Genomic DNA, 64,328 nt, shown 5'->3' with positions numbered 1-64,328 from the left:
AGGAGAATTTCATCTCTTTAATCGTATTTCTGTAACTTTCCTTTAAATCTTATACTCTTAATTCTAAATCCAGTGGAAAAACTGTAGAAGAATAGTCTTTATAACACTATCTGGACTGTTTGGAAGTTTTTGAGGTGTTTTGCAAGGTAAACCGTAAAATATCTTTCTCATATAATCCAGGCAATATGTCCAGATCCATGCACCTGAGTTTTTTTCAGTTTGTGATAATGCATTCATTTACAGACATGCATTAGATAGTGAAATTAAGCTTGTGTGTGTCCTTGTGTATCAGCAATAAGCACTGATCAAACGAAGGGTGTGAGCTAGTTTAAATGTGAATACTAAAGACAAGCAGATTGTGTTCATTTTCAGGCTTTTATTCTTTTATGTAATGTATTTGAATCTTTGATGCAACTAAGAAGTATTGCTTCAAAGTTGTTGTTTTTTTGTTACTCTAAGTAAGCTAAAATGACTTGAATCAAGAAGTGAAGAGTGATTATTTCAGGGAAGATTTAAAGAGAAGTTTGCAAGAGTGCTCCACAAAACCAAAAGAAAATCATGAAAATCTTTTTGCTTTTTCTAAACTATACTCATATTATTTAGTATCTTTTCATTTTGAGTAGAAATAACATGACATGACACAGCTGCTGGTGTCATCTGAGGCTAAAGCAATGTTACCTGCTACATTCTGTGATAGCATGTGGACAGATCTAACCACCAGATTCGTGCGCCGTCATGTTCGTGAGCAAGCCGTAACACACCTCGGCAGCTCCAGGGCAGCACATAGTGACGCGGTAAAATCAGGGCTTAACGGCAACACAGGGTTTCTTTGACTGACAAGTTGGCATGTCGGTGAGCTGCAAACGCCTCAGAACAATGCAACTTTATCCTCAGAGGTGATATTTTAAGCTGCAGCTTCTCCTAACACCTAAGTCTAATTTACTCATCAAGAGCTAATTCCTTCAAAAACATTCACAAAGGTGGAAATCATGCTTTCATTCCGCAATTATTTGGAACAGTCAAGTTTTAGTTTCAGTTTTTTGTTGAATAATTTGTTGAGTCCCAGTGAGCAGTGGTACTTTTTTCCTTCAGACAAAATTATTTAAATTTTAATGTCCAGTTTTTAATGTTTTGGAAGACAAACATCAAAAATAAACCGTTGCTAATGTTTGCAGATTCAGTTGCAGGTCAGAGAAATGAAATGGTTGAATTTAGGGAAAATGTTTGCAAAAGAATTTACTAAAACCATGACATATGCACCATCAAAACACCGTGAAAACTTAAAATTAAAATGTTGATCCCAAATGTTAATACTGCACAATAACTTTTTTTGACATTAGTGAGTTTGATCTGCTCATTTTTTTTAAATAAAAAAAATCAGCTGTTTAGAAGTGTTATAAGACTTAAATTATTTTAAGGCTTGACGCATTTTTTTTTTTTTTTTTAGAAATTAAGGTATGGTTTTATGAGTATTTGGCACAAAAACCAAAACTGTATTTTTCTTTAGGTAAAGTCCTCTCAAGGCTTGTTTTTCAATTTACCAAAATCAGATATTGCTCTGAAAATAAAAAGCTCCACACTCAAAATGTTGAAAAAATAAAACCTGCTATTTTTGCTATGTAATAGGTTTACACATGCAGTCAGTAGTTGGACACAAACTTCAAAATAAAAGCATCAAAGTATTTTATGCAGTGCATTTATGTCCCATAAGTAATGTAGCTGCAAGGAGGTGAAGAAGCGTGTACAGGCAGGCTGGAACGGCTGGAGAAAAGTGTCAGGTGTGATGTGTGATAGAAGAGTTTCAGCTAAAATGAAAGGAAAGGTTTACAAAACTGTGGTGAGACCAGCCATGTTGTTTGGTCTGGAGACAGTGTCCCTGAGGAAAAGACAGGAGGCAGAGCTGGAGGTAGCAGAACTGAAGATGCTGATGTTCTCTTTGGGAGTGACCAGGATGGATAGGATCAGGAATGAGGACATCAGAGGGACAGCACATGTTAGAGGCTTTGGAGATAAAGTCAGAGAGGCCAGACTGAGATGGTTCGGACATGTCCAGAGGAGAGAGAGTGAATATATTGGTAGAAGGATGCTGAGTTTCCCACTGCCAGGCAGGAGGCCTAGAGGAAAACCAAATAAGAGGTTTATGGATGTGGTTAAAGAGGACATGAAGGTAGTTGGTGTGAGAGAAGAGGATGCAGAAGACAGGGTTAGATGGAGGCAATTGATTCGCTGTGGCGACCCCTGAAGGGAAAAGCTGAAAGGAAAAGAAGAAGATTTATGGCCCATAAGTCAGGTTACCAACATTAATCCACATCGTATTGGGAAATCCTCCAAAATCAGTTTAAAATAGATTGGGACAAATGCAGCTGAATCCTCCATCTGAGTACGGACACTACCAACATCAAGTTGCTATTGAGCTCTGCAGCCAGACCTTCTGGACTGAAACGATGCTCATTATGTCTTCTTTTAATTGGATTCAAAATCCCTCTTTTCCTTCTAAAAAACTCATCATTGCTCTTTTCTGAATTGTGAATGAGGCTCACACTTCTTAACAAAGTCTAACAACAGCTGTCCCTGCACAGATTTTCCTGCCTCACTTTCAGCCACCCCTTTGTCACTTTGCCTTTTCTTATTTTATGTTTCTTTTCTTACTGTGTTTGGACATTTTATTGGATAGCAGCAGTACAGATAAACAATAAACATGTTGGAAAGGGAGCAGGGGAATGACATGCAAGCAGCTGGCATTCTAGGAGTTGAACTGTGGTAGACGTCGTAAGAAGTCTGACGCCCAGAGCTGCATTTTCCACATTTATTAGCAGTTATTTATTTCAGCAATTATACTGATTCTCTTCTATTGGCCTCAAACTCGTATAAAAGTTGAGGAGACACCAAGTTTCTGTCAAAGTGTATATGTAGTTCTCTACTTTGAACGCTAGAGTGCACTGCCACCTCATAAAAGTCAATTATTTGCATTACCTTTAACCCACAGACAAAACAGATTGGAGTAGAAAATGCACTGATGCTTCCATATGTAGTAAACCCACATCCAGACAAGATCATTCTTGACTTGTTTGTGTCCTTTGTACTTATTTAGCAATATTTCTGTTAATATCCTATAGGGCATTTGTTTTTTCTATTTTTTTGTAGCATGTCAATACAGTGCAGAAATTTAAAAATAAAATCAATTATCTCAGCACATTTGAAGTGTTTGGACAATGATGGAGACTGTACATGGAGCCATGCTGATGTTTGTCACTAATAGAGACAGAAGAGTGGAAATCTGCATTTTCATTTTAAAACTGTTCATTCAAACAAACAAAGAAAGTATATAAAATTTAACTAAGCAGTTATAAAGTTATAAAATACAGTGAATATATGGGAATTTTTGTGCTTCATACTGCAGCAACACACTTTGTGAAAACACCAGAAATGTCTCTGCCTGTACTAAATGTTTATAGTACACCTGTTTAAGTACTTATTTTTAAAAAACTACTAAAAATCCAACAGCACAAAATAAAATATTCTGTGGAACTGAGAAGGTAGAGAATGGACTGAAGCTGTGTAATCAAGCTGCCCATTTTTCAAAATTCACTTCATACGTGTAGAATCCTAAGCGTGTGCACGTTATTGCATGTGGAAGGGTGTGTGTGTGTGTGTGTGTGTGTGTGTGTGTGTGTGTGTGTGTGTGTGTGTGTGTGTGTGTGTGTGTGTGTGTGTGTGTGTGTGTGTGTGTGTGTGTGTGTGTGTGTGTGTGTGTGTGTGTGTGTGTGTGTGTGTGTGTGTGTGTGTGTGTGTGTGTGTGTGTGTGAGAAGAGCAGGAATCTGTTCTCGACAGGCTGATGCATAAATCAAAGCAGCCACTCTTTTTGCAGTTGTGTAAGTGTGCGTAAAAACAAGAACAACCTACCAGATCTGTGTAAATGTTTCTGTGATTCCTATCGATCCTGTTTTATTTGTGCAAAGCCATTTATTTGACACGTTTCTTTAATGTTAATTCAAATTACTGTGTGTTTACGTTTTCCCTTTGGGGCGATCAATAAAAATACATCTTCTCTTATCTGCTGCAGTATCATAAATTCACCTTTCCTGGGGCTCTTTAAAGATGACTGACACCACCACAGAATTTTTTTTAGCCATGAAATGAAAACCATAATGCTGTAATTGCCCCACAACAATGGGAACAATAGACAGTAGTCTCAGCCGTCAGCTACACTGCAATGTGCCTTGGTTGTATCAATTTATAAAAGGGTTTCTCCCTGTTCCATGACTATTAGTGGGTTTAAGTTGAGGCATTCAGTTTACAACCTACTTATGTGTGCATCAGTGCTTTATATAGCTGTAAAACTTTACGACACAATTTTCTAAAACTGATCACGTCAATCATTTATGGTGAGGGACTATTATTAGACCTGAGAGATTTGTCTCGTTTCAAATGCAATCAGACTTTTGTTTCACGGTGGTTTTTAATAGAAACTTTCTAACGAAGGACAGATTGATGGGAAAGGATTAATCTTTAAAAGCTCAGGACCTGGAATGTTGACCACAAACTAATCAGAGGCTGCAAACTGTCCATGATCATATAAAGGAAATCTTGCATCCTATTTGTTCATGATAAATGTGTTATTGTCTACAACGCTTTAAAAAGGGTTTAATGTTTTATGAGAAACAAAGGGTTAAATGTCCCTTTTGCCCCATGCATGTACACAAACCCACCTATTTCCATGAATGCGTTTTGTGATTTACCGTGCAACGTTTAAAATCACAGATCATGTTGAAACACATTCCTGGAATGCTGCTTGATGCGGGAAGCATCTCAGACATTAACATCCGATGTGCATTTTACCAATCAGCATTCAGCTCACATCAGCTTAAACATTTGGCGTTTGTAAGTGAGATCCAGCTGCTTTCACTGCTGATGGACTCTTCTGGATCTGCAGCATTGCCATGCAGTACAGATGATAGATAGTAACTTAATGTGTCTTTCAGCTGAACGATTTTGGAAAATTGTATAATTTTAGCAAAGTTTAAAATAGTTATTTTTAATTTAAATTGTGTTTGAGTTAAAATCTTTTCCAGGCTACTTTTAAATCTTACGCTTTTCTGCATAATCATATTTTACAATTTTCATGATATTTGCTTATTTATTGCCTTTTCTAAATTTGATTTGGGGTATGCATTTATCAGTTGACATTCAGATCCAAGGTCAGTGTTTTTGGGTCATCAGTGACACTGGAGAAAAAGGACTGAAGTGGTTAAAAACTTAAATTGTGTGCATAAATTGTGTGCTACAGGCTCTCTCTCCCCCCCCCCCCCCCTTTTTTTTGATTAAATGTAAAAATCTGATAACCCATGCAATGCCAATAAATGATTACTGTAAGACTAACTAAAACGAGAGTAGGAGAGATTTTTTTTAGTTATGAAGGAAATTATTGCCGCTAGGTGGCGCAACTGGCCCATGACATACAATGAAGTTAAAGCAACCTGTTCCAAAGGCCGGTGATCCCAGCATTAAACAGAGGGCCCCTTGAGGAAAGACCAGTGAAGGAAACACAGTCTGCCACCAGAGAACTTATTAGAAGCTGAGTGTAAAAGTGTAATATATATATTAATTTAGTTTGACTTACTGATGAAGAATGAGTTCAGTGATCATTCAAACCCTTAAGGTTTACTTTAATGCACTTTAATGTAATACAATGCAGTTTTTAGTTTATCTATGCATTGAATAAATTTTGGCAATAATCAGAAATTTTGTTCTGGATAACTAAATTGTGCCTTTAAGTTTCTTCTATTATTTTCTTTCACTTACAAACTCCTCCCATTAACATGTGTGCGCCTTCAACTGGGATCAGGCTTTAAAAGGCACAGAGATGGTAACCAGCCACATTGACTTTTATTTAAGCATATTTGTGTCCTGTTTTGCTTGTATGGAACACATCCATTGTTCTTTAACAGCCATCAGGTGCTCGCGATGTAGAATTCACAGTAGCTGTGTGAGCGAATCCAACGCTGCTTATCACTTTATCACTGGCCCCTCAGTCAGCTCTCACCCAGAGTTTTTTTTTTTTTTTTTTGTCCTTTGCTCTGTTATGCTTTGCGGGTCATAAACCGGGCCCATATAGCCGCTTGGGGGCGTCGTATCTCGGTACGATTACAGACGCATTGTCGCCTTCCGTGCAATAAAATGGAAGATATGCCCATCGAAGGCGCCAGGTGAGCAATAAGACGGAGCAATTGAGACAGTTTGGATCGTGTTTGCACCTATGCACCAGCGCCAGGCTCTCGCTACACATTAACCAGACGATATACAAATGAAGATATGACATTGATAAACTCGAGACTGGAGGAGCAATAGACAGAGTAATCGGCAGGATGTCACAGCCTGTTTACTGTGGCCGAAAGTAACACTTGATCAGAGCGTGATGCTGCTTTGGGAGCAGGGAGGTGTCACTTCTCAGCATTTCAGGTGGAAATTACTTTTCCGTGATCTCCAATGAAATATTGGCCAGGTAGTGTCCTGTGTTGAATTACTTTTTTGACATAACTTGTGCTGGATTTATCACCTTCAGCACAGTCTCTATAAAATCTGCCACTTTTTACGCACGACATATGCTAAATTTACTATTTCGCAATTGGAGTTAATGGGGAAAAATCCGCCTCATTGCAGCGTGCGGCCTCTTGTCCAGGTAGAAATCTCAGGTATGATGTTTGGAATTGGGTTTTGGGGACTTTTAACTTCTCCCTGAGTTATCTAAATTGGACTCTTTGAACACAGCCTGCACTGTTATCTCCATATGAAGTGCGCAAAGAGACTCCCATCACACACCCCCTCCTCTCCAAAAAGTGCCAGCAACTTTTCCAGCATCTCCAAAACCTGTAATCCAATCCAATCTGTGCGTAAAAGGCACCGTTTCCCATCTCCGCTGGCGCAAAAGCGACGCACACACTAAGGACAAATGGCATTTCAATATTTTTATTGAAACTTTCAAGAACACGAATGTCGATGTTGTAAACTAGACAGAACTCCAATACAACATAACCCCACTGACAACTTAAGAAACACAAAAAAAGAAACTATTATGCGGCACTTTTGCGATCAGGTTCGCAAAGTATTTTTTTTAATAACAGGAAAAAAAATTATAGTCCACTTTTTTCTGTCACACTTCAACGACACTTCTTTTGCTCTTCAAAACAAAAAACAAAAAAACAAAGGATTCTTTTTTCAAGCCATTGGTGCAGTGCGTCGTCGCTTTTTCATTCGTTTTTGAACAGTAGCACTTCACACACGGGGACAACAAGTGAAAATACAATGGCACATGAGTGTGAATAACTAGTTCGGTGGATATTTTAGGGGACGGGATTAAAGTCCATATTTTTAAAAAGGGGGGTATAAATGCAGATGGCAACAACAAAAAAGAGGATAATAGTCCACAAACTATCTTTACACAGGTATATCGACAATAAATTAAGGACAGATCCCTAGAAACAAACTACTCCGTTGTATTTACACGCAATAACAATATGAAATAATTACATAAATATTTTATATATCCCTATTTACACCGATGATCAATGCTACCTTTCATTTTTTTTGTTAATATTTACTTTAAATTTCTGCTTCCCTTTGCCTGTTTGGGGCTAAATTACGCATGCTTGGGCCGCAGTTAAGTCCCGGAGCACCAGTCATTTCAGTGGGCCTTTTCTGTTTTTTTTTTTTTTTTAATTTTTGAAATTTGCTCTTTCAAAATTGACAAACCAATCAAAAAGAAAATTACGAGTGTGTTGAATATATTTAAAACATAATATTTGCTATACTTTAAAAACAAAATGGACATTCGGTTGGGTTCTTTTGGAGAGCATGCAACGTTTGTTCAATCGATCAATTAATAGTGTACAACAAAATACAGCAGTCTTTTTTTAAAAAGGTAGGTCAAACGGTCGTGAATTCAAATAAGTCAAATCAGTTCAGAGTGCATATTAAAACACATCTCTCCTCGTGTACAATAAAGTTAGGAGACGGGACACAGCAGCAACTTCTCCTACAAATCTGTAAGTCACACCCCATGCCAACGTTTAAGCTTCAATACTTGTACGGTATTCAAATGACAGGATAAAGTGTTGTTTAATTTAAGGAGAAAAATAAGAAACAAATGAAAGAAATATACATATTAGATGTATTAAACAAAGTGCATTTCAGAAACTAAAAAGTCCAACAGTTCACGTTTTTAGCTGTTATTTTTTTTCCTTTTAAAACCTGCATGATTCTACCAGGGTGTCTGTCCTCCTATTGTTAAATGTCTTCATTAGCGTCAACACTTTTCATGATACCAACGAAACGAGAAGCAGGTGGTGAGTTTTTTTATGCTGTTTTTTTTTTTTCAAAAATAAAGAAAATCCTAAGGGGATCCGCTCCGTGGCCTGTCCTGATTCGTGTCCAGTCCGCTGACCAGCCGCTGGATGCTCTGGAGCTCGTTGGCGGCGTCCTTCTCCGTGCAAGTTTTTGGGGACATGGAGACCGATCCGGAGGATATCGTGGACAAGTGGCTCGTCACCTCCGATGTGGAATCCAGGGTGACAGCGGACACCGGGCTGGCCGGGACGATGCCGTCTCCTTTCAGCTCCGTCCCGCCGCTGGCCATGGAGGGCATGGCGGTGGTGAGCAGGGTGCTGTCCGGTACCGTCATGGGGAGGGAGTAAGGGCTGTACCTGAGTCTGGGGCGCACTGCGTTCAGGAAGGGGTGCCGGTGCACCGAGGATGAGGCGGCCGACGAGGCTGCCGCGGCTGCGGCCATGTAAGTGTACGGATAAGGGAACAAACTGCCAAACGGAGACATGGCAAGGCCCTGTGGATAAATGGAGAAACTGAGCGTCAACCAAAAAGCTGGCATCAGACAGAACACTACCACGTCGTTCAAACACGTCTGCGCAGTATAATAACACAACGTGTGCCAAAAACAGGAAAAATCCAGGGTAGGCGCATGACAGTAAAGTGTCTAGCAAACAAATCTGTGCGTTAAAGTGGTGGATCAAATGCGTAAAAATGATTGTACGTGCCTGGTTTTAGGCTGCTGCTTTCACTGGCCCAAAATACATATCTGGCTTTAAGGTAATGGCAAATTATTCTGTCGTGCCATATGCTTCCTTTCAGTTTTTCCCTCCACAAATCTAGTCCAAACAAAATATTCTGAAGCAAAGCTCTACCACCTACCAAGTAAACATCTTTGTTTCTTGTGCAAGAATTTGTACAACAGAAAATTCCTGATGTTTGATGCTGCCATTAAATAAGACACGTTGCAGATATACCACTTGTTTTGACAGTAAATGGGGAAAAAAGACGTATTTATTGACTATTAAAACATAATGTTGTTTGCCTCTCTGTGCCAATGAGGCATTTTAATGCTCTCCGCGTCGGCTCTAAAACACGGACTTAATGAGCTCATATCAAAAGATTGCCTAACACCTCTAGGTGTTGCAAGGCGTTCTCTTTCTTTCAAAGTCAGTTTTTCTTTAGGAGTGATAGTTATGCCTCACAGTATTCACGACAACAATTCCAAAAGAAGGCTAATAAAATGCTGACTAATAGTCAAAAGCAGTTCAAACACAGTTACCTGACTTTACTCTGAATAATGGCCTATTTGGTAATTAAACAAAATAAACAAAAATGCGCAAAACAACTCTCTCTCTCTCTCTCTCTCTCTCTCTCTCTCTCTCTCTCTCTCTCTCTCTCTCTCTCTCTCTCTCTCTCTCTCTCTCTCTCTCTCTCTCTCTCTCACACACACACACACACTTTCTCATAGTTGTGTTTAAAACACACAAACATGAACTTATGCACATTAAAGATATCCATGTAAAATATTAAATCTGGCACATGGGTCTCCAAAGCCTAATCTGCTCTACTCTACAGTTCAACATGTGCTTTAGCAAAGCTGCGTGGAGACCGAGGCCAAAGAAAACAGGTTTTACCTGTGATGCCAAGACATGTTGCTGCAGATGAAAGGGAAGGCCTGGCGCCCCCGTCAAGCTCTGCGGAGGGGATGCCATGCTAGTTGTGTCCATGGTGCTCACCCCTCCCGTGGACACGGCTGCCAGTAGCGGTCCCATGCCCGCGGCCATGTTTGAAAAAGCACCTCCCATGTTGAACTGACTGGGGTGCAAGAGAAACGGATGTGCACTCCCGAGGTGATTGAAAAACTGTTGTCCTGTTAGGCCTGTTGGAAATCCAAAATTATGCAGGTGGCTGTGGCCTATGTGTGCGCTGTCAGTCTGAACAGTCAAAGGCATGAAGCTGTCCTTGCTTATTGACCTACATTCGTCCGTTTTGGGCTGGTCCAGATTCGGGCTCTTGAGGTCTTCTCCAGAGCGTGTGGTGCTGGAGATGACAGTGATGGGACTCTGCCGTGAGTCTGCCTGGCTTTTCTCAGTCCTGGGGCCGCTTTCGCGGTTCCTGCTGGTAGAGTCACTGTTACTGAAGGGATGCCCCTTAGCTGGGCTCGCCTCATGATCCTTCCCGTCCTCTGTCGTGGTGGAAATCTTGCTGGAGTCCGGACCATCTTTGTTGTGTCCATCTTTGCTCTCATCGTCGCTGTCCTCATCGCTGTCGCAGAAATCTGTACATGTAGGAGGAGGAGGATATCAGTTGCCTTTCTGCACAAGGGTGAATCATGAAAATAACTCCTATTATCTGCCACATTGCTGTTGGCCCTCAGAGGAGATTTATTGCACAGCGTGGTAAATCCTACACATGAATGCAATATGACTCACTAAGTCAGCTCAGCAATTAAAACATTAATAAAGTTAATTTCCCATTGTTTTCAATAATAATTGGATCATACACATTGGCACATGCTGCTAGTTTTTGTGTATTATTGAGCAGATTACTGGAAAACCATTTGTAGCAGACTGATATTTTGTCTGAACGGATTACTGTGTCAACAGTTCATAAGGATATTCACTTTTTGTGATGTTTATTGTTAATCTCAATTAGACAGTCAGCGCAGAAGACTGTTCTGTCAGTTTTCCTCGTGGGAATGAGCTGGATGTAAATGATCACTCACTGACTGGCTGACACTGAGGACGTTTATTCTTATTCTACACATTAACACAAACTTTTTAAACATTTTGCCCACGACTTGACACGCGACTTGTGACCGGAGCAGTGACTGATGGTGGGGTCTGTCATCCTACCTTTCAGGTGTGGGGGGCCCACTGTGGACACGGCGGGGGACGAGGCCTGGCCGAAGCACTTAAAGGAAGCCTGCTCTCCAGAGGAGTCGTCTGAGGCCCCGTTTTCCTTTTTCTGCTGCTCCTCGTATGAACGCATGGATTGCAGAGCCAGCTGTTTCCTGTGCACAAGTACCCGGGTTATAATAGCTGGTAATCACAGTTCTCAGGTCAGAAACGATATCAGCAGCACAGTGAATGATGCGGGAGCTTATTTGGACATTATTATTTTTTTCTGTTCCAAGCTTTAGGACTTGTCTCCTCTTGTCTCTCAGTGTATTGGATTAGAAAGTGTGACGAGACAGACTCTCTGCGGGTTATTGTGGAAGCTTAGAAGCTTTAATCCAAAAATATCAGAGTTTCTTAATGCAGATCTCAAGACATCTGTCTTACCTCTTTTCCCGCCTCCCATTGCCAGTGTCACGGAATCCTTTGGCAAATGGGTTATGGTCTATTTTCAGTTGGGTTATCTAAAAAAAAAAGAAACCGTGCGTAAAAATGAGAAAGAAATGCGACTTCCCCAAAATATTGTCATGCAGTGTGAATTAAACGCGACAGCCAGTGCATATTTTTGTAAGCTCATGATACATGGAGATGATTGTCCCACGGGCCAAAGCTGCATAGTGAATTATTTTTTGGTTGCACACATAAAACACACATTTAGCGAGAGCACACAATCGCACGCAAAGAACCACACGAGTTCTCCTGTATTGGCACGTTTTTTCCATAAGAGTAAAATATGCTGCTTTGTTTGTAACTCTTGCAAAACTTTACTCCCTCACCACTTCCTCTCCATCCCCGGTGGGGTTACTACTGCACATGTGAGGAGAGATGTGGTGCCATCGTTTTCCAACTATTTCAAAGAGCTGCTGAGATGATTTTCATTAGTTTTGATTCACAGAGAATGAAATGCTACCATGCAGCACGGTCTGACAAAATGCCCCTCCTTTTTCTCTCGTTTTTCTCCGTTTACCCTCACACTGTTGCCCCTCTTCTTCTTTGTTTCGTCTCTCAACCTCCAACCCCTTTAGCTCCACACACACTCACAGCCTACAAGCAGACGCACACACATGCAGAGAGGGAGAAACAGAGTCTGGGTCTGTGCCAAATCCTTTCCACGTGATTAAATAAAAGGAAGATAACCTGTATAACATTCCTCAGAATTATTACTTTCTTATAGGCTGGTGAATGTGGCACTTACTCGCAACATCATCTCCCCCATTATGATACTCCACTCTCACAGCCTCAAACAAATAGCCTGTGACGTCTTCCATATTTTATGACAACAAAATGGTGCAGAGCATGAAAGACGGAGAGGAAAGCGCGTGTGACAGGGCGCAGGGACACACCAGCTCCATTTTCGAAAAAATATTCAGGGTATAACTGGAGCCCTCTGAGCAATAATTGTCCTTACCTTGTCATTCTGATAAGCAGTCACGGCAATGAAATCCGTTTCAGGAAAAACGTAAGTCCTGAAGGTACTGTACGGCAGTTTGAGAATATCGTTGGCCCTCACAATGTGAAATCGAGGCTGATATTTGTGCATCGAGTTAAGAATAGTCTGCAACACATAGTCACAAAAGAGGCAAAAATTACAAGATATATCAAAATACAGCTAAAGATTTACGCACAATTTATGTCACACTGACATTTGTGATCGTTGGTGCTTTTACGCACGCTGTTAAAAATGTTAACTTTGATTTGAAATGCGAAGTGACTACAGAAAATTGCCAAATTCGACGATATCTGCAGTTTGATAATTATAATAATTTCCAAATTGGGTTATAAACAATATTCTCTCAACATGATTGCATTTGTATTCCCCTCCCCAAACATCAACGACAAAATAAATTGTGCGTAAATAAAATAAAGCACCACCAAAAGCATCAAATATAAATTATTAAGACATGTCTACTCAAGCAGTAAGTTGATAAATAGGAAAATTGACATACATTAGTTGAACTTACAAATCCATGCTTGTCGGAGATGTTGTTTGTCAGCTTGAGTTTGTGAAAATTGACGACTTTTGACATCCACTGCTCGCCAGTAGCCGGACTGTCCGGGTGAATGTACATCCTCTTTGGCATTTCGGGGTCGGCCTTTCCTGCCACCATCCAGCGGGAGTTATGAAATTTGTACCTGCAGTCGTCAGCTGCAACTATATCCATCAACAGTATGTATTTGGCCTTCTTGTCCAGACCGGTGCACCTCACTTTGAACGGGGGAAACATTCGCCTGTGACACAAGAAAACAAACCGTGAGCACGAGTGTGGTGGGGAACACAACTTTTGATTAAAAAAAATTCAACAATATAAAAAAAGCTGCAATTGTTTTAGCCACACATGAATTATATATGCTTTTTATTGTAAGAAATGTGCTGTATGGCTTTGACAAGTAGCCAACAGGCTGCTTTTAATTTATCTGCTGGACATAAGTCAGCCGAAAAAGTGTGTAACTGTCACATGTGCAACTCTAAACAAATGTGTTCTCTCTCCAACAGAATATAGCCCCGATTCACGTATGAGACAACGTGTAAACACTAAATGAATCTGGAGTTTGAACGCCCTGAAAGGCCTACACACAGACACAGCAGCCATCTTTGCGTACTGTCACTGTGGTGATGACGAAAATAATTTTGTCAGAGCTTTACGCACTCCAAGATGACATATTTAATAGAGTAATCCGTCAACTAAACTTGGGACAAAAGGAGCACGGAAATAAGAAGAGGGATTATAAGCAAGCCACATTTTTATATGAAAACGTGTGCGAGGGTTAACATAAATGAAACAGCAGCCACATGCGTAATCCTTTTTTTAAATTTTCTATTTGCCATCATCATTGCAGACGTGTTGGCAAAGTGTTTACCGCAGACCTCTGCAGGCTGCATGGACACACAACTCTCACTTTGTCTGCAGGTCGTGTTTCACTTAAATATTCTGTGGAGTTCAAAATATCTGCAGAAAGTTTTGGGTGGCGTTTTTATTTTGTAGGGAAAACTGAAACGTGCAAGAAAGGTCATATTTGCATGACGTGTGAGGCGATTATGCACTAATGCAAGTTTAATTAATACAAATTAGACTATAGCAGAAAGGCTGCGTAAAGTAACAGTAGATATAATATAAATCAAAGCAGCTTATCTGTGTAGCTATAATAACGAATCCCCTACCGTCATGGGTTCTCGATATGCACAACAAATAGGCTCGTACGTTATTTTCTTAGTGAAGAACACACAAAAAATATGTTTCACCTTCCAGATTTTGTGATCACCATCTCAGTGCCTCTCTTGTGGAAGAGTTCCCAAAGCTCCTTGGCTTCCAGGTGAACTTTTGGGTCGTCCTCCACCTCCTCCTCAGGCTCCAGAGTCTTCAGAGGCCTGAGGTGGGCGGCCGCAGCCTGGTGCCCCAGAGAGGAGAAGTGCAAGCCGGTCTCCGCGGCTCCCATCAGCTGGTCCATGATCGGCTTCCCGAGGGCGCCCGGCAGCGAGAGGGAGCCGCTGGGAGGGAGAGCCAGGGCCGGGAAGAAAGGAGGCTGGTGACCCAGCATTGCACTCATGGCAAATTCCGGACCCCGGTGAGGTATAAACGGATGATATGCCATACTTGATCCCTGTATGACTGGATCTCTCATCAGGAAGTTCATCCAAGTGCAGGCAACAAATGTAGACGACTGGTTGGATGGAGAACAATATTTCTTACAAGAGTGGAGCCTGCGTACAAGGAGCAGTAAGTGAGGACAAAATAAAAAAGAGAAAAAAATAAATCTGAAGCTGGAAAGCTTAGGAAAATCCTCTTTCAACCTCGGCAGGAACAAGCATCCACTATTTCTTTGACAAGTTGCTGGCAACTCTACAGTTCTTCGCTGAATTCTGATCAAAAGTCTGCAAAGTGAAATGCAAAAATGCTCTCCATTAATCTTCAAGAGTGTGGCGGGAGCGATTTTCTTCGGAGCTTGACGCGCATCGGACACCTTCTGTGTCTCGCTGGCTTTCGGACATTAAGTCGAATTAAACCAACTGGGGTGAGTCACTTAATTGACCGCGGCGCATTCTTTCTCTTCTGCTGCTGTTTACAATATCGGCATTCCTGTTAAAAAGGGTTCCTTCTTATTGGCTTCAGTCCTGCAGCGAGGGCGACGTGTTGAAATATTTCGATAGCGCCGAATAATCCCCCTGCCTTTACTTGCTCCGGACATGCACCCTCACACGCACACACACACTTTATTCCTCCTCTCTCTTTCGCGCACACACACATTTCAGAGAAAGACGTGTTCAGAGAAAGGAGTCCGCTGACGGCCAGAGAGGAGAGAGAGAGAGAGAGAAAGAGAGAGAGGTGGTAAGGTCCCAGCTCCGTGATTTTCCTAGCGCCTCTGTGGCCCATAGGGCTTCATACTGTATGGATGTGTTGCATGTTACGAGTAGCAGCGCTCCGTTTGATTGGCTCTTTGACGCTTTCGGACCAATTGTGTGGCTGCGTAGGCGTGGTTGGGTGGAGGGGACAGACTTCAGACTTATAAAAAGGTGTTTGGAAACTCAAAAGGGCTTTGCCGTGAAACACCACCCTGCTCAAGTCAGTGTTGTGTGAATATGTCAACATCGTTATAGAAGTTACGCTATCGGTCGGTGTGTGAGACCCAGCGAGAGGGGAGAGAGAGCAGACGAGCCAAGCCGGGAATCCGGCCCGCTCTGCCGGCGCGGGCTTGTGATCCGCTGCGCTGCTGACTTCCCCCTCTCTGCCCCAGCCGCGTTCGTGCGCTTTCAACACAATTTGATCCACTCGTAATTGTAATTATTTTATGATATAACAGCGTTCACTTCGCGCTCTGTAAAATCTGCACACATTTAACTGCGCCGAGGAACAGCAGAGTCGCCAACATTTCGTCCTCATGTGAAATGAAAGCGCAGGAAAATATGACAGACGAAGCCTCTGTGATAAGTTCATGTGCTGTTATTAAGAATGCTATGGCGCCCCTGAACCGTCCATTGAATGTCATTTTACTAATTTATTATTTTGACGCAGATAATTCTTATTGGTGTCAGTTGCATTTCGTGTTTTTCTTGGAAATCAGCAATTACGCAATTAATATCCACTTTTCTTCTGCTGCCTGAATTTGGATTTGATTCAGTTTGTTGTGATTGTTGTATGCAAATGAATTTGTTGTGGCCCAAGGAGGAAACGTGCAGTTGTGATCTTGGATATTTTTCATTTTGACCTGAAATTTCTATTAGCTGACCTGAGTTGCAGACTGACCTTATATTACACGTTTGTGCGCAAACATCCAGAGGAGCAGAGTTCAGTGAGGATGCGTTCACTGACGCTTCTTCTTCGCCCAAAACCTCTGTGTTTTGAATCATACCAATCAATGGCGCTGTTAAATATAGCACGCGTTCCCGGCACAACTGTCTCTGGGAAACAACTCCGTTACTGTCCCCCTCTGCAAAGTGACAGTTGCACAGCTTGCACTAACTAGGTGTTATTGACAGTACGAAGGCGATTTTTCATGCAATCTGCAAATGTTTTTCTGCCTTACTGTATGAAGCAGACTGTGCTGTCATAGTCTATTTTTCTATCCACTGTAAAACCGAAGCTAAGGAAGATCTGGGCTGCAGTGCGTCGCATGCGTTTGCTCCAATGATATGAATAAATGTGATATATTCTGCTAAAACGCCAATTAGAAGTACGTGGCTCATTATTGGCTGCAGTAACAATGCTTCTCTGCAAAGCGTCTAGATGTGCATCAGACAATGCCACGCTAGTTCTCCCTAAAATGCAATTTAACCACAAGTTCGCAAGTAAACTAGAGAGCTGTGGCCAGTCAGTCAACTTGGATAAACATTGACCATCAATTCTCAGTCAGTTGTCTGTCTCCCATGACCCAAGAATGGATCTGAAAGTCTTGGATGAAAGGGGGCAAATTCTTCCAAAAGCAGCATTTCTACATTGCTCCGTTCAATATTTTTTGCATCACTCATGCAGTATTAATGCATCTGCAGCCTGGCCAAAGTCTCTGGAAGTGTATAATGTAAAAAGGTGCGATGTACTTGTTGCACACCAGCAGTTAGAAATTTATGGAAACCTATATTGTCCTGAAGTTTAAGGTTTGAACAAGTCAGTTGGAGCCTGAGGCCACATAGGAGTCTATGGAAACATTAACTTCGACTGAATATCCAGTCAGTGCTGCTCAGGCTTGCAAGTATTAGTGAGACCACTGGGGTCCTGTTATGCAGGTTTTGTTCGTACTGTATTGTCTATTAAAACCAAATGCCCAATGCTCTTTATCATTGGTGTTGTCTCAGAGAAACACTCCTCTTGTTTGTGTGTGTGCACTCTGCCTGTGTGTGCATGTGTGTGAAGTGGAGTGGTCTGCATGCATATACAGTTTATTCCCTGGGGGAGATGCACAAGAATATCTGGCTTATGTGCTGTGTGCTATTGATTTGCTATAGAAAACAAATGCAACACTGTTGATAAGCTACAGTAACCTTCAACTGAATGAAAATCTCTCATGGCTCTTGCAGCTAAAGCCAGGAGCTAAACCTTTTCCATGGTATCAGCCCCAAACACTGAGGTGCTAGCGTGGGACCTTTGCAGTCTTCTCGGTGTGCGACAGAGGTCAGGTCTGTGTCAATCACTGGGGCTTATTCTTCTTTAAACACTCACCCCCATTAGCAGCACATTTCAATTTAGTGGAAGGTGTCATCAAATAGGAAGCAGTGTTGACACTGTGGCAGCCTTTCAGGCTCTGTGGCCAAGCTGGCTTCATTAGCTAAGCAAGTAGAGAATGGTCAATACACTATATAAACTTTTACAGGGTTAGGGCTCTCAGGGACTTGGAGAGGCTATAAAAAAGGTCTGAGCTGACACTACTGATTGATGAAGCCAACTTTGTCAGCGCTTCCCTTTTATACATCTGCAGAGATCATGCATATCAAAATCAAACCGGGTAGTATATTTGACTGGACAGCCTCTAAAATTTCTCACTCCATGTGGGTGGGGATTTTTTATTATTATTTTTTTTTGCAGTACACGCAGGGGCAGCTTGTGTTTTAAACCTGCTTGATATGTAAAAGCATCAGACAGCACTGTCCTCACAGTCTACAACAATTATCCTTTAAGAATATGCTGTAAGATGTGAGAATTTAAGTGGAAAAGCAGCTTCTCTCACATGCTTCTGCGCTGACCTTAATTCCAGCTGCAGTCATAATGTGCTGTTATTGAATATTCCTATTACTATTTAATCCCTTTGCTACCCTCACAATACTACCGATGAAGGAGGGGAAAAAAACTGTGTTAAGGTCATGGGTTATAAAGCTTCCATGTCCTGACTGCACACAACCGCTACACTGTGTGGGTTCATTAAGCAAAGCTTCAAAGACATTCCTGGAATTGATCATGGAGCTGCAAGTGATGTAATGTATGCTGTCCTGTTTATTTGCAGATTGTTAATGATAAGCAAGGACAGACTTGGTGGCACCGCTCCTGAATGGAGGAGATTGTCTGGTGAGAGTCATCAGCCCTAACACGACATGATAGGGAAAGGAAACATCACAAGATTAGTAAATTCAACGACTATAATGACTCCAAACTTTATTATGTGCATCCTGACACAAAGTGGAGGGGGAGATCTTCAATTGACAGCGTAATGACTTTCTAAATGCAGGCCATTTACCTCAAAGATTTAGGTGGGGCTAAAATTGATCCGTTGAGGCTCTATTGCCCCAAAAGAGTGCGGACTGTAAAATGCACTTTCCAGAATCACACACACATGTTTTAGTCAATTGCCTGGAAGAATGATAAACTCCTTACCTGTCGATGAAATGTCTCTGTCAGGCATTTTTAGTCAAGTCAACCCTTGCTCTCATCAATTCCCGCACTGGCAAGTTATGGGTATTGATGAAATACTATTTTTGTTAATTAGGGGATGTGCTTATTGATGGTGGTGCATTGACTACAGATTGACAAGGAAAATGGTAGTGTGCTGGGCGGACATCTGCTCTGCTGGTTGAGGCTGTTCATCAACGGCGAGGCAGGCTCATAACTTTAAACTTATTACCACATAGTTAAGGAGGAGGCAATTGAAAGATGAAAATGGCATGTCTGGCTTATGATGCATTATGTGACTATGACAGTATTGACGATAAAAAAAAAAAAGTGCCACAAAGATGCAAAAAAAATACCAGAAAAACTGATTCAGGGAAATCAGATATCATATATCATGAAACTATACATTATCATAGCCACATTTTCACACCTGCACATTATAAATCTGAAATGTATTCACATTGGAGAGTTTAACAGACTCATATTTCAGTCAGAAATCAACAGTTGATATTGTGTTTTATAAAATCAAACTGTTTGCATTGTCTGACTAGGCGCCCACTAAAAGCTTGCTTAATGGTTCCTATTCATGTGAAACAAGCTCATGCTCATTATTGCCGGTTGCTGTAGAATAGACTAAGGAGTGACAGCTGCGTTTTGAAAGTACATTATACACGGCACTATTAGAACAAACCAGTCCAGTGGCATGCATCACCTGTAGAGCATAATGCAGGGGATTTGTCTGCTCAACCCCATAAACAGCCGTCAGGCTTTCTCTGTCGCGACAAGCTGTGTGATCAAGATACTCATGGCGAATGCCTCAGATGTGGACCATGTGTCAAAAGTCTTTAGTTTGCCTTACGTGCCACCACTCGCCAACATGGGAGATAAGCATCTTTCCCCCCCCTTGTATTCTGTGCACCGAGAATCGCACTGGAACTAGTTTTGCATGCTAAAAAGCAAACAATGGCAAATGGGAAACAGAAAAATCCCCAGGTTATTTGTCATCAAGTTAGCACAGTATAAATAAGTTCCTGCTATGTTCATGAGAGGCACCAGTTAGGGACTATTTTGGGCTGGAATCAAAAAATATTTGGGTTTGCAGAGTGCAAGGCGGGGAGGTGCCCTAATGTGGGTATCTGCTGTCCATTTAGCTTCCTCGCCACTGGCACTGACTTTGCTTTGACGTTAAGAGTCTCGCTAAGTTTTAGGGTTTCTGCCACTGAGAGCAACCTCAAGACTCCGAGCTTTTAAGAGGAGAGCGGTATAAAGCAGTGCATTCCTCCTCCAAGAGAATCTTGGACTATGGGGTTAGGGTGGCTTCTCTCTAGAGGTTAAGTGGGATAAGTGTGTGGCTCATGTCAACCCCGCTACCCCCCAATAGTTTCTGGAAAATTTGCAATGGGGTCAGATTGGATTACTGTGTTTTGGTATTTACATGGAGACACAGGGCTTTGAAATGGAAAACCATAGGCGGAAAGGCAAGTGCCATGCAGTCTGGAAGGCTTGGTAAAAGAAACCAGCACTGATTTCCACTGACGGGATGGTTGAATACATGTCTTTTATGTCTCTCTGTCCCGCAATCAGACGTTTTGTGACCGAGAGTGGTGGTTGAGGTAAATGGATCAGGAGCAATACCAATCTTTAAAGTAAATCCAGTGGTAAGTACCGTGATAGACATTCAGTAGGAAATAAGGCAGTTTCGGGCATTGTGCGTGTTGCTCTCAGACAGACCACATCATGGCTGTGAGTGTGGCTTCAAGGGAAATGTATTTAAGGAATTTTGCAGCACAGTCCTGCTAAATAAACAGCTGTGCGCCCCATCCCTAAATGACCTTGTAAAAACTAACTGAGGTGTCATTTCCCCCTCGAGGTAAGCCGGGTCTTCTGAGATTTGTGCCTCAGGTGGTCTGTCATTTTTCCTGTTAAACCTCATTGCAAACCTGCTGGGATAAGTTTTCTGGGTTATTTTGGGAAGGATTCTCCAGCCACTCCCTACAGGTGCTGTGTGCAGGCCTGAGCCTATAATCCACCCTTTTCAGTGCTGCACCTCATCCCACATTGTTTTACTCTGCTGAGGAGGTGAAGCAGGAGTTAAAGAAGCGTTTGGAAGCATTTGGTTTAACATATTTTCTCACATTATGCATTCTCACTGTGGTAAAATGTTCAGGTGTTGAGGTGTAAAAAATAGTTACAATTAGAAAATGTTACAAATTATATTCAAACAATGAATTTCTACTTTTCTTTAAAATATTGGAAACCTAGTGTTTAATTTTGCCGTTTTAATTATTTATGACAAAAACTCCTACAAAATAAAACTGCAATGGTCAGATGTGTTGTCAGATTGTGTGTTGTTTACTGCTGTTTTGTGGCAGAAAATGTGTGTTTTGGGAACATTTGTGAGAAAATTCATGATCTTTTTTTGTCTCGTTTGGCTCAGCTGCTGTTAACTCAAACTTGATTCCATTCTTTGTTTTTGTTTTTTTTTGACAAGCATACAGATAAATTAAAGCAACAGGTGTAAAATGGTTCTAAGATTAGGAAGAGATTTTAAAACTCCGAATACATGCAGCTCTTTTTTGTGTTTGCGATCTGACACAAATGTTCCTGTAAGTTCTCGGCCATTCTTCTGTTTTTTTCTCTGCTCTTGCTGAAACTTGACCTCTCGTTTCTGGGTGAATTAACGGTTTTGTCAGTAGCGAGAACAACAATTTGAAGTGTATGCGGCAAGCGGCAAAGTTGAGTGCGGTCAATTGAATCTCCCACATGCTCCTCTGCGCGATGGATGGATCTGTGTGTAACTGCTGCAGCTATAATGCCTTGTAAATGTTTGCGGAAAGCTCCTCTGGCTATGGCGCCTTGCATTACGCTGCTTGGAATTGATGTTTTCTTTTATTGGAATTCAGCAACATAAGAAAACATTAAAATCAATTTCATGTTATGGATGCATATAAATATTTAGAAATATTTTTTAAGAGTAGAAAACCACTTATATCCTAAAGCAAATGCAAAGTTATATATGTATTTTTATTTTCTGCAACTCTGGAATCAAATTTACGCACAATCCTTACAGTCCTTCTTACATTTCTCTCTTGGATTACATTCCCAAATCGAGCAGAGCCACTTAAATATGTTTAAATTTACTATGTGCTTTCACTGAAACCTCACTAAGTTGTGTTTTTGCTTTAATGTAGCCACTGGCGTTGCGCATCAACAGGTTTGTCTGGCTCAGTGCGCACTGATATCTGCGCGCAACGCTGCTTTGTTTGGAAATTTAAAAAGCCCACTGTGCTTGATATACCAGTTAGCCCAATTATCTGTTACATTTAACATAAAACTACCAGTTTACAATCTTATAGTCTGCACTGAGCTATATCCACCAACGTGGAATATAAAAAAAATACTTTCCTCCTTCAGATCTATTACAAGTTAAATGTGACTTAAGTTAAACAGTTTCAAAGCCACCTTTTTTTTCCTTTTTCCTCTTCTTCTTCTTCTTTTTTTTTTTTACTAGCTGTTTGCCTTTGCTGCTTTTTCATGTTCAAATTGCAAGTCGTCAGAGACTTGTGACATTTGAAATATGAGCCTGGCCTATTTACTAAGTTAGACAATACACGAAAACCACATGAAAATCAAAAAAGTAGGATGCGGTTAGGAGCTGTGCTTTCATTTATTGAAGTCCCTACACATGTTTTGCATAAAGACATTTTTGGGGTAATGAGGAGGGGTATTTGAACGTAAGCTGAACCTGGTTGGCTTAACTTATAGGACTCTGCAGTACCCTCGAATACGCACGGAATAGGCTGGATTCGTGCAACTGTAGTGGAGAAAAAACAGCCTATATTTGCCAGAGAGTGAAATGTGCCTGTGCCCCTTCACTGGGGCTAAGCGTTAGATTGATGGTCATTTGCGGTTGTGTCGGCCTTCATAACTATATTTTAGGGTGTTGTGTTTTACAGTGCTAAAGCAGACCGAGGGAGTGTTTCAATAAAAGGGTTGCAGCTGTGTGACTTTACACTTAAAAGCGTGTCAGAATTGTAATTTTGGAAATGGATTCTGCTCACACCTGTTGATTTTACTCCTCTACATGAACCCTGTGTTTATTTATAAAATACCACACTTTATAGATAACTTTAGATTTCATTATTCTGTGCAGCAGTCGGTGTCTGTGCTGTCTCTTTCTGGGGATCCGCGCTGAAATACAAACATCAGATTCATCCCACTGCGCACAACGAAAGGACACAAGCCAACCACCCAACCAACCAATTAAAATCCGATTAGGAAACATCTTAGTTTTCCAGCCGAAGGCAGTGAAAAAGCCTGTAACCTTTCCTGCTGAGGTCATTCACCTAATAAGATCCATTGCCTATAGTGAAGTCGCAGACCTTCACAAATGTTTCTGGCGACCAAGTGTGGCCCCAGAGACCTTTGGCATACATGGCAATTTAATTGGTCACTGTATTTAAGAATAAGGTGGTATTCCAGTTAATTAGTGGAGAAGTGAATACGATTGAACATTATATGATTTGCTCCCGGTCCCTGGTTTGTTAGTGCGGATTTGGGGTGGATCAGCTTTTGTGCTCGACAAATGAGAAGTGAGTAGCGTGGTGCCGATGCACAGTGTCGTTTTGTGGACTGGCGACAGTCTCGATTCATGGGAAAACTTAAAGGAGGCCCGCGTTATCACAGGACCTCATTATCTCATGTCTGCAACCATCTTTTGGGAACAATCCCTAATCAAGAATGGCACAGACCTACTTTGCAGAACTTTGGTATAATAGCCCCCCTTCTCCCTTTGCTCTCTCACTGCAAACACACATGCACACACACACACACACCGCTGCACACTCTTTGCGTGACGTAGGGTGTTAAGACAATGTGTCGATGTGATCCTGAGATCACCTTTGGGTATCAATCCATTTAGAGTAATTACGCGCGAGTGTTACCAAGCATAACCGCGAGAAAATAGCCAATAGATAGTCAACATTAACTCCAAATGTTGCAGTTTAAAAAAAAAATATTGTAGCTTAAAAGCCTTTATCACCACCTCTCAGCTTTACATTCTTTTGTGTGCGTAAAAGTTTATATCGACGCGTTTGCGCACTCAAATCTATTTTTTAATTTGATTTAAAGCCTGTAATATATTAAAGGTGTATTTTTGACAATTATTACAGATTAATTCATTCTAAAACAAGCTGAGTAATACGTTTCCTGCATTATTTTAAATAGCTTTTTATTGCGTAAACTTTACATGGCCGCACAATGGCTGTTTTTTCCCCTCTGTACACCTCAGCGCATGACAATGACATCCAACCCGCGGGGGCTGTTCTTTCTCTGCGCACGAGCCCACAAAACGAGAGAGGTGGTTCATTTACTTGGCCATAAACCATTTATTTACCTTCAGGTGAGTGTCGCGCAGAGTAAAGATCGCAGGAGAGATTTACACCTGTCTTCCTGTTCAAATAGAGAAGCCCATAGCCTACAGAGATGGCCACTGGAGCCAGCTTGTCTGGGGCTCTGCTGCAAAAAGCCCACCTCCCCCCCTCCTCTTTCCTCCAATGTGGATTAAACAACATCATAAAAAATGACCATCAACGCACACACTGTAAACAGATTTTTCTCCTCGGCGCCTGGCGCACATACCCCACGTTGAAGGCAGGATGCGTCCAGCAGCCCTGTGTGGCGGCGGCAGCAGCAGGGGCTGGTCATCATTTTTCAGTCATTTCCACACTTCCCTGGACACTTCCCGGTCATGTAGATGCTGTTTGATGTCAGTGCTGCGGGTTTGAGGGACTCCTGGGAGACAGCTGATGGACATTTGTAACAAGATAACGAGTCACAGTTACTTTCAACCACAAACAGATATTGAATGTATTCTTTAAGTGGAAGATTTAAAGCTGCACCTTAAGCTGTGGTAATTTTAAAGCTCAATTATAGAACAACACCTCACAGCCAACATGTATTTGAAGGAAAAAACAAAACGATAAAATTAACTGCAGACTCTCCACATGGCCCTCATAATAAATAGGCTGCTAACATGGACCGTACCAAGTTCTTTTGACCTCTGTTTTACCTGTTGCTGCGTTCCTCTTCATAACAGATGAGGGTTGTCATTCTCCTCTGACACTCCGCTACACTGGCTGTGTATGGCTGTTACAGCATGTTCAAATATCCTTAAAATACTCGTTTCTCTCTTTTTTTTCTCAGAGTAATGTGCGTGCAAAGCTCTGCCTCCAAACCTTTGAACTTGGTGAGGTCCATTCATCACCTTACAGCAGAATCAGTGTCATCGTTGGTTCTTTATAGTCAGCCCCGAGCATTTGATTTTCGAAAAAAAAAAATCTGTATATATTTTTTAGCCCTGTCCTTCCAGCACTTTTCAACACCTTACAGGGTTGACAGTTTGTCTGTATTTTCTCCTTCATATCATCACTCCTATCAAGTCGCCTCATGACTGCATGCATGCAGGCAGCCACAGAGTGATGAGGATACATTTGAAAATGCAGTGTGTGATGGCAGATTTTGAGCTCCGATTCAAGTGAGAAAATGAGCAAAATGTGGAATAATATTCAGCTGCACACAGCTTAAAATTCTATTCAGTTTGAAGCCATTTTAAACAGAATTAAAACTCCCAAAAAGCCCGTCTTGCAAAGGAAAAACCACACACACATGAAAATAAACACAAATATCTGTCTCTATTTTACTATCCTTTGCACACACACACACACACACACACACACACACACACACACACACACACACACACACACACACACACACACACACACACACACACACACACACACACACACACGACCGTCTTCTTTTCCTCTCCTCTCTCACTGATACACAACTTTGGATCCTGGCACATAACTTCACTGGTCACTTTGTTGCCCTTGGAACAGGCAGAGTGTCCTGTGATCATGCCAGTGAATTTCATGCCCTATTGGTGGGAATAATCTCCCTCGGTGTAAGACTGTCAGTGTGGAGGTTCTGCCTGATTTTTTGCAAATTAAAGGCTTCACATTTAGGTTGCTCTTTAACAGATCTTCAAGGCACCAGACTGTCAGCCTCCACGTGTTCAGCTCCTCCATAAATATCTTAGATGTTCCGCAGATTTTTCTAGTTCATTTGGTTGTTTTATGTTGATAATCTGTTTAAATTCTATAGGCTGGACTTTTTCTCTTTGGTCTGTGGTGTCTCTTTTTTGCCCTTTTACAGTGAGGATGCTGACTCACTGATAGCAATGTTTGTATTACAGTTTATTCTTGAAATATGGGTCACGGGCCCCCCTTTTAGCGGCTCTTTGTGTGACAATGTGGGACTGTTTAGACGAGCATGGGTCACAGGGCCAGGGTGATTTTATTCAAATTAGATCTGAAGCTTACAAAGCCCCCACATGCCATATTAACTCGATTTATATATCCTACAAAATAGTTTATTTCAGATAATGTTACCTGAGCATCACATAAATCAGGATTAAAAGGTGCCCCTCCACATATAAGATGGTGGTTTGCCTTGATTTTTCATTTAATCCTCAGCAAAAATCCCTCTTTAAAGACATTAAATAACCATGATTGATTATTTGCTGAGTGATTGTAAGCATAGGTCACTCTATAGTTAGATTTTTAGTCCCTTCTGGTAATGGAGCTTTTAGCTTAAACACCAAAATGTAGCTGTAAAATATTCTGAGAGATCCCAACATGTATTTTGTTTTGAGATTACAAATAAGTACTTTTATAAATATGCATTCTGTAAGTTGATGTATAATTTCAAGCAGTTTTGCCTTCATTTTTTACATCCATCACTGACTCATTCAGTCATTTCACATGTGCCTGTTCTTCTGACAAGGAGGGGGACTGGCTGTGTATGTGCAACTTGGAAATTATAAAAGGAAGCCTTCCATCTAGTGCAGCCATAAGGGAATACGGAGAGGGAGGCAGCAGGAGCAAATAGAGAGCGGTGATTTCCAAAATGGCTCGGCCATTGAATGACAATAGCCAGGCCCCTCCGCCTGTCTCTTTTTCTTTCACTACGGCAGACTACAAAAACTAACATAATAAAGAAGGCAGAGAAAATGACCAAATGTGATTTATTCTGATCTGAACAAATCATTTGTGATTTAAATTTGGCAAGGAGAGATATCAAGGGTAACTGAATTTTTTTTGCTGTCCAGTTCTATGAGACTTATGTCCTTTTTGTGTTTACATTTAACGTGGATAAAAATAGGTGTTGGGGGATTTCCACTGAGTGCATATTTTGCACAACTGATTCTCCTCCGTGGAATCCCTGATGGTCTCGTCTGTGGGAATACACGGTATTTACTAGTGTTTAGCATGTTTATTCTGGAAAGTAGTATGAAAACACACATCAGTCAAACCTATTAATAAGGCACTGACAAGCTGACACAGCTTTGGGAGGGTTTGAGATGAAAAGTTGTATGAAAAGCACAGGACACAGCATATGTTGGTTTGATAACTTTTGAATATTTAAATAGCCAAACATAAAATTACTCAGTCTTTTTAATAAAACATACGTGCTAAATCTGTCTATTTTTATTTGATTTAAATGTGTTATGGCACAGATACTGTCTCCACATCATGTCATTGTATTTTTATAACACCACCTTTCACTATCAATATTTGGGTTGCTATTGTCCAAAAAAAAAGATTTTTGCCCTTTTTTCCCCCTTCTAAATTCCGCACCAACGTGCAGTGCTTAACAATGTTTTCATCGTCCTTTTAATATATGGCAGAGTCAGTGAGCAGTCCTACATATTCTCTCATCCGTCAAGGAAAGGAAGATTTTTTTCAATAAATAATTCACCACTGATAGCCAGCCCTAATGCCTACATGAACAAATCTCTCAGTTACAGCCATCTTGGGAGTAAGCCAGTCCAAGAGCATACTTAATAAACAAATACAGAGCCTGACAAGCTCTGGTTTCACTGATGTCTTTCCGAGAGGAAAGTATTTGAAGACAGTCGGTGAAACAACATCCTTTCTGTGGGTGAAGGTTTAGGGGTCAGGTGTGGGTTATTGCTGCGAGAGCGTGTCGTCCTGTTGCATTGTTACTGCTGATACTCTGGATAGATTTACTGTCTGTTTTACACACAGTGTAATTTAAGTTTTGCTTTAGACATTTCTGACATTTATGTTCCCAAAATCTTTATGTGGTGGGAATTAAATGACAAAGGACATATCAACTGAATACTCAAAATATACAAAAGAACAAATGAGCATGTTGTCCTTTGTGTCCACTTTTAGGACCAGGGCTGAGTCAGTATCACAGCTTCACATCGACCACATGTTCGCTGGGACTAGAAACATAATCCAGACATGATTCCCTTTAACCTGGCCCTTTGGATGAAGTGGTGATGTGTGTTGGAGTGTCTGTGCAACGTCTTGTCAGGGAGATTTTTTTTGGAGCATTGCTATAAATTTGCCTTTCATATGAATAAGAAGATTATGAGGGTAGTTTGTCATTTTTGCTGCAAGGTAAAATTTGAGGGCTTTTCAGGTGATATTCTGTCTTTTTTTTTCTTTGTACGTTTAAATCAAAGGGAAAGCATGACTTTAATTTTCAGATTTTTTTCCACGCACACAATCAGGTGTGTGTGCATCTGTGACTGGATGAGGTTGTTGTTGTTATGTAGCCCATCTGTGTGCCTGTCTGCAAGACTCCCTACATGAAATATTCAAAGTCCAGTGAAAATTGATCTGCTGATCTGAAGTCTGTTTCCCTCTCTCTCTCCTCTCTCAGACCAGATCCCTGTGGAGCTGCCTCGAAGAAGGATCCTAATATCACGTATCAGTTAGATGACCAAGTTAGGGCCTACATGACCGCTGCAGCTCAGTGCCGGAGCTCAGATCAATGGAATACTGTGGGGGATATAACGGACCACACCCACATACTGATTAGACCCTCTGATTGGATATCACGTGGATGACTTGACCACTACCATGGCTTTCATGCAAATTGATCAAGGTAATTTTAGCCCCTTAAGTGAAATTTGATTTGTGTTAAGAGTTCTTAGTCCTTTATCCTAATGTAAAATATGTTCAGTTGGAAATATTGTGACGTGATACAGTGTAATATACTATACATCTTCCACTAAAGTAGTGGTACTGCTGTTTGTCATCTGGGTTTATTGCTGGTCCTGTAGTGAATACAATAGACATCTTACAATAATCTATTATTATACTACTTATCAGCATCTTATGAATCAAAGGTCTGTAGGTCATTTAATCTGTGTTTTGGAACACAAAATACTGTGATGCCACACAACCCCAGACATAAAGCAATACATACACACACACACGTACACAAACTAAAATGTTATCAGCAAACCTGAATCCTGCTATACCATTGTATCCACCTACCCAGACTGAAGCCGTTACGTGCTCCCCTAAATGTCTGCGACACTCCGCCTCACCTCCTCAGAGCAGCCCAGCGCTGCACCCTGACTAAATGAAAAACAATTTGAGGAAACAGGGAACAATCCTAGGCAGGCTCCAGCGGGCTGCCATAAAAAGAGGGGCTGCCTCTCCAGCCTTTCCCTCATGCCTTCAGCTTTAACTCTATGGGCTGATGAAAGATCAATGGGCCGACTGGGCAGCCGCTGCTGTGCCTGCTGTCTGCCACTGCACCAGGAAGCGAGCCAATTACAAAACACCAGGAGAAAAAAAAGGAGAAATGACAAAACCCTCAATCTTTGTGAATGCAAACTGAGTGATTAGTGAAATAGTTCTGTGTGTGTGTGTGTGGTGTGTGTGTGTGTGTGTGTGTGTGTGTGTGTGTGTGTGTGTGTGTGTGTGTGTGTGTGTGTGTGTGTGTGTGTGTGTGTGTGTGTGTGTGTGTGTGTGTGTGTGTGTGTGTGTGTGTGTGTGTGTGTGTGTGTGTGTGTGTGTGTGTGTGTGTGTGTGTGTGTGTGTGTGTGTGTGTGTCAGTGTGTGTCAGTGTGCGCGCATGTTTTCTTGTTATCCAGCCCGTTCCAGCTTGACTTACTTTGAAATGTTGAATGTTTCCATCATGTGGATTGTATTCCAAACTTATTTTAACCCCTATGCATCCCCCACCATCCTTACCTCACCCTCTTTAACACCCCTTTAACCCTGCACCCCAGCCTCAAGCAACCCCGCTTCAGATCCGTACCAGCTAACCAGCCTTCTGGATCTCCGGCAGGAGTAATGGGGGTTGGTGCTGGGGTTTGGTGCAAATACACAGCAGCAGACAAACAATCATGTTAAGTCTCTGCTGCCATGGCTGGCAGCACACTCAAAGGGGAGTCGGTGCCCTGCCAGGGAGGAGGGTGCACCCATTTTCCCAGGGAGGGGGTGAGGGCGAACACGAGGGAGGGTAGCGTGGAGGGGAGGTCTGGTCCTTATCGAGCCCGGATCACAGACACCTCCGCCCCTCCTGGCAGGAATGCATACAGCCCCTGTGGGAGGAGAGAGGCAGAAGAAAGGAAGAGGAGGAGGAAACAAGCAGACATAAAGAGGGGAAGTAAAAAGGGAAAGAAAAGAGAGAGTGAGGAAAAGTGAGTGCCTGAATGAAGAAGGGAGACAGACAGAGAGAGAGAGAAAAAGGCCTGCCCAGCTTAGGGGAAGGAGTGTCTCTGAACACACACACACGCACAAAAACACACCAATCACGACACTCTTGCCGGGCTGAGAGCACCTCTGAGAGAGCACATAGGAAAACAAACAGAGCATTAGGCTTCTTAAATACCATTCTAAGCATGCAACTGTGGTTATCATTACCTCAGTTCAGTTGCAGCCTAATGTGGTGTGTCACTGATGACAGCTGATGAGAGATCAGCAAGCCAACAATGTGGTCACACACCACAGAGGTGTTGAAGATGTTTGATGTTCAAATGTTTCAGCAGTGTGAATTTTCTTGTTTTGGACCGTTCACGCTGCAAATTAATAATTATTATGCGTTTGTTTTTCCGTGACATTTTTGTCATCTTTTCCAACATAAGCACTCCTAATCTCAAACTGTCAGCACTTCCTTCGTGAGACTTTACTGTATGTCAAACAAATCTAAAAATCAGATTGGTAAATATTCACTAAACATCCTCAGTCTTCGGTTAGTGGATCGTGTCTTTCTGCAGCTTTACCTGGGAAAGAAATGCTTACGTTTTAAAGCCTATAAAGAACCTAACATGGCATTCCTGCATGCTGGCTGCAAGTGCTTTGTGGTTGTATGTCAGGACAAAGAACAGATTTTGTCAGGTGGGGATTGGGGTTTAGGGGTTCATTTACAGTTCACGCAAGAGCATTCCATGCAGTCTTTACATTTCCATTCACCCTCGCTCTCTCCTCTGTTCCTCTCTTCTCCAACTTCACTTATCGTACAGTTCTTTTCGCTCTCTTTTTGAAATGCTAATATGCACGCACGGCTGTTCCTTCACTGCTAACATAGTTGGCCTCTCAGTCAAAAATGCGGAGCACTTCGAGAACTTCGACACTGTATATTCTGCATGCTCGGCTGAATGCCTACGAGTGATACTGCTGTGACAGGGACGTGACTCACACGACAATATACGTATTGTAACTTCTTCTGCTGTTCCCTAATTAGCCCAGAGTGCCTCTGAAATGCACTACTATCTGCTGTGATGTAATCAAATCATACAGCAAAACAAACAAACTCTTAGAGACAAAGCAATACCAGTGCCGCTCAGTAATCCCCTCCTTAAAATGAGAGCTGAACCTTCCAGAAAATCCCGCCGATATTTCATGAACAGGTCGAGCAACCAAGACAAGACTCACCTAGACAGGCAAGTGCTTTATTTATCCCAGCCAGACAACCATATGCGATAACACCCAGTAGTGTTTTGGTTGCAAATAATGCTAACAATAATAATAATAGTAAATATTCTATATTCTGTAGCTAAATATTAACTGACTACTTCTTTTGTATAACGCTGTAACCATGACGTGATAATACAGAGAGATGACACTGGAGTGACAAGGAATAAAAGTCTTTCTTTTGGCTGAAATGGAACACTTCTTTTGCCGAGATGGCACATTTTTTGGTCAAGTAGCATAATGAATTTTAAATTAGCATAATTAATGTCCATGAAAATAGCATTATGATTTAATGGGCAGCCTGAGTATGTTAAATATTAACCTTGAATCTTCTATCCATTATTGTGTTATTCCGCCATGCAAAAATTAAAGTGGATTTTCAGCAGTGAGGACTGCATAAATGGTACTTAAAGGCACACAGTACACATTAAATGTATATATGACTCATGGTATGATAAATTGTATGTGTACCCTTATATTCCTCCATTGTAGTAGGAGGTTTTCTTGCCAAAAGAGGCTTTATTTCTTTATTCATGTTGGTATATTCTCATTTTGCCTCTGGAATGAGAAAATACATGAATAATTTTAAACCTGACTAATTTAGACAAGTTGAAGTGCAACATTTTAAACTGAGAGTAAAATAAGCATCATTATTGAACATTGCTGTTTTATTTTTTAAAAGATAGGAACAGCATTTATTTGAAAAGCTGAGTCACATCACAGCTGTTGACTTCATATTTTATACGCTTGTTTTTATTTAAAAGAAGTTAAAATCATCTCTTTTGCTGATACACAGCCATTCAAGTAGTTTCCTTTCTCAGGCCTTTCTTGCTATTGTCATCTAGTAAAAGATCCTCAGCACAGCTCCATCTGTTTTTCTGACCAGAGTGGCAGCGAGGCTAACTTATTGCTAGCACATGTGACCGGGTGAGTGTGTGTATGCGCCACGGCCTATCACACAGCATCCCGAAGCCGATCAGCACCCCCAGATGGATCTCTACCTTCATTAATGCAGGCCCACGGCAAGCGCATGTCTCCACATGTTAGCAGGGGGACGTGAACATCTGGCTTGTTTTGAATCTTGTGGGTCCCCCTTTCTCCCTTAAACCATCTCCTGCTCTTTTTTGGGGGGATGTATCCCAAAAAGCAGCAGCTCACATTTTGTCCTAGTAGAGGAAAGGAAGTGGAGCTGGTGTTGTTGTGGCGAGAGACATCAAAGAGGTTGGGACGTCAGTCATGAGCAAGCAGAGGGCAGAACCTGGTCAATAGCAAGGATTTGTCATCTAATAGCCCCTCTGGGGGGACTTTAGGTCTAATTTCAGAGGTGCTGAAAGTAGGATTTTATGGAGTATGCCATGTCCAAAGGTCCTTTTGTTTCACATGTTCTTTTCATTACACACAGGCTAATTGCATTGATAATGGGGGAAGTAAATATGTGTTTTTTCCAATTTAGATTTTTCAATAGATTTAAGGAGATAAGTGCTTGTTGAATCAAGCAATTCAATCTCCTAGAGCATTAGTGGATTCTGATATAATTAGACTTGCTAAGATTGCTAAATGACAGAAATATTGTTAAATCACAGACTTAAATTCATAATTTAAACTTAACACATTGGGAAAAAAAACAAGTACAGCAAAAGTTAGGAGTCATCAATTCAGAAATAATGTAAATTTCTATTTTACATTAATCATTCTTGACTTGTATTTTCTGTAGTCTTTTTTTGTCTGTTATGCACCACAGCTCCAAGACCAATTCTGTGCAACCTTCTTGGCGATTAACCTGTTTCTGCTTCTGATTTACAAGTAAATTCATGACATTTTCTTTATCAAACCTGGCGCTGATGTCACCCGGGGATAGCCTGTCACGTAACACAGACGGCAGTAACTCCAGTTCACTTTAATATTGATGTTTCCCTCCCCTTGTCTCCCCATCAGCAATATATTTAATGGTCACATTCTGTGCTTATTCAGCACAAGAAAAACGAGAGCAAGGTAAACATGCCAACTTGAGAGCAGAAGGCATTAGTCTTGCAGCTTGAAATAACTGGATTTCATTTAATGAGACGTACGTAAGTTGAGAGGGCAGACATTTGTTTTATTCCGGACTACATGTGCTGAATTAACTGACAAACGGTGAACTTCTCAGAGTTTGGAGTGCACAGTGTTCCATCAGCCATCAATACGAGCTCATGATCTGCAGTCGTTGTCAGTCAGGAGGTCGTTTGGATAAAAATGCACATTTAATGTCTTGATCCATTGTGATTGGAGTGGTTAACTGATGATCTGGTTGTAAATTTCTGTCTCATGGCTGTCACTGTCCCTCCTCCCCCTTCTTTCATCGTTCCCTCTGTTTATCCTTCTTTGTCTCCTCACTTCGCTCAGCCCCTCGTTTCTGTGACTCAGATCCATGTCTCCCTCGCTCCCTTAGTCTGTTCCCTTTCTTATTGATTGGACAGTGAAATGCGTGGCATGCTTGAAATATTCACAGTTGAAATTCTTCTAATTGCCCAGTTGAAATCCATCTCAGAAAATTATTCACAGTTATGTTGTGGGAAATGTTTGTCTTGGCTGCTAACCAATACCAAGCTCAAAGAATGCCAGATTGGGATGGTTGGGGGGGGGGACTGCTTGGGTGCTGCTGCTGGTGCAGATGTTGCTGCCTAATTGCAGATTCCACCATGCGGAAACTATTCTTCTCAACCATTTCAAAGCATCTGCAATAGGTGTCACTGCAAGGTTAAACCAACTTCAAGATGCAAGTCCTGTTTCCATTCTTCAGCGTTTAATTGATTGTGCAGTGCTGTGTGCCCTCTGAAAAGAGCAGAAAAGTTTTGAAAGGAGGAGATCTGCAGTCACGATCATGGCTTACATTAGTTTGCAAGTGTCTGCTGGCTGTGCACTGTGTACTTTTGACATGATAGGCATTTTAATCGTGTATCTCAAGTATATAAAAAAGTGATTTGTTGCTTTAAATTTTAAAATGGAAGTAAATGTTTAAATTATATTATTGTCAATTACCTTGAAAATGTTCCTTCGTGTGTATTTTCAACTGGTCACAGTAGAGAACTGTTAAAAAAAAAAGAATATATTACTGTTTCTTGGATGCTTTCTGGGAAGGTATTGATTTAGTAAATTGCAGAAGTTAACGGTGCCTGTAGATGTTAATTGAAACCTGGAAAACAAAGTATAAGGTTTCATATTCCCGGAGCAAATACGATGTAAACCAAACAGGAAGAAGTTCTACACATATTAATCACTCAAGGTAGTCCTTAACATAAATATTTGATGTAAAAATTGCTGTGAGAGAACCAGTCAATTAATTTTAATTGAAGCAAAGAGGGCTTTGTCAACACAACGAGGATGTATCTTTTATGCTTTGATAACACATCAGCATTAGTTTTCTGTTGAAATCCAGACACGATGACCTCGCAGAGACACGGTGATCGTCAGTGAACTTGTTTGTCATAAATGTGTGTCTATCCTCTCACATGTAAACTTTTGCCGTGAATAATTCTGAAGGTGATGAAACAGTCGATGTTTAATGAATCAAATCAGATTTTTTTCAGAATTTTGCGTGCTCATTTTTAGCCGAATGGAAAAGAGACGGCGGGTGAAAAACAGTAGTATGTGTGTTTGTGCTGATGTGTTTGTGTATGTGAGTGTGTAGCCTTATGTCTGGCCAGCCATGGCCACATCTGTTTGTCATGTTAGCACTTAAGCGCCTGCAGGAGCCACGATACTAAGTGGAGACAGAGTCCTCTCTCCCACTCTCTCCATCCACCCTTTCTCCTAATTACATTTGTTCATTAATCCATTTTCTGCCCACTTCTCTTTCTTGTTTATGTTCTTGCTCCAGTGGGCTTTTGCCTCCTCTGACCAGCAGACAGTGACCTTTAAAGGAGATGCCAGAAGACTCTGTAAGACAATGTTACCCCTTCACCCTTTCACCAAATGTACGTACACACACACACACACACACACACACACACACACACACACACACGCACCACAGACATATATGTACATGCACACACATACCACAGACACACACACGCACATACACGGTCACACACACACCCCTACCCGGTCCCATCTTGGCCCCTCAGTATCCCCTCAGGCCATCTCCTTCAGAGAGGCTAATGGAGTTAGCCTAATGTCTGCACAGCGCCAGTCATAAAACTGATTTGAGGCTAAAGGCTTGGTGCCGAGACCACCACTCTGCCTACAAAAAAGAGATGTGAGTGAGATGTTAAAAGAGAGCGAGTGTATCTTTAGAGTGAAAGAGGTTATGGTGGCGGCAGTGGTGTGTGGGGCAGGCTGGCGTAACTACGGCAACTGCAGACAATCTAATTGGTATTGACATCCTTGTCTCGGAGGAAATTTGACATCTAAGGGCAAATCATTCTATTTAGTCGCCTGAATAGTCTCCAAGGCGGGGCCTGAGGAGCACAATCGCGCTGTAGCGTTGTTCTGGTCCTCATGTCTGGGCCAGCTCTGCCACGCAGCAATCGATCCTAATCTGATCGTGGGAGGAGAGGAGGATAAGCGGCATAGGGAGAAAAAAATGAAAATAAAATCAAAAGCTCTGTTGGGGTAATATTTAACAAGAGGGAGTACAATTGGGCCCTGCTGGGGCGGCAGTCTGTAATGCACTTGTGCTGCTGTAGCATGGTTAATGTATAGAATAGCCCGGGAGTAATGGCTCTTCAGCCAAGGTGGCCAGGCTTCAAAGAAATCTGCTTGCTTTAGCTAAAAGACTGCCAGGCTGGGCCGCCAAAGACCTTCATTCTGTTAGAGCATCAAATATTGCCCCCTCTCAGGACACACAGACACCCTGATTTTATTATCCTCACTCCCCTGAGAAACTCATCTCATCCCTCTTTTTGTTTGTGTGACTGACCATCAATGTGAAAGAGGGAAGCGGTGCTGTCCATCAAGAGGCACATGCTGCCTTTTCTTGGGTCAGAGAAGAGTAAAGGCTATCAGTGGTGTCTCTGCACTGACAGAAGTGACAGTGGTGGTTTAGGCAGTTTTTAATAAGTGGATGCAGCAGTTTTACATGAAAGGTTGTGTGTAGCTTCAGGAGTGCTTAGTTTGTCAGAGAACTTTCTTTAATGAGTTGTCATGTCCCTCTTTTACAGTGGCTCTGCACCAAACCACCCTCAGATTTAATGCAAAGTGTCATACAAGTGCAAATAAATACAGCTCAGTTACCAAAACCCCTTTGATTAATTATTTTATCACAAGAACTAAAAGTTAAGGCATTTCTAGGCCGACACAATGAACACTGTAGTGGTATCACGTGAACAAGTATTGACCCTAAGATGTTTAAAATGAACCTGTTTGTAACAACGTTGTCCTTTTCAAAAAAAAAAAGAAGTGATTTTTGGAAATGACAAGCTTCTTTAAACATTATATAATTTAACAATATTGAATAGTAAGGTCATAAATTGTGAAAAGGATATTAAGTTGCTGAACTCTGATGTTTCTGTGGCAGAATAACATGTACTAGAAAGTTTTTCTAAGTGTTTCATATCCCTGTCCATATTGTCTGTGTCTCACTGTTTGAGAAAGTAAACATGGAAAGCTCAAATATGGAGTTTTTATGATGCATCCAACAATCCTTTCTGCTGTACCAATTAGAAGCCCTGTGTGTGGGCTTTAGTTTTTTACATGAACTTACTTTTTGAGTAGAATATCTGGCTGATCTTGGGCGAGCTCTTTTATTTGTACTTTATTACATAGCCTCAAATGGATTCTGCAGAAGAGATTTTATTGAATTTAGAGGAGCCTGAAGTTCTGAGTCTTTGAACCCCACACTTGTCATTGTCAGTATCGGTCTCAGTGGGTAGACTTGAATATGAACTAAAATATGGAACAAAAGACAATCTAACCCTGATTATACAATGTTTGAAAACACAAATCTTCACGATTGTAATAATGTTTCCCATTTCAAGATACAAATACCACAGCAACAATAGCAGAAGCAGCAATGTTTTTTTTTATATTTTCTAGTAAAAGTTTCATCAATAAAACAAAAGTTTATTTCCATTTGTGTTTTGTCATTTAAAAAAGGGTGAACATTAATAGGTTGCAAAAGGTTTATTAATAAAACAAAAACTTTAAATGAGGGTGGTGCCCCTGTCAGCCAGTCGCCCCTGCTCTTTTATTTCTCTGTATCCCTAAAAGCCCAGCCTTTCCAAGAATCACATTCATGCAATAAACTTGTCACAATTGTGTACAAGATGAAAGTATTCAAACCCCAGAGATATCTTTGTGGACATTTTTATGGCAGCTGTTGTATGAAGTCCATTTTCCCCAAAATACATTCATCACATAATCTCAACATTCTGACTTTAATCTTTGCTGGTTTTGGATGCTGCAGATTAAAGTGCATGGTTGCCAACATACTGTGCATCTGGATGTCCCATTACCACTCGAACTTCAACAGAATCACCTGTAACCTGGCTAACATATGCCATACATATATGCACTATTGTCACTGGATAAGGCAGTGATTTCAGGAAAATTTGTACAGTTTTCCAACAAATCGCCCAGTCTAGTCTGTGTTTAATGTTACTGAGTTATGCTTGGTCATTATAGTTAGATTAAGGCTAGTGATTCAGTTAAAGTTACTAGGTTAGGGATAAGTGGCTAGGATTAGAGATAATTTTACAGTTTGGTGTTAATGCAATGCATGTTGACTTAAGATTGAATTTGTCTACAGGATATCGAAGCACAGATATACTGTATGTGTGTGTCTGCACCAAAATGATGAACGTTAAATAGAGTGAGGCTGTGCACATGTGTGTGCTGATATGCATTCTTGGGAGAGAGATAGTGTGCGCATCTGTAAGATGGAGAGAGTGTTTGAGTATCTGTATAAGTATGTGATGAGGGTGTATTGGGCTGATGGCTGCAGATATCAGTCTCAGATACTTAAGTCATAAAAGTGTGTCTCGGAGCCTGTGGCTGTGCAGGCCCAGGTGCCTGATGTTATCACAGTTAAACAGTGGCCACTCTATCAGGACAGAGAAGAGTACAGAGACATTCCTGTATTACTAGCTGGTGTCAGGCTTATAGCTGTGACTGGGGGCTGGGATGGAGGTTTACAGTGCATTGCAGGAGTGCAGTTAGACAGTTAGGGAGTGGTGTGGGTGGCTGCAGCATTACAGGACGGGCTCCTTGATTATTTACAGCAGGGTGTTGTTAGGGCACCGCCGTGTCTCCTTGTCAGTCGCTTGACTGGACTAACAGGACAACAAAAGGTAACTGAGATGTCCAAATGAAGTGTTATATTTCCATATAATCTTATTATAATCACGCCTTACCTACTGTAACTTTTGTTAAACACTGTTATCTGGTGGACACTTTTCCCCCTTTGCCTGTGTTTTGTTTAAATATTGAACAGTGAATTCCAGCATCCCACAAACAACAGTGTTTCCCAAATTTTAACAGGACAAAGAGTACACATATTTTCAGTGAGTTTGACTTGTGATGTCAGGAAGGGATTAATGTCTGTTTCCCTTTTGCAAGACGTGAATTATGTGTGTGCGATGGAGGAAGACTTATTCTCAGTCAGTGAAAGTATGATTACTACACTGTAGAAATACTGTGTAATTACTGGATTCCAAGCTTTACTCGTGTATCAACCATACTCAGAATGCAGAGTAGCTCCTTTCAGTGTCATTAGATACAAGTAGATTGGGATTATTAATGTGGATGCACAAAATGTTAATGTTGCAGCTGGTTTATGTGGAGCTAATTTTCACAGCTTTGTAAACTGTTTACTAACTAACAAGTCTTATTTTACAAAGTGATCACAGTCTTCAAATACAAAAAACAGTAGTAAAAGTAGCATTAAGTGAAAAATCTGCCTCTGAAATGTACTACAGAGGTATAAATTTGTATGAAATAAAAATAAAATGCGGGCCTTTTATTTTTATTTTTTGGTTTTGGGACGTCTCCATTATACCTGACAGATTACAGGCAGGGGGAGAAGGAATATTTAGGGAAGCAGATGGTCACTCCAAGTATGCGAGGAGAACTTGACAGGTTACATCTTCATCATCCTCTTTCCTCTTGCCCTCTCTCATTCTCTGTGTCTCTGACCAGTAGCACCAAACAGACCACAGGGCAGAAGTCAGGGGTCTCATGACAGAGACAGCATATCGTCAGAGGTGGGTATCAGCACCTCTCGGGCCTCTGTGTGCCAGCAATTGTCTCTGGCCTGGATTAGTTTTTGTATCTAGTTACAGACTTTTATTCCCGTGGAGTCAAGTTCAGCATGGCACTGAGGGCCAGCAGTGCTGCTGAGAGCCCTGTGATTTATGTGTTGCTGAGTGAGAGCAGCAGGTTCAAGTCAGAGGTCTCTGGGCAGGGTAGCGTGCCATATATGTTTGTGTGTGTGTTCAGATGTGTGTCTAAGGAAGTCTGTACGAGTCACTGCTTCTCTCTATAAACATAAATGTGTCTATGTTGGTGAAGCTGTATGAGGGCCAACCCAAAGCTCTCGGCAGGGTGCCTTGGTCTATTTGGCTTGGAGAGGCTCCATTCGTTTGACTGTGAGCATGCCTAGAAGGGTTTTAGTGTAGTAAAAATAATGACTCGCTCGGAGAGGTGGGGTCATCTGTTTATGAGCTGTGCTGATTGGCTGAAGAGGGACACTGAATGATGAGTTTCAATGATGGAAGAACTTGGAGGAATCTGGAGAAAAATTATCACATATGCGTACATTTGTTCTGGCACTTTTAGAAGCAACCAACTGGATAACTTCTCCACAGCATTAATCATGTGGGTTTGGCTATCATGTGACATATTCATACAAAAGTGGAAGGAATGCTTTGTATGCACTCCAAGAGGCTGTGATTTAATTACTTAGGCACACAAGTGAGGTCACCACCTCCTGGTAAGCGTAAGGTCCAAGCCCGTTTTCTTGTCTTTTTTTGAGCATGGATCATAGTCTGCTGCCCGTCGTAACAACTTGGTCTAATTAGTCTGTTGATTTCAACAATGAGTGAAACAAAAACATTTGCTTACTATGGGATGACCTTGGAAAACTCAAAACTGTTTACAAAAAGATTCATATTCTGTATGTTTGTTTTGCCATATCCTTGGAAAAAAAAATCTCATTTTTCTGAAATTGCTTCATCAAACATATGAAATTTAGCATGTCTGACATGCATTCTACTCAAGTATATTCTATGATTTTTTACTTTTGACATGCACTCTAATTTTCTAAACAAACACTTTACTGTACCGTGTATTCCCAATTCTTTGAATGAGTAAAGTTTAATGATTTAAACACAAACCGAAGAGAGCAAACTGTTGCAACTGTACTTAGAATCAATTGGTTAACACAGCCTGGGTGTATGCACCCTACATCCACCCGTATCCATATCCATATTCCTTTGAAATATGATGTCCTAAAAATGGAGCCATATTTATTCTCGATGGTCCGTTTTGGATCTCTGAGATATTTTAAAATGGGGCATCTGTCCTGTGGCCTGGTCAGCCATCTGGATAAGACAGGACAGGGAGAAGATGTTAATGCACTTCATGATGAGAAAGGAGGATGACACCTTTGACCTTCGCTAGCCTTTGACCTCTGCAGCCAATATGGAGCCACTGATGCTATGGGTTTCCTATATCTAGCATATGCTTGCCAAGCCGATTCCCTAACAGAAATTCTCCATTTGCCACACACTGTTTATATAGCCGCTCCCCCCTGTTGTAAACAGGCAGGCTGTAAGAAAATAGATATTTACTTCACAGGCTTTCTATTTGATTAGAGAGAGAAAAATTGACATGCATATCTGATACGTTGCTGGTCTTATTGGCACAAATGCTAATGGAGAGCAGCATGTAGATACCCAGACAATGGATATAACACGGAGTTACAGTTAGGATGTGTCGTTGTACCCTGTAGTAGCTTCTGTAACCGTTCCCTTACATGTGTATGGGTGCACCCAGCAGAGATTGGGTGTGCACATTTTGCCAACCCAACAGAGTTTCGATTTCATATCACAGAAGCTCAAGTCCACTGCTATGTAAGAGGATCTGTCCCTAAATCATAGCTGCATTTCCAGGAACCACCACTAGAGTGACAGAAAGAAAATCTCCTGTACTCCACATGCTTCCCCCTGCATGGCTGTGGCTGTTTCAGTAGCCAGTGCATTGACATTTATATAGCGTTTCCCTTGGGGTGCAGCCCAGGAGCTCAAGGTGGCTGGATTCCAGGGGTGGTGGCTGGGAGAGGCATGAAGGTGGAGGGTTGATCCCTTTACGTGTGAAGCCTAGCTGAGCCCTTGTCAATAGTTGGCTATGGGCAATGACGGATCACTTTTCCACACTGTGATTTAATTAGAAATTAGAGTGCACATCACCTCTGACCTCTAATTCTGCAGCGCTGTTGTCATGGGAAGGAATTCTAAGCATATTTATTTGTGAACTGGGACCACCAGTGCCATATAATGCAAAATAATAATGCTGCAATGAAGCCATCAGAGTGGAAGTTGTGATGAGAAAATCAATGTGTAGATGGTCGGAAAGGAACAGATCCCTGTGCACCTTTTTTATGCAATATATCATTAAAAAGTTGAAGTCATAAAAGAGCTATACAAGTCACATGACCTTCATGAGTAGGACGAAGAAAAGGTCTCAGAAAAAAGAACAACAGCTGCTATTTTAAATATCTCAGATTATCAGCTTCCAACTGAAACTTTGTACACCGGTTACTACATGTAAAAAGTATAATTACAAAACACTGGAGGTTTTATTTATTTATGTATTTACTTCAATTTTGGGCACAAAACATCTGATTTTGTCTGATGAAACAGGTACCTGTCAGTCATGGAGCTGATAGCTGGCTGTCCAGGATGCATTTCCACTCATCTGGGCAGTCCTAGGTGCTAAACATTGACCTTGTGACCTCTGCTCATGACCCCTGACCTGTGATGTTGACCCTTTGTACAGGGGGATGGTTCTCTTATATATCTCGGCTGGCCGTCTCCATTGACTACCTGCCAGGCACCTGCTCTGAGAAATGAAGCCAAGGCGAATGCCTCTCTTGGGAGCCTTTTGGGCTCAGCAGACAACAAGGCCTGGCCTCAGCCCTGCATTTGAATAGGCTTTGAGTGGCCCTGGTAAACCAATCTCCCTAATTATCTATTGAAAGAACATTCTTTTTCCTTGCCCAGTCATTACCTTGATTTCAATTGCTGAAAAGTAACATGGAGGAGCTAAAAGAAAGGAGGGGAAGGAGAGGATGTGGAAAAACATACATGCATGCATGCATGCGTGTGCACGCACACGCACAATTATGATACATAAAGAAACACAAAAAGAGAGTGTGTCTTCCTGATTTCATTAAGGTTAATTGTGGGTCAAAGGGAGCAGATTTTGGGTATAAATCCTGTATATGGGTGCAGGTCAAGGCAATGAAGACAAATTAAACATGAATATATGGCCTTTTTGGGGCTATTATGGCAGGTTGTAAGAGCAGGGGATTGCTTTGCCCCCACATCATTTCTCCTGTCATATTAGAATAGTCTTGGTTTCGACTCAGTTTTGAATATTTGGGGTTATTTTCTCTTGTTTATAATTGATTGCATGTAGAGACATCTAGCTCACCATTAGGAAGGAAAAAAGGCTCATATCTGATAGAAAGAAACATCAGGGAACTTGCAACACAAAGGACTGATAATAAAAATCTGACGCTGCATTACTGAAATTACGAAAGCCACATGAATGCAAAGACTGATAGTATAAAAATGGCATAGCATTTTATATCTATATATCTATATATGCTGTATAGCATAAAAAGCAGAAAATACACAAATGCCAAAAGTAAATGCATGAATAGATATACACTGTGCAAATAAATGCATCACCTGCCTGCAACTGTAGGTGTATCAGAAATGCATTACAAGCCCTTCTGCTTACTTGATCATAGGGTTTGGATATCATCCATGATTCTTATATGTTGTATCATATGATACATGGATGACGCATAAACCTTGCAATATGCACGTAACTGGCAGGATCGCAGTTTAGAGTTATGCGTCACTGATATCAATCAGTCTAAGCATATCAGCCAAGAGTGCTGATACCAGTGATGAAACTTTAGATACTTTCCAGCGTCCACTTAAGCTTTTTGTTTGTTTGTTTGTTTCAGTTCTTTATACATTTTGTTTATCAGTTTTGGTTCCTATCTTTTAGCTCCATATTTTGTTCTAGTGGTTCTTTTGAGTGTAGTCATACTAAAAAACTCAATGATCCAAATATGAGCAGAAACCCAAACAAACCACTTTAAAAACAGAGTCTCTCACTGTACTTCATGAAGAGTTTTCAACAGTACTTTCTAAGAAATGAATTTTGTTGCTGTGCATCAGTTACCACAGTTAAAGCTATCTACATGCTGTACCGCTGGGTCAAGAGCTGGGAGACAGTCTCTCAAGAGCAGGCTCTCCGGACTCTAGGGCTGTTCTCAGAAAGCACTCAAGGCTTGCATGCAGTCACCATGTAGTGGAGGAGATAAGAGGGGACTGAGCACCCTTTTGAAACTAAATATAGGTTATGACAAGCAGCATTTAGTTTGTCTTTCACGCTCATAATATATTTGTTTTGTGCCTATTATTCCTCTAATATTGTGTGAGTAACTTGGTACTTCAAGCTGGTTGAAGTGGTTGGACATCTGCCATTGCAAATTAATAGATAAAGAGGTACAACGACACAGGGTGAATACGTGACAACGAGAATGTTGCATTTACTCTGCTGTCTTGGTTCTGAATTTGTTGTTCAAAAATGTGATCGTTTTGAACCAACCAGAAAATAATACAGTAAATGCATAAAGCTGGCAAGTGAAGTGATATCGAGAAAATTACACAGTCACTTACGCGTCTTTAAAGTGTGTCTGTGGTTGCTGCTTCAGACATTCTTTCATTAAAAAAAAAACAACTGCTATATTCCAGTCTTTGAACTTCTCTGTCTATCTTAAGTTCTTTAATCTCCCGCAGTCTGTCTGCTTCAGCAGCAGCACCTCTAAATCTCCTCCCACCTTTGGACACTGACTGCAACCTTAACTATCTACACTCTCTGATCTCAGAACACGCGCACACACACACACACGCACACGCACACGCACACGCACACGCACGCACACGCACACACACACACACACACACACACAAGCACACGGACGCAGACAGACACCATTTTTGTCATTCTAATGAATCTACATGTACTCTGTTGCAACCGTCACAAGCAGTGTTATGAAGAGCAGCCTCACTATGCTTCTTTATTTCTGACAATTTGATTAATTTCTCCACATTGAGGATTAGTGGTGCTTTTCACACTATCTTTGCAACTCTGTCTCTCAGCTAGGACTAATGGTCTTCGAAGATTATCTTGTTCTGTGAGTTTACAGATTAAATCTTTATCAAAGTCTCCCGAGAATGTTCAGACCATATCAAACACCATTAATATTTATGGCCCATCGTCTGGTCTTGAAGTGTGTGAGGATTAAAGTACTGGTTCATTGGGTTTTCAGGGTATTAAGAGAACAGTACTTTGCATTGATATGCCTGTTGATTTTTTTTTTTTTTATAAACAAGCGTGTTTTCTGTCTTCCTCCTGGCGTCAGTGATATTTTCTTTTTCCACAAAGTCCTCCAGCGCTTATTCCTATCCACAAACACAAAACACCTAGCCTAGCCTAGCTAGACCCATGTTCTGAAGGCACAAGGGTCTAGGGCCGCTCGACAGGGAGGGAGGCGGGCTAAAAGGTTGTCTTTCAAATCACTCTGCAGCAATTGGGTAGGTATACAACCAATCAGCGCAACGAATAGACTGACGGAGTTCCTAGAGCGCCGGCGGATTGTGGCTAAGTCCCATTAGCTTCCCAACCAGCGGAGCCAACTGGTATGTTAAGGATTTGCCATACCCCGTCGGCATAAGTCCAAATACGTCTTTCTTCTCAATGAAACACTTCAGTGCCGTCCTTTGTTTATCTTTTAAGTTGAATTTTAGCTTCAAATCTTTAAGGGATGTGGCGTGAGCTGAGTCGAAAGATAACTGTTTATTGTGCGCCGGTTGTTTCCGTCAGAATCGTCGCGCCTCTGTCGTCACTTAGTTACGCCCGCCTTCTGACTCTACACTTCATGGTGATTGGTCCGGCCAGTTTTAGGAGCATCCAACCTCGAGCCTTATGGAGGGTAACTAGACCCACCCTGGCAGAGAATTAAATTCGTTGCCGTGGGTTGTCTAGCGCGGCTCGGCTACACAACACCATCTCTTCCTCCAAGGAAATCTGTTCCCATATTCATATGAACACCAATCTTTTACGAATGCCTGCAGTCATAGTTGATCCCTACTTACCTCTGACATCCGGGCGTGACCTCTGACCTTGACTGGAACGAGGCTGCCAGGCTTTACTAGCCAGTTACAGTGGTCAAAATAACCAAACAATAATGTGATATGGTGTTATTCTCAGCAGCTGTGACTATGCTCACAGCCCCAGTGTGGTTCCTGTCAGGAACAATAAGCTCTATGGGTTTCACTTCTTTCTCCTCACAGTTATCTCTTATGGAGCCTCTGGGCTCCTGTCCTCTGCACCAGCAGCCCACTGTGCCACAGACATCAGACAGCCAGAATCAGGGAGATCACGCCTGCTAATGCCCCACTTAGAGGCTTGTCTCAAATACAAGCATTATATCCCTATTCCCTCACATTTGTACATACATAAAATGTTCACATGCACACATATTTGAACACATAAGGGAGCAGCCTCCTCAGGACTGCACCCCATGGGCCCTCTACATCAGCCTCCAGAGTTCCTCCAATAAGCTCTCTACAGACAGTGGCTCTTCAGTCACATCATTTATCTTGCAGTGCAGGACCACTTCAAGGCCCTGGGAGGTACATGGTGCTGAGGTCAGTGGTGGGGGTGGGTCTCAGTGAAGATGTGAAGACGTGAGAGAGGGATGAGCAGTGTTACAGTTATCATATATGTAATGTGTAATCATCAGAGGTCATGAAAGTAAAGACTGATGACTGTATTTTCTTTTATTTTGAAGAATGTTGTTAAAGTTACCAGTGCTGATCACTTCAGTAAATGCTTATTAGTGAAGATAAATGACTCTTATAAGAAATTACAGTTAATTATGTTAAGGTTTTCTGAAGTGCTTCCAACATTTAAAAACTGGTCAAATTAATAGAAGTACTTTTGCTTTTTTTTGTTTGGATCAGTGATTTCTACTCAAAATTAAATCAATGCCACTGTGTCAATGAGAGAGCAAGTGTTTGGGTCACTTGGATCCTTTCATTCAAAAATGGATCTAGTGGAGTATTTGGTTCAGTGAACTGGATCCTTCATTCATGATTTGGAATCCCCTCCTTCACGCTCGACTCAGTCCTCCCAAAGGAATAAAAAAAAAGAAAAAAAGAAGAAGCTTTAACTTTTCCATGCTTTGTCAGAGCTGTAATGAAATCCATTCTTCGCTGGCAATACTTCAAACTGATCCACCAGAAAAAAAGACAGAAAATGTACAACTTTAGATTAAGATTAACTTTCATGAAGTAATAAGTCAGTATTCGGTAGCTAAACGCTTCCATATACATCACATTCCAGCAGCTGCTCTACAATAAATGCGCTGCAGTTATCTCTCAAGGCACTGTCAGTGGGTCTTCTTTATCTGGTTTGTTTACCTTTTGAATGGATTTGATTGATTTATTTGAATCCGTGGAAAGATTTGTTCAGGAATCAGTGTTGAAGAATCGGACTTCCACGCTCAATATATTTAATTACAATTCAGTTTTCTTTAAAATAGGATAACTTGGCAGCGGCATCACATCACTCATCTGAACTCCTGGCTTTCCCTGTAGCTTTACAGATGGTTTTAGAGCATCGTGAAACTTTTCTGTGTGTCTGTGTGCATGTACTGCGTGTATGGATGGAGGTGGAGCTGTGGGGTGAGTGATGACACTGGCGGTGTAATCCCACCGACATCTGCTTCTAATCTGCAACATGAAAAAGACACTCTTCTGACCCCATACCTGCCCCCAACTGTCCTCTACCCCCACCCTGCTCCTCCCGCCTGATGCTGCTCTCTCTCATTTCAGCCCAAATCAAACAGCGTATCAGGTTACGAAAGATTTCGACCACAACTTGCAATCAAACATACCAAAGAGGGAGGATATATTCGTTTTATGTGCTCTCATCCGTGCCCCCATCGGTCAGGAGCTTCACTCAACATGGAAATAACTGCATGTTTTGCAGTAGCTGCATTTTTCTTCTAGGAAAGAATGAACAACAGAGGAGTAGCAGATAAACCCAATTTTCCTGCGAGGCTCGAGCCAGCCTCTTAGTTTTCAGGATTTAAAGTTTCACAATGATGACAAAATGGAAGTAAACAAAATCAAAAGTGCTGACAGCTTCTCGAAACAGCGTGCATTTCTTTTTAACGCCGGTCCAGATCTAAGGCTGAGATGACATAAGAGGAAAAGAAGGGAGCAGAGCGGGAGAGAGTACTCAGGGCTGAGGGAGAGTGTGGGTGTATGTTGAGCGTGTGGGGATTTCCACTGGATAAAGATTGCCTTGCTAAAGGAAAGTATTTATTCGGGTGTAATTGAGAGAGAAATAACTCTGGAGCCAAAAGCTTGGTCTGAGGGGATGAGCACGGAGAGGATGTGGGTGATTGAAACATGGTTGCAATTTGTTTTAACTGGCTGTAGAAGTAAGCATGGCAGAGCTCTTAGGGCTGTAAATCTGGAGCCTTGCAGGAGTCTTGTCGGTTCATAACCTTTCTTTCTTTCTTGCTCTCTGTCCCTCCCTTACGCCTCCCAGGGGTACATTTAGCTGGGGAAATGGAGCTTTTCTTCCCTTTATTTGACTTCCTTGTCGGTGGCAGAGTCTCTCCTTCCCTCTCTCTCTCTCTCTCTTTCTTTTTCTGTTGTTGTCAGACACACACACTCGCCCTGACCCACATTTTGCAGGACCCCTAACTGTTTCTGTGCAGGCCAGTCGTGGGAGGACAAGGACACAACGCAGAGATACATTAGAGAAAATCACTTCCCCCTTTCAGCAACAATGACTCTGGGAAGTTGTGTAATTCTTCCGTGATCTGTGTTCTCTCTCTCTGCCTGTAAATGCCTATTTAAATGCATTACGCTACAGCCAGTCTGCATGTATACACTATAGTATTGTACCGAATGCATCCGCTTCTGTGTCTGTTTCATGAAATGCCGTGTGTGTGTGTGTTTGGAAATGCAGCAGTTTGACATTTTTCTTCTCACTATAGGACATAAGATGCAGAAATATGACACGCCAAAGTGGTGTTTCAAACAAATTACAAATAACAAATGAACATAAAACAACTTATCTATATGGAATACTTTGTTTTTACATGAAAGATTTTTTTTTCGGTCTCAAATTTAGTTATTTTTTGTTGTGACCACCTGGATGTAAGTGGAATTTTCATTGTGCTCAAAGCTTTGAAGAAGGACGTTTGCAATTTTAAGCAGTAGTGAATCTTTCCAGAATCTGGTTTCACGGAGCCATTATACAGTAAAAACCTGAAGTGATCAAAATTCCTTTTCAGATAAACTTAAGCTATTAGCCGGATGGAAACAGGATTGATTTTGACATTTCTTTTAGACACATTTCACATGACCCTAAGAAAAGACACCATTTCTTCAGTTGGAAGTAGTTCCAGTGAAACATATAATTTAGGTCATGTCATGTACTGTGGGAAGCACAAACAGACTTCCATTTATCTCCATGGTGTCCTGTTTACAGCAGAAAAATGGAAAAAAAAAATGCTGAAAAATAATGTTGCATGGTTAAAAAGCACTAGAGGCAATTGGCATTTTATTTATTTACTTGGTCAGGTGGTTGAACTGATCCTTTAGTGTTCCTAATAAACAAATGAAATGCTGGCTTTATATGAGGAAAACAGATATGGATAGACGCCCCAGAAAAAGGAAAAATGGGAAAATTAGTTCCGAGCCAAATGTGTGAGCGGATCTCTCTTTACACCCGTCTGGTTCAAGGCCTCTGCCACACCGGGCCTGTTTTGTCGACTCCTATCCCAGAATACACACATGCGCGTGCTTTTATACACTCCTTCACTTCCAATATTCCCTTTTCCTGATTCCTTCCTTCCTACGGACTAAAAGAAAAAGAAAAACGCTGTTGTAGTGGTAACAGTTGCGCACAGGTTACACACTGCTGCATCCCAAAGAGCTGCAAGCCTCTCGCTCTCTGCTGTGGGTCAGTACTCAGGGTTTACACAGGGGGCAAAGGTGTTAATGCTACATGCTTTAAAGAAGTACAAGATGTCTTCACTTCAGTTCTAACAGGCACCCTGGGTAAAAGCTGGAACTAATCTGAGGTGTGTATGTGGTGCGTAAAGGAGAGCAAGTGTGTGTGTGTGAAAGCGAGAGGGTAATGAGACACACTCAAAGCAGAGCACTACATTTGTAGGTACAATTTAGAGGTGTGGTTGCAGTGTAGCAATGTAGCTAACAGTATATTTGATAAACACGAGAAGAGCTTCTATGTGTTTTCTTTCTCTTTAGTACAAACAAAGCCAGTTATTCTGGGCTGTGATCACTGAAATATCTCACATTACTATCAAATGTAGCTTTCAATTTTTGTTTTTAAATGGAAAGAGCAAGTTATATTTCAATGTAGTGTCCACAGATGTGCTTGCTAAAATGTTTACTCACTATTCAAAGCATCCATCTGAAATTATCTTCCATTGTCTGTCTCATTTTTCTCTCCAATGATCTTTATTACTTGCATGAGCACAACAGTCTCATTATTTGTTTCGTGCATGCTCGGTAATCTTTTCAAACCTAATTGATTATGTGCACATGATCCACTGCTGAAAATTAAGACAAATGGTGTGTACATGCATGCCGCAAGATAATTTCTAACAGTTTAATAGTTTTATCTTTTGTCCTGCACTGACAAAATATATTATCTCCCTGCTTTTTGGCATTAAAGCGACATCCCAAAATAAGCCGGTTGCACATTTTAGTTCTGCAAAACTTGGCTTAGGTCATAGCATTGGTAATGAATGAAAACACATTTGCGAGCAAATCAATTTTTATAACCTTTGCGTGTTTATTAGATATTCTGAGGCAAATGCAATAAAGTGGCCAAAGCCAATATTGTATGCCATGAGGAGCGGTGGAACAGTTCCAAATAGTAATGTCACCTCTACAGAGCGAGCACAAATATTGTACATGGGCTGAGGTTTGGAATCAAAGTGGTGTGTTTACGAGTGAATATGTTTGATTAAACCCACACAGGACTGGAAATGACAAAACGCTCATTTTTGTGCAGTGATTTTTTTTTATTTTTTTATTCTGTTTTGCAGGGATGGAAGCAGACATACACATGCACCCTCTACTGCAAACATACATGCACACAAACACACACATCGTCCTCCCTTCTACAGCCAAGGGAAGTAATGAAAACAAATGGCAGAGTTCTATTCCCACTGGGACCTGAGGAGGAACTTAGTCATCAAGCTAATTTTATTCTTGTCTGGCCCAGAGACTCCATTTCCTCTGGGTGTTTTTACAAACGCTGGGCTGCACCACGCCATCGGCCAGTGATGGATATGAGGGCCTGATGGCCGGATGGCAGATGCTGGCCCTGTAACTCAAGCTCCAAACACTTGCTGATGACCCCCCTTGCACCCCGTGCGTTCCTCACTCAATGCACTGTTGCTGCATCTGTGTGCATACACAAACTTTTACTTTCCAAACAAATTTTACTTGTATTTCTTCTACCAAAAGAACATTGACACGCAGTTACATTAGCATGCATACTTCTGTTGAAGCTACCATATGCATAATACAGCACAAATACATAAAAACAGCAATGATTTTTGCTACAATTTACTACAAAAGATACATTTCTCAGCTAAGGCATCCCCCATTACAGCTTATCTGTCTGTTATTATTGTTGTTGTTGTCATTAGTTTATAACATATTAGAGAAAAATCTGTTGCTGCTTTCAAAAACAAAAAAAATCACTAAAAAGTCAACATGCCACTAAATCTATAACCCCAGGCCAATAAATTTCAGCAAGCAGATTCAGTCAAAAAGGAGCTAAATATGTCAAACAAATCACAGACGAGGTTGAATGTATAATATCATTAGCTGCAGTAATAGTCCACTAATCTTGTATTTTTGTTAGGAACTCTTTCACATAACAAAACTAAGTACGTCCGATTACCTCCATCTTTGCTTCCCTTGTATGTTATGAGTGAGAATCATGTTACAGGCAGTGGCAGGTTGTAGGTTAGCAGCTTAAGCAGCGAGAGCTCTCGTTTCTGCTGCAGGCTACCAAGCAGAAGTTTCAAAGGGCCTGCTTCAGCCTGAAACAAATGAATTAATCGTGTAATTTGGAACTTAATTTTTACATCAGTTTTTCTGAAACATTTAGGAGAAGTGGCAATCAGTTATAGGTCCTGATTGAACAATAAAATCCAGTCCCATGCTATCAAAGTGTGTTCACGGCTGCGACATTAATTTAAAAACATGAAACTTTATTTTTTTTTGGCTGCAGCATTGCATGTTTGAAAATGTAGTCCACCGGTTACAAACTAGAAAACATTTCTGCTCTTCTTCTTAAAATATTGCATTTGACAGCATATGGCACAGTCTGTTTCCTGAAGATGAAGACAGAACAGATTGTTACACTTGGTCTAAAAAGCAATGCAAAACATTCCTTATAACTGCGCAGATTAATAATGAATGTTAAAAACTCTAATTTTGCCTGAAGTTGTGGCTCAAGAGGGACGCGGCATGTCACAATGCTTCGCTGGGTTAGCTGGATTAGTTGGATCAGTGTTACATCTTCCCATTCTTGCTCGCACCAAAATCCCATTCTGTGACATGCACACAGCTGGGAGCAGGGGACACTTGGGACGCAGCAGAAAGAAAGCCAAATGGCCTCCTGTTACAAGTCCTCTGTTACCAGCTTGAAGCCTTCATTCCGGTGCGTCCTGCATGGATTATTCAGTGACTGTATACCCTTTTAGTCGTGGCTGTGGCCTGCAACAGCAAAAAGAACCTTATTGTTGTTGATTTGTTGGTATGCAACAACTTTCAGGAGAGAAGGGAAACATTAAAAAGCAATTAATATACGGGAGTGCAAAGGAAAAGGGGAGTCGCCTGGGCCTCCAGTGGGACTGGTGATATGAGGAAATGCGGAAAACATGGAAAAGATGGCTTTTAGTGTGACTTCTGCTCATCGCTGCAGATGGATGACTGACGGGAGGAGGCGAGGGACAAACAAAGGCAGTTTACGATCAGCATAATCAATGTGACATCAGCACAGCGACATAATGCGCGGGGGCTGTGGAGTGGAGTGGGAGCAGGAACGCAAGATGCTCTTTTTAATAAAACCGCAACTTGTTCCCTTTGCGATTACACCTTCCTGAGGTTTGCCTGCAAGAAGTTTTTCTCATGCTTTTACCACCCATCAAAGAAGCCTTAACATCATGGCAGGATATCAGTGGCACCCACTTTAAAAGCAATCACGTATGCATTTAAATTTTGAGCTGACAGGTCCAGCACGGGGCCTCTAAAAAAACCTTTCTGCTTCAGCGTTACCCACACCTCATCATAAAATAGGAAGACCTAGCTGGAGAGTAAAACTTACCTCACATTACTTGAACTGAACATGAAATGGCAGCTAAAGTACAACTATGCCCTGTATATAAACCGAGCAAACATGTATTTTAGTTGTGTTTCTATGGACACATGTATGATGGAGCTCTCATCCACACAGGTTGGGCCTTTTTTATTCTGTTCAAGAGAGGCTTACGGGGGAACTTTCGACACATATACTGTATGATAGGTGGGTGTTGGCTTATATAAAGTGCTTGCAGTATGTTTTCAACATTGATCATCACCACTGTTCAAAGGAATTTTTCAACAATGCTTCACCATAATGATTTTTTTTCAGGATTTGTTGTTGTTTGTCATTGAGGCAGTCTATGACCATCACCTCTGACACAAACACACACACACACACATATACAAGCCGAGGTGTTTACGAAACACGTTCTTGTTGGTCCCTGTTGCTCTCTCGCCATTCATGCAGTCCAAGGCTAAGAAGAGGAGAAGGGTGTCACTTCTAGTGGGAACCACTTAAACCCTGCATACTTTGACAATAAAGGAAGAGGAAACAATTTTGGCTATGTTTCTCTGGAGTAGTTATGGATTATTTGATGCAACAACCAAGGTAAATGTGCCAAGCAGCAATGCAGCGCTGTAAAAACACTCACATTGTGAGAAACAGAATGGGCTAACCTTGGTCTGAACACCATGGTAACAAGGCGCATAGAGCTAATAGTAATATTTTTGGCTAATCTGGGAATGAACCACCTGAAAACTGATGATTAGAAAAACTTGGAACTGAATGGGAGAAAAACGAATGGAAAGCTCCACGGAAGTTTGCCATTATTGGATACAAAGTACCAGTATTTCAACACAAATTCTACTACAAATCTTGACAATTTAGTGCTACTAGTGCAAGCAATAGTTGCACAAGCTGCACAATATATATCGGTGCTTCGATCATAACATCCAACTAACCTCAGCGATGACTCATTTCTTTTTTTTTTTCTCCCCCCTTTCCCTTTTAGCTACATGATGTGACATGTGTTGGGCCTGTGCTCCAAAGCCCAGGTGTCATGGTAGCTACATGATGGCTTTTTCCTGCTACAAAACTCGTTCATCATCCAAGGGGCCTGTTGGGTTTTTATCTCTGCCTGGCTTACTTTGAAGCACTTGATCCTTCGTCATGTCTGCCATTTGGGGCTCACTGTGTCACGGAGGAGGTCACAGGTAGGGCAGCAAAACTGGCTGCTCTTCCTCCTTCAATCCATTCATCTTAGTCTGCCTAGACTCCACATCCAGCCGGCAATATTAGATAGACGCAGGGAAGTATAGCAGATACGGAGAGAAAAAGGGGAATGAGCAAGGGGAGGTGGGGGGCAGACAGACAGACAGTGCCAGCCAGAGCTGAATCAATTAAGGCACATCAAATCAAGAATTCATGCACGCTGAAAGTGACAAATATTGGCTGAGGCGGTCAAAGCTGTCAGGCCTTACCATAGCTTAACCCACTTGTCAAGATTGTCATCATCATCAGCTCTTTTTTTCTTTCTCTCTTTTTTATCCATCCTGTCTGGTACCTGTGATATCTGTGTTGCTTCCTTGATTAAGGGAACGCACGAATGAAAAACAACATATATAATTGACAGATGGTATTTGTATATATGCCGAAATATTATGTAAAGTCTGCTAAGAAACCATATGATAGAATTTGTACTATTTTTGATGTCTAAATTTGCATATTTATCCAACCTGCCAGGCAGCTCTTGCCCTTGATTTTTACAGCAGCCCTACTAAAAGCTATCTTCACCTCTCTTTGCACTGAATCAAAAAAGCATGTAAGAGGAAAATTCTGTGTAAAAAGGTAGGATACAATAAATCAGTTCAGGCACTCAGATCCCAGCAAACTGTTGAACTCAAAGTATCACCCATTACAACATTTGTGGGAGTTATCAGCCCCTCCGTGCCCCCGATCTCCCCTTACTCCTCCGGGTCATCCTTGTGTCGTCAGCTGGCGTGAGCATATGTCTGACATCTCCGTCTCTCCGTCTGTCCTCTTCCCTTCTTCCCTTTCCCTCCCCGTCTGCCCTCCAAACCCCCTCCACATTCGTGTCACCATCCCTGTCGCTTCTGTCGGCCACGTCCCGCGTAAACACGTAGAGACCACTTGATATGTTTGTGCGGGGATTTAGGGGTGAACATTACCATGTTTTGAGAGAGGAACATCTGGTGGGGGGAAAAGGTTACAGTATAGGGATACCACCAGAGCCAGAGCTCTGTGCAGAATTCCTTCCATCAGATAAATCAAGCCAGCAAGCCACTGCAAAACGGGAGGGGCAGCGGAGGGATGAGAGGGTGAGAGGGAGGAAAGGGACATTAACTCAATCCTGCCTGAGAGGAGCAGAGTGCTTTGTAAAAGATGGGCTTCTTTAAAATGGCCATCTTTCTTTTTCTATGCTCGTCTTGCGCTGCTTCTCTCTCACTGCTTATCTTCAATGAATAATCAGTTAATCTAAATTACAAAAGAATGGCTTTTATGATGTAGTCATATAAACTGCTTAAGTTTTACTAGAAGAGAAATATCTGCCTTTACCCCAATGCAGTATCCACAATTGGAATTTTGTTTCCGATGTTCAAAGCACTGGGAAGTAAGTTCTAAAAATTAAATCATAACCAGCATCTCTAGAATTTGTTTCTCAGTTATTGAACTCGCTGTCAGCTGTTTCCTCCGGAGCTAGAGAAGAGAAGTTCTAGTGGAAAATGTTAACACCCTGTTTTGTGGATATGATTGTTTCCGGAAAGGAATGTTATTACTGCATGTTGTTGTCAAATAGTGTAATTCTGCAGTGTTGTGAGTATCGCAAACTAATTTCATTGACCTTCACTGTATCTATGTGATGGTAGCTATTTTCTCGGTGGCTATCTCACAGCTTGATCAGATAAAACCAAAACTATCTGCATCTGGCCAGTCGTATAAGGAGAATGAGAAAATGTTTTTGTAGTTTGGGTGAGCTGGACTTTTAAAGTCATATTCTAATCCAACAATATACTATTGTGACATGTCATCTAAATGCGATCATATTTTCATAATTTTTATTTATTTTTTTCTCTTTATTTCCCCTCCAAAGTGGGCTTTATTAGAATGCAACCAGACCCAATACAGATACAGATTTTTGCCACTTTGGAGACACTGAACACTCTGAATATGTCCCTCATTCTATTTTATGGATGACTGATGCATACTTTTGTACCAGCACTGTAAACAGCAGCCTAACTTCAAATTAATATATCTAACTTCTTCATTATTCCTCCCTCTTTTGCCATTTCTCAGACTCACTGTGGGCCTATGATAAGTGTGCCCACTGATTCTTTGTCTGACCTTTGATACCAGCCTCCACTGGCCATTGTAATACCCTTCCGTCCATCTCCAACTCTCCCTCCCACCATCCCTTCTTTCCCGTCATGTTGAAGGAACAGAGAATCGAGGCAGGGATGAGTAAAGCACATGTCAGGAGACGTAAGGGCTTCTGTGGTGGCCCTACGACATGAAGCTGTCAGAGGAAATGCTGTCAGCGCGACACCCAAGTATCAAGGGCATCTTTGTGTCTTCTCCTCCTCTGTGCCTGTCCTCTGTTGCCTTGCTTAATTACGCTGCATGCATGCTACTACTGCTATTGTCAGGGGCTTGACATGGCTACACTGTTGGCATACGCGGAGCCAAGTTTTGACACAGTGCCCCGGAGACTGCGCTGTGTTGTTATGATGTGCTGTTGAAGGCTTGTGTGCAGAGGCAAGTGAGTCGAAACCAAGAAAGGGGTCATGTGGTATCTTTGTAATTTGAAAGATTTGAAAAAAATTGTTGAAAAAATTAAGTTTTGCAAATGTGGGTCAAGTAATGCTGTAAATGCCGAATGTAAAAAAGCCTGTGCATGCATGTAAAGTGTTCTCAAACGCGTGTGCGAATCTGCACGAGCACAACCGGTACATGAGGGCTGGCAGTGGAGGCATACCTCACACCCCAGATTGACCAGGAAGTAGTTGACAGCTCTCAGTGCCCTGGCCTGCCGCTAATTTCTCCACTTCCTTCCTGCTAGCCTAACTTAGCATCAATCAACTCTCTCCACTCGCAGCGCGAGTGCAAACCAATTTCCTTAATGCTGATTGCACTGTAAACCAACTCTCCTCACCCGCTCTGGCGCTTGTTCCGTTTTGCTCGCTCCTTTCTTTCTTTCTTTCTTTCCTTCCACAGCTTCCCCTCGACTTGACAAAGCAATGATTCAATTCGTAAAAGCTTGCTTAGCTGGAATGGATGACTGACAAACTCTCCACACTTCGCTTGCAATGTCAAACAGGGTATAAACTTCTTTTTTTTTTTGGAGCTATAGCTTAGTTTACCTTCTTTTCCTTGACTGAGAATAGAATAGCGTATATGGATGGTAAATCAGATTCAGATCTAGGAGATTTTCATTGGTGTTATATGACTTCTAAATCCATCTGTGTAGAATGCGGAGAGCTCAGTGAAGGAGTGTGAGGAGATCCCTGCTTCCTGCTGAGGCACGACAAATTCCCTACATGTTTCTCAAGTTTTAGAGTCATCATGAACACAAGAGGAGGTGAGCTATTTCTCACCTTCACTGTATCTGTATGCTGGGCCCCTGTATCTGAGGCCAGGAGCTGTGCCAGACCACGTGCTTTTACATGTGCCTGTGTGTCCTTTTAGTCTGTCTCCAAGGCAAAGTTACAGACGTCCCCACACTGACAGGATTCCTCCCGCCATAGCAACCACAGGCCACAAGAGGTGATCACAAATCTTAACAAGTAAACCAAATCACAGGTTGAATGCCTCTTAATTCTTTCTAATGTGTTCTGTTAGCATCATGCGCAACATAACATGACTGGGGATTTGCTCAATGCCGCAAGCAGACAGAAGTATATCTTACCGTGAGAAGAGTTACGCTCGAATACAGCAGCTATCAGCTCTCACCTCATCAGCGTCATTCCAGCCAATTATGGGATCCAGTGCCAGAATTCTCCTCCACCACACCCTTTCATATACCGTGGGCCTTCCCACTATCTGTGGGAGAATTAACACCACATAAGACTGCAAAAAACAATGCTTTAGATAGATCTACTTGCAAAAAACAGTAGTTTAAAAACTCAGAACATGTACCTTGCAGGGTCTGCAGACTGAGATTTGTGATTTGCTTGGAAAATCTTTGATGATTTGCACAAATAATAAGATTTTAGTCTCATTGTTTACCCATCAATCACCTATGAAGCAATAGGCTGTATGAAAGGTCTCATACATTTAAAATTTTATTAACTGATTGAAATAATGGCTTTTTAATTAAAATCTGCTTAAAAAACAATGTATTGATGACTGACAGTGTTGTAAAATTTAAAAATTCTTTTAAGCCTGCCAGATAACTAAAAATGCTTTGTGATGACGCCTCAAGCAAGCAAGCAAAATTTATTTGTATAGCACTTTTCACAGAAAAGAATTCGCAAAGTTCTTCACAGTAAAATCTGTAGGAAAAAATTAAAATCAGATAATGGGTGTTGCTCAGAATGACTACTGAATGAAAAAAATGAGTAAGTAAAGGTTAAAAGATAGAAAGGCAAAATGTATCTTAATGACTTTGCTTGATGTTGTAAAGACCCCACCGTCTTCTTTGAGTTCTGTATACGTCTTTTGTGTTCTGGTTTGTCTGCTTTTGCCTTCTCTCTGTGTGAGCTCCATCGCGTGTGTTAAAGTCTTGAGATCCAGTGGCAGGCCTTTCCCAGTGGAGAGATTGATGAAGTGCAGTGGCCTCGGGGCCAAGGGAGAAGTAGTCCCCTGCTGGGACTTCTCTCTGGCCCACTGAGCACACCACAGCCACACAGGATACATCACTCAATCTGCCGCTAGCACACACACAGGCCCTGCACTGGACAACATAAGGGCTGTATGGCTTGGAAGAAATCGTAGCTGCTTTAACTCTTGTCCTAATGGCTGGTACAGAGTGGTTCATGTTTCAGCCTTGCTCCAGGGCCCACCACTGACATGCTGCTACATTATGTTAGCCTGTGTTTTATTTGGCTCTGTTTGGTATAGTGTAGTGGGATAGGAAGTGAGGGGGGGTTACAATTGAAGGCCCAGCAGGAGGGCCACTCCAACGCAAACAGTAGGAGGCTGATGCTTGGTGTGCTTTTCTACACACAAACTGCTGTGCTACATGCAGTCCAAGCCACAGATGGAGCAAGTTTGTCACTGTGTTTGTGTGTTTTAAGTGTATGGTGGGATTTACCGAGTAAATGTCAACAGGTTCAGCTTCCAAAATCATCTGGGATGTATGGTCTCCATTGTATACTGTTTCTCTGCATGTAACGTATAAGTGTTTAGGGGATGGGGCACAAATGCTGCACGGTGTTGGGTGGCATGCATGTCACATCAGGCTGATGGATGGCTCGGATTGCCATGACCAGGATGCCCCAGCTTCCAATTCATGGCTACGAGCGTGATCACTGCTTACGCAGCCACTGACACTGACTTGTCTGGGACCGCCTGGACTGGCGACACAGTCTGAGAGATTCCCAGCAAAAGCCTCTGGTGTATACACATGCCTGTCTGCTGACACACACACAAGCACAAAAAGGGGGGGTTGGGTCACCCTGACAAATTACCTACATCCCCGGCACTCCAGTGTCTCAGCATGGGGGAAACTCGATGGCCCAGTAGGAGGTGGGTGGTTAAGTGGAAGGTCAGGGAACTGAGTGGCGAGGGCACCCAAAGCCTTTGCTTTCTCTACGTAGAGCACAGAGGAGGAGGAGGAGGACTTGGAGCCAAGAGGCATACATTTATTTTAAGTCTCTTTATCCAATCTATCACCACAACCTGTGCTTGTAGGGCACAGAAACTCTGTGCAGAGTAGGAGAGAGGTGGTTTATGTGTGTGTGTTTGTGTGTGTGTGGGCATGTGTAGAGCAGTGAAGGCCGGCGTTCCAGACTGCAGGGAAAGGATTAGGAGTCTGGAATGCAAGCCACTCCTTGACCCCGGTGTGACCTTTGAGGCTAAATCCCTTGCCCATATCTGTCCCTCATGGGTCATGATCCAATTGGTCTCCCCTTTAGAATGCTGACCTCTTATGCACCTCGCCAGTCAGTCTGTTTAAAACATCTCCATTCACTGACAGTGGGGCCTAAGCTAGCCCGCTAGGATAACAACTGGAGGATTCTAGCCGTAGACGAGGTCCTCTGCGTACAAGAATAACATTTCAAAGCTGAAATTCAGAGACATTTTTGTTAATGCAAGTCTACTTAAAGGAAAAAATATCACTCTTGTTCTGCCTTTCAAGTGTCCATGTACACCTAAAACATAAATGAAGCGTTTCCCTTCTCTCTATTTCAGAGGCCTGTACGCCTTTCCATTTGCAAGCGTGTCGACCAAGAGTGATGTTAATGGAGGTGGAGAGGAACGAACACATCAGAACGGCGGGTGAGTGGCAGTGACACTGAGCAGCAGCAAAGAGCTGGGTGACAGGCAATCAGAGAGGCTCTCTTTCTCTTTCACTTGGGTCCCACATGACATGGCTGACTAGAGAGATGAGAGACAGATGGGTGCCCTGCTCGCGACTGAGGGCCCCTGAATAAAATATCACACTTCTGATTAATTTATATTTGCATCTGCATAGAGAAAAGCATTATTGTTTTAAGATGATGCCGTCTAATGTTGATGCACGTCTGTTCATTTCATTGTTTTTCTTAGAATAAGTGGACTTTACATGACAAATTATTAAATAATTGATTATCGACTTAATAATTGGTTGGCGCAGTTAATTTGCTGAAATGCTGCCACTCGGTTATGATGATAAATCAATGCCAATGTTCTCATTTTCAAGCATTTTCATAATACACCACAAACAGGTATTCACAGAAGTTGCAACTCTTGCAGCAACCTGCCGTCTCATCTGTCAAAAAACTGTTTAACTTTTTGACTTTCGGACTACAATAAGATTGATTCCTAGTTATACGACTGAGTGCTAATTGGCTCCTATAGAATCCAATGGCTTTGACCTCAGTGTTACCTCTGAGTGTGCCAGAACATTGACAAAATAGTGTTTAGTGGACATAATTAAATTTCTTTAAATATGCAGAATATAGAACAATGATGGGTGTTTTAGGTTTGCTTTTAAAACGAAGAGTCTCTTCAAATTTAACCAGTCCATCTTGTCTTCTCCAAGTGGAACCAATTCACGTTGAGCCCCAGAGTAGATAGCTTCCCCAGAAAATAACCCTGAAGGAGACGGTAGAGAGGCAGGTCTTGAATCTTTTTCTTTATAATGTTTTCCTGTTACAAATTAAATTTTTGCCTTGCTGTTATTGCTGTAAATTGATATCCTCGATATATTGCAAGGGAAATTATATTATTATTCATATGTCACATGTGCCAATCAAACCAAAGACAAAACTTTGTGCAGCAAAAGTAAAAACTTTACACATAAAATGGTCACACCATGGTCAGCCACAGATGCTCGTACTGTCTTCATATTAGTTAATTCAGAAGAAGGAAGGCTACAATCCACAGCTTAATGTTGGGGTTATCTGGAGTTAAATGAACATGAAATTGGATTAAAATGGGTGTAGAAGGAGGAGAAAATAGAGAGAGTGACGCAGTCAGTGGTTACATCAGGCACCTGCTATGGAATTGTGGGAGTAGAAATAAGGAGGGGAATGAAGGAAGAAAAGAAATGATAAAAGCTGATTAACAGCCAATAATTCTGTTTGAGGTTATTAGTCTATTATGTATGCTAAAAGGTCACATGAAGCAACCAAAAAACAAACTTTTCCACCACAACTATATCACCTTTTGATGAATTGTTGCATTATGAAATTAATAATTAAGGAGAACAATAAAGAAAGCTAGAATTTAGACTTGTTCTTTTGGCCTGTGTCATCTGGGCTTGATAAAACTGTCTGCGAAGTGTTTGTGCAAATGAACACACATGATTGCATCGTCTCTGGTGTGAGGGTGTTTCTCTGTGCATCTGTCTGACAGAGGCAAAAGAAGCAGCTGTGAGGAGCCTGGAAGGTCCCCCAACACTGGCCCTCACCTGTGTCACCTCTGCCTGTCAGTGCCATCGAGGTGCGTCAGTCCTCTGCTTTGGCATCTTTTCACCTGTGGCGTTGCGCTGTTTCTCGCCAGCTAGCACGCTTCTACCCTCTCCCACCCCTCCTGCCTCGTGTCCCTCAAGGCATCTGCCACTCACCTGTCAGTTCTTTCATCAACTCCTGGTTTCCTCCTACCTTCTTGCAACGGCTTCGGCGAAGGCGGGAAAGAAACCATCGGAGCGAGAAAGGTGACCATTTTGTCCCAGTTCCAGGTTTAGCAGCTGCAAAGGATGACGCATCAAGGAGGTGATGACTGACAGCCACTTCACACTGAAGCAGGCTTCTGTATGGAGGTACTAGAATAGGGAGAATTCACAGGTTACATATTTGAGGAATGTCTGTAATAGGTAACATGTTTGTTTTTTATGATTGTACCCATTATGATAGAACAATAAGGTCAAGTACATGAAGTCTCAATTTCTGTTGTGAATTAGGATTAGCTGTCACCATGTGTTAAGGGCAACTTTATTAAAATTATTTGGAAAAGAACAGCTCCTGCGTCAGTGTTAAATAGACATACTGTATGCTTGCTCATCAATTGTAGTTGTCACACAAAACATAATGAATCTGAAGCAGAAAATCGTTGAAATATCGTTTTTTTTTTTTTGCCAAACTACTTTAAAGTGTCAAAAATGATCATTCTTGCTTCTTTTAAATTCTTTATTTCAAAAAACAAGTATCAAAACTGATTTTCTACTGCAAGTCCCAGTCCGACAACTGCATTTTCACATTTTCCTCATTAAAAGGTTAGAGTATGTTTAAGCATGTTTGTTTTGGTCGACAAGCTTTTATTTCATTATTGGGAAAGAAAAAGAACAAATGTTGAATCTTGGTATCAGTGCTCAAGGTGACAAGGTGTTATTCATCGCCCCTTTTTCCTGTCATGTTTCTCTCACATTACCCTTCCACAGTGAGAAAACCGATTTTAATCTTTTTTGCCTGAGCACAAAGCAGGATATCAAATTCGGTTTGGTAATTTCCCATAATTTCAGACCAAGCAATACACACCTTTATTGCTTATATCCCTCGTAGCTGTAAGCGAATATCTTATTTTTTTGAAATTTGTAGGTCGCCTGGGGGTCTCTGACCTGCCTTTCTACTCTGAGGAAAATGATCAAAGCAGCGCTACCTCAAGGGTTAAAAACATCACCAGCAACAAATTCGCCTTCACTAAGCCAAACATACAAGTAAATTTTTGAACACTGACAACCTTGCTTAAATTCCAGTGGTGGTAGTATGTGTGGAAAGACCCCACAGGTGAATTCATGATTGAAAGGCCTTGCTGAAGACTAACATCTCTTGAGGCAAAGAGAAGGAGGGGATAATTACTTCTTTTTTTTCCTCCAGAAAAGTGTGTTTTTGTGGAGTCTCCTCAGCACGTGAGCAGGGGAGAGGCGATTTCAGCCATCAGTGGCCTCCTCAGGCCTTTAGTGAGTACTGTCTGAAATATTGCTCAAATAACGATCAAATCAGCGTCCTGCACTGGTGAGGAGCACGCAGTGATTTTATTTCACATTTCCACCCGAGACGCAGGCACATGCAAGGAAGAAGAAAATAAAATAGATCGAAAAAAGAGCCCTTGGCTGTGGCCAAAACTCTGGCCATATCAGTTAGGCTTTGCTGCCACGTGGCATATGGTACAAGACAAACTGTCAGCCTTTTTCCCTCCTGTCTGTGCTTGCTTAGAGATGACAGGAGCAAGA

At 41.6% G+C, this 64,328-nt stretch overlaps 1 protein-coding gene and 1 long non-coding RNA gene across 4 annotated transcripts; one reads left to right on the top strand and one right to left on the bottom strand.

Moving 5' to 3' along the window:
- Positions 1–7,692: 7,692 nt before the first annotated feature.
- tbx3a (T-box transcription factor 3a) lies at positions 7,693–15,627 on the bottom strand. 2 transcript variants are annotated; one of them, XM_022215542.2, is made up of 7 exons: positions 14,462–15,627; positions 13,167–13,449; positions 12,629–12,775; positions 11,608–11,684; positions 11,179–11,336; positions 9,958–10,601; positions 7,693–8,837 (listed from the first exon to the last, which is right to left on the bottom strand). In XM_022215542.2, the coding sequence occupies exons 1-7, from the start codon at positions 14,851–14,853 to the stop codon at positions 8,391–8,393; spliced, it is 2,148 nt and encodes a 715-aa protein (XP_022071234.1). In that variant the 5' UTR covers positions 14,854–15,627; the 3' UTR covers positions 7,693–8,390. The 2 variants fall into 2 exon arrangements, with proteins under 2 accessions (XP_022071234.1, XP_022071243.1); XM_022215551.2 differs by having other exon boundaries at positions 13,182–13,449; positions 14,462–15,626.
- LOC127530876 (uncharacterized) lies at positions 15,460–63,114 on the top strand. 2 transcript variants are annotated; one of them, XR_007937621.1, is made up of 5 exons: positions 15,460–15,545; positions 28,791–29,015; positions 35,697–35,793; positions 60,866–60,952; positions 62,513–63,114. It is a non-coding gene; the product is annotated as an uncharacterized LOC127530876 (long non-coding RNA). The 2 variants fall into 2 exon arrangements; XR_007937622.1 differs by lacking the exon at positions 35,697–35,793.
- The last annotated feature ends 1,214 nt before the right edge of the window (positions 63,115–64,328 follow it).

The sequence above is a fragment of the Acanthochromis polyacanthus genome, chromosome 18, assembly GCF_021347895.1.
Source record: "Acanthochromis polyacanthus isolate Apoly-LR-REF ecotype Palm Island chromosome 18, KAUST_Apoly_ChrSc, whole genome shotgun sequence".
NCBI classification, from domain to species: Eukaryota; Metazoa; Chordata; class Actinopteri; family Pomacentridae; genus Acanthochromis; species Acanthochromis polyacanthus.
The sequence above is the reverse complement of the archived record's forward strand: the minus strand, read 5'-3'. Positions and strand labels throughout refer to the sequence as shown.

Coding starts and splice junctions, on each gene's coding strand:
- tbx3a (XM_022215542.2), bottom strand. CDS start 14,853: ATGAACTTCCTGATGAGAGATCCAGTCATACAGGGATCAAGTATGGCA. Junction 12,776..13,166: donor GATTTGTAAGTTCAACTAAT/GTATGTCAATTT, acceptor TATGTGTTGCAG/ACTATTCTTAACTCGATGCA. Junction 11,337..11,607: donor AATGGGAGGCGGGAAAAGAG/GTAAGACAGATG, acceptor ACTTGTGCACAG/GAAACAGCTGGCTCTGCAAT.